The sequence below is a fragment of the Thalia democratica genome, chromosome 2 (assembly GCF_965202585.1).
Source record: "Thalia democratica chromosome 2, ktThaDemo2.hap1.1, whole genome shotgun sequence".
NCBI lineage: Eukaryota > Metazoa > Chordata > Thaliacea > Salpida > Salpidae > Thalia > Thalia democratica.
In genome coordinates this window covers 9371336-9443424 of record NC_139166.1, presented here as the reverse complement: position 1 = coordinate 9443424, position 72089 = coordinate 9371336, and positions in this window count along the sequence as shown.

The window sequence follows — 72089 nt, the reverse complement described above, 5'->3', positions numbered from 1 at the left end:
TGTCTAAACTTTATCTTAGTTGCATTACTATTTGCACGCGTTTTACTTTAATTAGCTCTTAAGTTTCTCCTGCTCTGTATTTTCTCTTTATCTAACCCAGACTAGCGAAAAAGCACCGTCAGAAGCAATTTTCTTCTTACTTTTTTAGAAGAAAAAGGAGATATAAGCTTTTGACTAAAATGAAACAAACAAAATAATACAACAGCTACAATTAGTTAATTTCTATTTTTAACAAAAAAAAATAATATAAACAAAACATTTTTTGGTAATTATATTTTGATGATGGTTAGGGTTTAATTTTATAATCTAGTTTTTGATTTTATTTATATATTTTTTTTTGATTGATTTTTGTTTATTATTTAAATTGTTCATTTTGAATTTTATAATTATTATTATTACTTTTAATTTTTTTTAATTTTTTATTTCATTTATTGAGACTTTTTTTTATTAATTTTATCAATTTTTGTTTTGTACTTTTATTTAATGTATTTATTGTTTAATTTATTAATTTTTAATTTTTATAAATCTTAATTATTTGTTGATTTTTTAAAAAATATTTATTATGTAGTTAATTGATTTTTTATATTCTGACTTTTTTATTATTTATTGAAATATAATTAACATTTAATTTTTTTATACTTGAAATATTTTTTTTTTACTTACCATATATGTATTTTTTTATTTACTTACTTTTTTTATTATTTGATTTTTTTTTATTTTTTACTTAATATTTATTTATTCATATTTTTATTTTTTATTGATTTGTTATTTTTTATTTGTTTTTTTTTGTTATTTAGTTATTAAATTTTATAATTTAGATTTTTTTATTTTTTTGAATATTTTATAATTTTGTTTCGTATTTTTTATTATTAAGTTATAAATTTTTTAATTCTGATTTTTTTATTTTTCGTTATTTAGCTATTAGATTTTATAATTCAGATTTTATTATTTTTTTGAGTTTTTTATAATTTTGTTTCGTGTTTTCATTATTTTGTTATAAATTTCTTAATTCTGATTTTTCTTTTTTTTTAAATATTATAATAAAAATTCGTGCAAAGTAGTCTTCTCGTGCAATTTTGTCCCCTCGTGCAAAAATGTCTACGCGCAATTTTGACCCGTCCCTGGGAAGGAAACAAAACCCGTGCAAAATTGACCCTCCGTGCTAAATTGTCACTCGTGCAAAAATGACTCTTCGTGCGAAAGTGTCTGCGTGCAAAATTGTCTGCTCGTGCAAAAATATACCTTCGTGCAAAAGTGTCTTCGTGCAAAAGTGAGCCTTCGTGCAATTTTGTCTACGTGCAATTTTTTCTTCGTGCAATTTTGTGCTCTCGTGCAAATTAGTCTTCGTGCAAAAGTATCTTCGTGCAATTTTGTGTTTTCGTGCAATTTTGTCCCCTCGTGCAATTTTGTACGCTCGCGCAATTTAGACACCTACCCGTTCTACTGATTTTTAGATTAGAGTAATTTATTCAGTTTTTAAAAACCCCATTCTGACTCAGGCTTGTTTATACTCACTCTAGCTAGTTTTATTGACTTAACAATGGCAACCCTGCTAGTTTGAAAATTTTTGGGAATTTTAGAAAATCTTGGATTGTCTCAGGCTAGTTTAGTTTTTTAAAAAAACTCAGGCTAGTTTTTTTTTAGATTTTGAATGAATTTGAGCTGATCCAGCTTTTAACATTTTGTAATTTTCTAGTGTATTTTGTTCAAGAACTTAATTTCAGATTTTTACTTGTAAATAACACCTAAATGTGTAAACCTTGTGGCTAGCTGTTCTACTTATTATTAGATTAAAGTTCTTTTTTTTTTTATTTTTTGAAAATCTCATTCTGACTCAGGCTAGTTTATTCTAGTGATGTACCAGACTCACTATCCGGGTCCGGCCGGATATTGCCATTTTTGTCTGATATCCGGATCCGGCCGGATTCTAATTTGAAAAAAAAGTCCGGATCCGGTTCCGGCCGGACTCTAATTTGAAAAAAAGTCCGGATCCGGTTCCGGCCGGATATTAATTTGAAAAAATAGTCCGGATCCGGTTCCGGCCGGATTCTAATTTGAAAAAAAAGTCCGGGTCCGGGTCCGGCCGGACCCGAAATTGTGGGTCCGGTACATCACTAGTTAAAAACCAAATCTCGATCTGTTCTAAAGTAAATTAAAAAAAACTAATTTAATTAACACAAGTATAAAGCTGATTTTCCTTTTTTCAAGCTATTGTATTGTACTATTATTTTTTATTTTGACGTACCATGTTCATTAAAGAAGTTCAAAGCATATTTTAAAGGCATTCAAAACAGCAATATTTTTCTTAAACCTTAGAATATTTTGAAAACGTCATAAATATTTTGATATGAAATAAATAGTTCAAAATAAATATGTTAAACCAAAAATTATATTAGTTTTGCTATATTAATTAAAATTTATATTTACGTTAAACTAAGTTTTAAACATAGTTAACACGAAGTATCAACTAAAAAAGGGTGAAAATATTCGCGTTTAAAACCATTGGGTAATATTTTTCAAATATAGATTGATATGGTATTTCTTATATGTTTAGTTTAAAGTTTCTGCCAAACTTTTTATACAAAATGGTCTATCAACTGCTTATATTTAACAAAATTAATGAATTTTTTTATAATTCTATTGAATAAGTTTGATTTAATTTGTTTTTTAACACATAAAAATAATTTAGAATTATGGAGAATTTTTAAAATCTTTATACTCGCATGTTTAAACTTCAAACAAAAAATATTTTTATTGTTAAAACTTGAGTATATTTAACCTCTAAAACCAAAAAAAAATTTCTGATTGTAAACAATCAAACAACAGATTTTATTTCAAATCTAAATTTGTAACAAGTTCTTTAAATTGAGCACAATGAGTTGAAAGTAGTTGTATTGTTTACTATAAATTCTTACGCATCTATAGAACTTTACTTTTTGTTTGACAGTTTGTTTATTCGGATTAAAACTAATTATTAAAAAAGAATTTATTAAGTTTGCATAACAAACTCCTGCACAACATAGCAGTTATAAAAAAAACTATTTCATTTTATACAAAACAGTTGTTATAACAATTCATACGTTTTAAGAAATTAAATTTATGTTATAATTGCAAGTATAAAGTTCAAACTTAAAGCAAAAAATTTTAATTGTAAAAACGTGAGTAGATTTAACCTTTATTACCATAAAGAATATAAGTTCTCCGATTATGTACATTTTTTATGATAAATTTTAATATGAAAATTTATTATAAAAGGTAAATTTTTATAAAAAAAAAAAATGTCAGCGTATTTTTTAATTTTCATTATTTTTTTCTTTTTAGTAATGTTATAAAGTACAATGCAAAAAACTTTGTGTTTTAATTACAACTTTAAATAACATAATTTAAAAAAGTGTTTTAAGACTATTTCATATTTATGTATAAAGGTGTTAAAAACTATTTGTTTTTTTATTTTTAAGCAACAATCAACTTATTATGTAAAGTAAGTCAGTTAAAAACTTTTTTTAAGCAATATTGTTTGATATGACTTAAAGTTTTTTGTTTAAAGTTATGATAGTTTATTAAATTTTAATTCTTTTTTAAAAAATCTATGTACAACAATTCTTTTTAATTTTTAACTCAAACTAATTTATAAAAGTTGTTATTCCAAAAACTTTGTTTAAGATAAGGTGCAGATATTTTTGTTTTGTTTTGAAGTTTAAGTTTGATACACTCAACATACCAGGTATTAGAAATTGAAAAGATTTGAATAAAATAAAAATACGATTTGCACTAACCATTGAAAATAGATTTTTTCAAAATTGTAAAAAACTGTTCAAGTCTTTTATACTGGATCAGTTTAGAATAGGCAGGTCGACTTTGTCCAAATTTTCAAAAGTGAAGAAAAGTTATAACAGAAAAAGAGGAGTTGAGCTATTGTTATGCGTTGCATAGTAGACAGCAGTTAGTTTATTTGATGAAGAAAATATATCTTTTTTTACTTACCCATAGCTGCTTATCCGGACACATCTACAGAAAAGTTTTACTTAATATACCCAGATAAGTGAAAAAGTAGTTTACTTGCTTTACTTTATATACTTTTAAATTTTGTCGCAATTTTTTTTTCGTTTTATTAAGCTCTACTTTATCATTTCTATGAAATATAGTTAAAAATTTATGTAATCGATAGCAGTATTTAGTACATAAGGTATTTGTACGACGTAGGCTTTTACATAATGTGTGTAAAAATTAAAACAAAATGATTAAATTAATAAACTCTACAACCCTCACAAAATTTCTACATAACAAAAATCTAATCATTGTTATATACCAGCAGCTAAAATAAATTTAAAATAACAGTTTACAAAAAATTAAGATGTTTTTAAAAATCCAACAATATTCGAACATTTTTAAATTTCTAACTTCAACTTAATTATTTTATTTAAAAAATCCATTAGTTTACGCTTTATTTATTAAAAAAAAATCTAACAACACCTAATTATTGCTATTTTTAATCTAAACAAAAAATTACGTTTTATTGTTGTTAACATTATTTAACAAAGAAAAGTTTAATCTTATATCTAAAGTTATCTAAAAAAATCAGACAAAATAAATCTGATAGATTCATAAAGTTTAATAATTTTTACATTAGTTTTATATTTCTAATATAATAAAGTAAAACAAAACCTCATACATACTAAAAAAATGTCAGTATTATTTGAAAAATTGTCAATAATTTTATTTTTGAGTAAGTTTTTACAAAAACAATAGACTTAATTAAATTAGCTTTAATAAATAAATGTAAAAACATAACATTTATATGTTATGTTTTCAGTGATAATTGGCTTAAAACATTTAAACATTAGTTTTAATTGTAACATAACATTTTATACTGACAGAAAATGTAGAATGTATTAAATTAAATAATAATTTGATGTTACTTTTTAATTGAATTTATAGCACCTTTTTAAAATTAGAATTATTTTTCAGAAATTATTAGTTTTTTACATGTAAACATTTGCAAATTACATATATATTAATTACATTGTATATTTACAAAATAAAAGTTTAAGATTGTATTATTTGAAAACAGTTTTGTTTTTACACTGCATTTACAGCAGCTTTAAAAATTTCCAATGCGATTATTGCCAAAAGTGTTTAATGTTATTAAACTTTTAAAGTTTATATACTTATAGATTGAAGTAAATTTTATCATTTCTTAGATTTTTAACCACTAGAGGCATTAAGAAAATTTGATTTGTTCTAACAGTTTTCTATTAGTCATATCTAAAGTTATATAAGAAATATCATTTGTTTTTGAAACAGTATTATTTTGTATTTTCTTTACGATTTGTTTAGATTATTATTATAATTTAAAGTATCTAAGTGTTTGTAAAAATTAATTTTTAATTATTTTTTGCTATCAACTATAATTTAACTGATGTATAACTACTAGTATTATCATCTGGCAAGTGTATTATAGTTATAATAAATAAAATATTAGTTCAAATTTTTAAATCATAACAGCTCAAGTATCTAAAACTAACAATAGTTATTGCTGTTAAACTCAAAACGACTAGTTAGTAGGTGTAGTAATTTAACGTTAAAGTAATAATTTGTATCATTTGTTAATGTTTCCATTTCAAAACGAGCCTCTTATTAAAAATATTCTGATATTCATAAAAAAGTTTAAAAAGCAACAAGCGTATTAATATGTAATTCTTGTGTACCCCAGAGCTTTATTCAGAAAAACATACCTGAGCTAGAACTATTTAAAATACTATACCAAAATATGTAATTTATTTAAGGATTTTTTTATGCATTTGAAAATTTATTCAAAATACTACATATTGACCTTTGTTCGAGAAGATCTTTATAAGAAAATTTTAAGTTTTATAGCCGATAATTTAAGTTTTCACAAACAAAATTTGTTACACACTTATACAAAACAACATCTTACAGATAGTTTTAAACAATAGAAAACTAATCAAACGTTCAATTTTCTTTCTTTAATGATCAATTCGGTAATTTCATCGTACTTAAAACGCCTACAGATAACTACTTTACATATGTTAGTTTGGAAGTTAGCTAAATACTTTTTTTTTTAAATAGTTAAACTAGTTTGTAAAAAAAAAAACAGATATTCAGCTTAAAAAACAAGGTTGACTAAACATTATCAGTTTACAGATAAAGATTTAATGCTTATAACATAGCTAAAAATACACTTACTTTTAGTTTATGCAATACATTAGTTTATTTACTATATTTAGATATTTTTTTTTTAAATATATTTATCAAATAACTTTTCAAACTTAATTTTTCGATAAATTATGTTTTAAATGCACATTAAAAGCTGAACAACGAATAATACTTAAACTCTAATTAACAAGTTTGTGATAAAAAATTATACTTTTTATGCCTTTACAGATTATATACTTCTACAAAAAACTTCTAAAAGATAGTAAATTTCTACAATAAGTTTAGTTTAAATTATATTCATAAACAGTTATTACAGTAAAATCGAGTATATAACGTAAAAATTGTATTTAATTGGCATACTTGTTGCACTCAACCATTTTTTTACACTTGCATACTACTTATCTATACTAATTATGTGAAATAATTTCTATTTTTGTTTTTTATTTAGAAAACTTAATAATATAGGCTTTTAAAAATGTTCAAAGTTTTTTTACAATAAAAATATAAATAATAATGACGCTATCGTCGGAGATTCTACTTATACACTTCTTATTAGCCTAATTTAATACGCAACGTGCGCTCTAACTTGTATAAATGAAATCCCCAAGATAACGCTTAAATTATAATTGACTTAAATAAACTAATATGAGTTACTTACCATTAACTAAATGTTTAATAAATCAGTTACTTAATTTAAACTGAGTTCGAATTTATGATCATGAATATATTTACAATGAATTTGCGAAACGAAAAGATGATAAAAAACTGCACAACATTACACTAGAATAATAGAAACTAAACACTACATGTTTAAACCAAACTCAAAAAAACATTCTAAAATCGAAATCACTTCAACAAGATTGAAACCATTAAAACTTAAGTGCAGCAAAAAGCTACACTGAGTTCAGACCGCTCAATGAAGTAGAAACTAGAAAAACTGAACTGTACTGAACTCGAGAACGTTCAATTTATATCGCTTGAGAAAAAAGAAGAAAGTAAAAAAAGAGACAATAACCACTAAAGTGGCACATTTTCTCCTCTTACCCTCGTACTTTAAAAAATTATTCTTGGTTTTCCGAAAAAAAAAAACATTAATTTTTATTCATTAACACTTGTAAGAATGCTTAAAACTTCCTATATAGAAAAATTAACGAAAAAACGACCGCCGACTTTTATCTCCTTAGTTTAAAAAGCATTAATTTAAAATACACAAAGTTAATAAAAGTATAATACAGTTTTCTAAATGACAGACAAATGTTTTTTAAAAAAAATTCTTTGCTGCTTGAACTCGCTCCGCCCTTGTACATCTCCACGTCGTTTGACCGGTTTATGCTGATACGTCTCCTCGCCTCACCCAACGGTCTCTTGGCGCCACGGAATCCGTCTCCTTGCCTCACCCAGCGGTCTCTTGGCGCTACGGAACTTTTAAAAATGTTCAAAGTTTTTTTACAATAAAAATATAAATAATAATGACGCTATCGTCGGAGATTCTACTTATACACTTCTTATTAGCCTAATTTAATACGCAACGTGCGCTCTAACTTGTATAAATGAAATCCCCAAGATAACGCTTAAATTATAATTGACTTAAATAAACTAATATGAGTTACTTACCATTAACTAAATGTTTAATAAATCAGTTACTTAATTTAAACTGAGTTCGAATTTGTGATCATGAATATATTTACAATGAATTTGCGAAACGAAAAGATGATAAAAAACTGCACAATATTACACTAGAATAACAGAAACTAAACACTACATGTTTAAACCAAACTCAAAAAAACATTCTAAAATCGAAATCACTTCAACAAGATTGAAACCATTAAAACTTAAGTGCAGCAAAAAGCTACACTGAGTTCAGACCGCTCAATTAAGTAGAAACTAGAAAAACTGAACTGTACTGAACTCTCTATTAATCGAGACTATCGACTTTATATCGCTTGAGAAAAAAGAAGAAAGTAAAAAAGAGACAATTACCACTAGAGTGGAACAATAAGTTCAAAAATCCTAAATAATATATTGTTTTACAGCAAATAATAGTTAAGATAGTTTTAGTTATGTTTCGAGCAATTTTAACTATTTTTATACTTAACTGTTTCTATGCTCCTTTATAACATGCTAAATAGATTACTTACGATTATAGTCTATTTTTGGTACTTAGTAACTTCGGTATGAATTTTTATTATACGATGTTTTGTCAAACTAACAAAACTTTGTGTTTTTTTGTAATAAACGTTTTTTCGTTTTATTGCAGTTTTCTATTTCTTAATTGTAACCATTAGAATATACTAGTTTTAATTTTGAGTATTGTATGAGTTTTATTAAACTTTTTAAAACATTTCCTGCTAACTAAAAACAAAAGTTTTATCGTAACTAATTTTCAATACAACGTTCTTTATTTTCTTTTTGTAACTCTTTAAAACTATAATACTATCCACCTAGTTTAAGCGCTTTTGGATGCACTGAAAAATAGAAGCTCTTATTAATTAACGATAAATTTACAAGCTTACTTATTTATTAGTAAATTAGTGAAAGGAACGTTTACGTGAAATGTTGTTTTTTTAAAACAGCTAGTCTTTCATGTAGTCGTACATTACTATTCTTAAGAAAAAAAAAAATTATAGTAAAAAAATATGTAAATATTTGCTGTTTTCATTTACGAAAATAACTACCTCTCCTTAAATAATTTAGTTAAGTTTGAAAATGCACAGTATGCTTTTAATATTTTAGTAGAAACTCTTGGCCAGACTATGTTTAGAAGGTAAATAAGAAAAGAGCTAAAGTCATGAAAAAAGGTACTGATATTTTACAACATTGCGAAATTTCAACATTCCGTATTTTTTGGAATATTTACAACTAGACATTAGTTAAAACTTGAGTGACGTCATTTTTAAAATTTAAATTTTATTTAAAATTAGCTTGTTAGTATTAAACGAAGTAAAATTAAATTAGCTTAACATTTTTAAGCAAAAGAAAGTTTTAATAAGAAATTATCAAATAAATATCTTAATGTTTCACAGAAATTTAAAGTATATAGGTTTAAAGTCAGGAAATAAACTTAAATTACATGTCTATTTGTATTTTTAACCTAAACCAAAGTTGACACTTTCATACCAATCTTAATTACCAAAATCAGATAAGCCAATATTTAAAGCAAAGTGTAACACTATTCCAATTTTCACTTGAAATCAATTTTGTCTTTAAACGAAAACTGAGAGTTATTAAGAGCACTTACGATTTTTGCCCGGGCAAACTATGACGAAACAAAAAGTGAGAAAGAGAATATTGAGAATGAGAGCGCATTCTTCTTTCATGACGTAAAGAGAATAAAAGAGAATGAGAGCTCATTTCTCTTTTAAGGCCTACAATTAAAACTGTATGATGCAACGATTCATTTTAATGTTTTAGTCACAAGCTGACAGTCCAGATTAGTGTTGACAGAACAGCCAGGAGCAGTAGGGACTATTTACAAGAAAGACACTTGAATATTGGTATTTAGTTGTTTAATAAAGTTTTAGTTTAAATATTTATAATTGTATTTGTTTCATTTAAAGATTGTTATTCAAAAAAAGTTTTTTAATTCTCTTACTGTACATTTTATAGCTCCTTTGATTTTCAACAAGTGATTTACTTAAAGCATTTTTTACAGTTTATAATATAAAGAATTTTTTACATAAATGATATAATCTTATAGTTCTTGAAGTTTTTAACATTTGGTTTTGCATTTAATATTAAGAATTTATCAAAATATTACTGAGTTTTTTATAGTGGTTAATATACAGTATTTTATTACACAATTTACATTTTTAATAGTTCTTGTGACTTTTACAGTTGGTTTTGTATTTATGAAGTTCGTTTAATAGAGAAACCCACTCAATTGTTGTGCCTGGTTATTTATATATAGTAATACTAAGTCTAGACTAAAGTAATAATTATGTCAAATTCCAATAGTAAAGTCACACTCAAATTAAGCCCCAAGCTTAGACGTTCTAGGGTAAATGAACCTTTGGATGTTGGGTCACCATCACCCACTGGTTTCAATAGTGATGAAAAGCTAAGTATATTTGCTTTTAACTGTTTGAATATATATATTTATACGTAAGTTGATTAATAAATGACACATAACGATACATACAAATAAAGTTGTTAGAAAAACTTTTAAATATCAGTTGTGTGTAAATTTACAATGTGACCCTTATAATTCTTAACTAGTGATGTTTACGCATGACTAAAACAAATTTTTTAATTAGATTAAAAAATTAACGTGCAGTTATAATATTATTTTTTACTTATTGACTAAGAACATACTTTTTCAAACAAACTAACATTAAAAACACTTGTTTATACTTCAGTATTGTAAATTTAAGAAAAAACAGAAAGTTTTAAATTAATTGTATTTTATAACACAAGATGATTTTGTTTTGTATTTTTGTTTTATTTTAGATTATTGAACTTTTAATTCACGTATATAATATAATTCAAAAGAAACGATATTAAATAAATCAAATAAACAATAAAATTACAATGGACATTTGTTTCTGCGTGTTAACGAATCAACACACTTAAACTGGGTTCTGTAAAAAAATAATTACTGTAATGATAGAATAAAAGCATAGAATAAAGAAGTTGTAGACATGCTTCATTAAAATAAACTAATTTCTAGAGATAATAGTTAACAATAGGTAAAACACTTAATATTAAATCCGAATGTTATAAAACTATATAATAATTGTAATTTTTAAGTCTAAGATAACTAAAGTAAACTAAAATACACAACAAAACAACATGTCATTATATAAACAATGCTTTCACGTTAATGGAAAGAATAACTAATTCAAATTTACTGTTGTCAATGAATGAACAAAATACACTCAATACATATACACATGTTAACTTTCTTACAAGAAAAGAGTAGAAAATATTTTCTTAGTTTTAATTATTCTAAAAAAGTAGTATTAGAAAGTGTATCAAAAGGCTTTCTAAAAGACTTATATTTATATTTGGGAAGTATACAAACATTTTTTTTTAGTTTATTTGATAATATTAAACATGCAAAATTGTGATTGTGTTTTTTCCAAATCTCATATTTATATTTTAAATATATTGACTGTTTGATTAGTGAAAAAAGTTAATAAAAAAGTCTTTTTTAGTTTGCTCAAAATTAATTTATTTAAAAATTAACATTATATATTATTTCTGCATTTAAAAATTGTGTTTATAGAGATTAGAGACGTAGATATACTAAACATAGATTTTATATAACTCATGTATCAATGTTAAACCTTTATTCGTAGTAAACACTTTAGTATTTTGGTATTGTGCATCTTTTAGACGCTAAAATATCTGATGCTAAACTTGTGCAAATCTTTGCATATATTTTTGATTAAATCTATTTTATTAAAGAAAACGTTTGCTAGCAAAAGTTACGTCGATAAATATTTAAATACTAAATTTAAAAATTTGAAACATATCTAGTGTTTTTATACACATTAAAAAAAATATCTTGTTAAAAAAATATATTCTAATAAACTTTGCATAATTCTTTTTTAATGTTTATTTAAATAAATTATTCATATTTAGACTCGTCTTAATTTTGGTTGAATTATAGTTTAAACAAAATAAGAAATTGTAAATTTTTTTGAAGAAAAATTTAAAAAACGTAACTTTTAGCTTTATATAAGGGAGTATAAATATAGTTATACAACAACTGCATTCCTTGTATACTGATTAATGAGTAGAAGATAAGCTATGAACGTTTTTGTAACCTTGTTTTTACTACTATAAAAAATCTATGATGAAACGGGTAAAGGTACACAGTTTATATTTTTTTTTGCATAGAATTTAGAAAACTTGTTTATATCTGTTTTTATACTAACGTTTTCTTAACAAATTTAAGAAAATACTTTAAAGTAACTACTGTTATCTCTAATCTAAACAATTTATTAAATCTGTATATATTTTTCTACTAAATTAATTTTTAAAAGTGTTAACCGAGTCAAATGGCATTAAGTGAATTTTTTTTAAAATAAGCGCTCAATGTGCGCTCAAAATTAGAAGTATATGATATATTAGATTTAAAAAAACTAACAAATTTGTATTAAGGTATATAAAGCTATAATTTACGAGTGACGTTACTAATAGTACATACTTATATTTTATTTTTATTTTTGAATTATTGAATATTCTAAAATTTTTATTTCTTATAATCGTGAACCTTATAAGAATAATAATTATTATAAAGCTAGTTATTAAATAAATATATCTTTCTTTGTTGAGTTTATTCACAAACTAGTTAAAAGAATGATAAAGTCTTTAATACAAAACATAGTTAAACTAGGTAAATACTTATACATCTCCCCCAGATTTTATCTACGAAGGAGATAAAACGATAACTTACCTAGCGAAACAAAGATATTTTAAAACAATTTGTTAACAAACCTAAGTTGTTGCTACTTAAACACATTTTTCAGGTCTAAAATTCAACGAAATTAAATTCAAGAAGACAAAAACATTTAAAAAATTACGATTAACTTAGTTCACTATCAAATGATTTGTTAAAACAAACTACAACTTAAACAAACAAACAGTAACAAAAATTTGAGACTTAATCTTTACTTTTCTTCACTTTGCGGAATACTAGCATTCAAAAACTTAATTGCTTCACCGATTTGAACTTTTCAGCTTTGAAGAACGAAACCACACGCCACTCATCTAATTAACTTGAAACTTCACTTAATTTGCTGTTGAACATCTTATCATAATTTCGACTTCAAACAAAGTAGAATTTTCATTACTGATGGCATTAAACACTAAGGAAATACTGCTACATTTATTTTCCAAATACTCGATACCAACTAATAGTTCGAATTTTTGAAAGTCAATCCCTGCGTCCTCATCCAAGGTTACTTTGAACAGATGGCTGTTAGACTAGTCTGCTGCAAAGTTAACTACAAACTTTAGGTAGTCACCATTGGACTGAAACTCATTCATTAGACCATAAAACATTAATTTACAGTGAACATTCCAACTTTACAATAAATGAATATTAGCATCATCGGTGTCACGAAACTTTTGAAAAGCATCGTAAAGTCTTACAAGGAAACGCTGCAAATGATCCGATAATTTCACACACTCATCCCGGACACATTGTTGTTCGCAGTAAACTTTGGCGGTCTGTTTGCTTTTCTGTAGAAAATATAAGTCAAGAAATTATAGATTAAAGCAAATCCGAGCAATTCCAGTTCAACATCAATTTTGAAGAAAAGTACAGAAGGAAATTACACAATGCTTATTCAAAAAGAATCTTTCTTCTATAAAAACACAGAACATTAAAACTTTTCTTGAAATCTTTTTCTCAACCTAACAGAAAAGACAAACTTTTACAGTGGTATGTTTGCTTTTCGCAGATAAGGGATTTTACTTAGAGATTTGTAAACAGGAAGGATAAATCTTCTTAGAAACTTACGATTTTGAACAGTTAAGCGACTTGATCCATCAACCTTGACAACACACTGATGGCAGTCCTTCACTTCCACCACCACTCCAGTATTCCCCCACTTGCTAGGAAAGTTACCTGTTTGATTTAGTATCACGACATGATCACCGCAATTCAGTGGTGGCAACGGTTTTGTGTTCTCACTTATATTTTCAATAGACTTAACAAAACAAATACTGAGAGATTCTTCCTTTTTATTCAAAACGTCACGCCACATTTTTGATATCTGCGGGTTTTTGTAGGTCATAACACTTTTTCTGACGTGAGGTAATGACTTCTTTAAATTTAGTCGCGATCCAGTGTGTAAAAGTACGTTTTTCTGTGCCTGTACCACCTTTTTCTTCTTCGCGTTTTTCCGCTCGAACATATTTTTTCTACGACCTCGGCTACAAAAGCCATCAAAGTTTTGTGTACACAATCCACCAAATAGAAGTGAATTTGACTCATCAGCATAATTTTGATTACTTTGATAAGCTTTTTTACGGGACTTTATCCAGCATTGTTTACAGGCAGAACACTCAATATACTTCATATTTTTACTGCTCCAAACAAATTTATCAGTTGATTTATTACATAAACCACAAGTTATTTACCACTTGGTTTTTGTGTGGTTTTCTTTGAGGATTCGTATGAGAAAACTGATGCTGTAACAGCGGGTTTTGACATTGCATCACGTGCCATTTCTTTTCCTTCAATAAAACCGATTGTCTCATTGACATTTTTCTCATCTAGATTTTCCTATCCTAGCACCTCTTTACGGATATTCTCATCGGCTAAACCTGTTACCATGACATCTTTTAGAATTATGTCTGTAAAATCTATCATTTGATTACAGCCATCATTTGGGCATTTACATGTGTACGAGCACGTACTGGCTTTTCCCTTTAAACGGGCAGCAAATGATCTAGTGTTTTCAGTCAAATCTTGTCTTGCACTAAGAAAGTCTGATCGTCGTACAACAACTGAAACAGGAATAACTGCAAGCTGCTTGATTATCCTTAAAAGCTCTTGCTCATTTAAATTTACTACATCTTTATGTCCTTTCAGAATAGCATCGCCTAAATCTTCCTCACAGCACTGGTACAGTTGACGGCGTTTTTCTACATCTGTCATCTGCATGCTATCTTTAAACATAGTCCACTTTTGTACAAATATGTTCCAACCCTCTTCACTGCAGTCTGTCCCTATTCGAGGACGGTCCATCTTTGGAAGCTTTGGTTTTGAAGAATTTGCATTAATGTGTACGTTGTTGTGAATGATAAGCAAAGAAGCAACTACAGAAGCATCGACGTCTGGTGTTTCATATGTGCAACTCTCAAGAGGGCATTTAATTACAGGCATTATTGATTCAACTCAGCTTGACTTTATCATAAATAAATATATCTTTCTTTGTTGAGTTTATTCACAAACTAGTTAAAAGAATGATAAAGTCTGTAATACAAAACATAGTTAAACTAGGTAAATACTTATACAGTTATCTATAATTTATATTGGATTAGAAATTTTTAGTCCTATTAACTTTTAAGTTTTTTTTCTGTATTACTGAAGGACATGAAAAAGTCCACATTGTTTAAAAAATTGTACTCAAAGGTTTTCTTAATATGTAGTTATATAACAAAAAAAAATTGGGTAGTTTTCAAAAAGTTACTTGTGCAAAAGTGTCTTCGAGCTAAAGTGTCTCGGTGCGAAAGTGTCGTTTTGAGCATGTAACCCGTCCCCTTAAAAACATCTTATTATAAGTAATTTAAAGTATTTATATAATGTTTTCAATACAACAGAAAAAACATTATAATGACTTAAATTGTGTTGTTTATTACTTAATTTGTTATACTTCTATTCTCATCTAAACTACAAATACTTTGAAGTTTAATTAAAAAACTGATATTTTTAATCTTTTTTTTTTGTACGGGGAAAAAAAGAAAGCTTAATAAGTAGGAAAACTTAATTTTTTTTGAATTCAATTTAGAAAAACTACAACAAGGGAATTTTTAACTTCAACACTTTTTTTTTGACCTTGATTTAAAAATAACTACATTTATGGTTGTTTTATACAGATTTAACCTAAAAGTTTGACAGGAAAAAGAAATTTTTTAAATAGAAAAGTACTCTAGCTAAATTACTTTACACGTTTATGTTACTAAAGCGTTAAACGGCTTTTAATAATTGTATCTTTCTAAATTTAAAATACCTAGACCAGGGCTTCCCAAAGTGGGCCAAGTGGAATATGACAGATATTCAGGGGACCATCAGCATCACAGGAGAGCCATGAAGTCATCATTTAAAACATTTTTTTGTAGTTTTGAAACTTACAATAAATATTGTAGAGTTACTAATGAAAAGCAAAAAACAAATTATTATTATGATAGTTTTTTTAGTACATGTAGTACAACGGGGCCATTTGAAATCAAATTTTATAAATCCTGACCTAGACTATTTTAATGACAGGCTGTAAATCGTTGTTTATGTCAAGTTTATAATTATATATATATCTAATTGTAATTAGCTAAACAATTACTACCAACAGATAAAATGTAACTTAAGATATTTTACGTTAGGTTGAGAAAAGTTTAATTTAAAATACATAATTAATAAACTTAAACTATTTTACGAGGTGATTGCAAACTAATAAAAAGTTTTTTCATTACAATAAAAATTTTAATGCTCGATTCCTAAATGGAAACTTTACTACGCTCTATTACTAAATGAAAATTTTACAACGCGTTTGAAAACTTACATGAGTTAAAACTTTTTAAACAACCTATACTAAATTATACAAAACAAAATTATAATATTCAAACTATTTGTATAAAAATAAGTGATTTAAACATTTACAAGCTTTATTTTTCGTTTATATATTGAATTACGATTTTTTATTACAATTTTGTAGTGGACATTTTTTTAAAATTATATCACCAACTTTAAGCTTTGTAAAACAATAAGAAAATAAACACTTAGATAAACTTGACATTTACAGGTTTTTTATTAATCAAACTTCGTCTAGAAAACTTTCTAATTTTTTGAGCACAGACTAGTTCATGTACGAAAACTAATTATAATAATCGTAAACTTTAATAATAGCGTGTATTTCCATATGTATCATTAGATAACAATTTAAAGTTTTTTCTGAAAACCAACGAAAGCTTTTTTCTAACGTTTTTAAAAAAGCTTTTAGTATTAATGATGTATACTAAAAATAAACTAGTTAAAGTGCTTTTTTAGGGATAAAATAACAAAACATAATAGATTTACGTGTAACAACTACCAGATTACAGTTGATAAATCTTTTTAATGTAATTGAAATTTCAGTAATTAATTATCATCAAAAATATTTATGATGTTTAATAACTCTAACTATATTTTTTGTCAACTTTAATCATTATCTAAGTATGTTCTGATCATAGTTAGTATGATTTAAATGTAAGTAAATGTAAACAGATTTCAAAATACTTAGATGACTTATAAAATTAAAGCGTTATAAATTAACTTAAAACTTTAGTGTCTTGTAAACTCTAAAACAATAATGAATTAAAAAAATTCCTTAGTTTTATTATATTTCACTAAAATGTTTTAATTTTATTTTACTGAGCATCAAAAAACAAAGATAAACATTTTTAGTGTCCAACTTTTTTTTTATAATATTTTTTTTTTAAATAATTTTGTAAAACTTATTTTCATTACTACTTTAAATAACCATTATCTCGCAACTGTACATTTTAAGTTCCTATTTATTAGCTACACATTTAAAAATATATTGTTTCACATCGTTTTCAAATATAAACAGTACTACGCATTCTCTTAATTTTGTCATCGATTTTGTTAGTAAATTGAGCTTCTATTGGGCTTGAATCCATTAGTTGTTGTTATTAGTTTGTTTAAAATTAAAAACTCAAATAATGTATATAAGTTTTGTATTACAAACTTATACTCTAACTAAAACTATTAATTTTAGTAATGTTAATAGCGCTGGTTGTACATTTTAAATGTTAGTTTTATATTTTGTAATACAGTTTAACACCTTAAATAACTAAGTTTACAAATTATAATGTATGTAAAACATAAAAACTTGTACTTATCTTTTCTATTGTTTAAGTCGTTTATCGTAAAGTAGTAGTATTATAAATTAATTCAATATAAGCGTTATTTGTTTTATAATAAACATTTTAATAAGCTTTTACTCAAAGACGAACAGTTTTTAGTTGTTTTTAAATAAATATTAAAAGTGAATTATTAAAACGTTTATCAACAACTTTAAATCACGTTTAAAAAACCTTACCAACTATACAATGTTAACCGCATTGCTGCATTTAAAAAAGAATTACATTATTGCAGATTTTTATATAAACTCTGCATGTTTATATACAACTAAATGAAGCCAACATTTGTAAAGTAACGTCAGTAATCTTTTATATTAAAAAAAAGGTAATTAGCAACTTAATATTTAAAGTTCTACGATTTTTCTCACATAAAGTTAATAAAGTTAACATTAAATATTGCAATATCAATCTATTGATAACTTAAAAAATAAATATTTTACTTTTAGAATTATACACGACAAGATTTATAAATGAAAATGATTAAACTCATGGGAAGAGGTCTAAACTGCACGGAGACAAAATTACACGAGGTTACTAAGTTGCACGAGAGCATTAAGTTGCTCAAAGATAATTTTGCACCAAGGGTCAATTTTGCACAAGAGTAGCAAAAGAAAAAAAAAACATAAACTAATGAAAAAACATGAAGAAAAACGTTGCTGACCGAGGGTAAAGGTTATGAGTAAAAGTTATAATAAAAATCAAAATTTAAAAACACTAATAAAAACTATTATGAAATAAAAATATTAATCACAAAAAAAACAAGTAAGAGTTAGGGTTAACAGTGATAGTAAAAAAAAAATTCTAAAAATACATTAAAAATTAAAACTGTATAAAAAATATTTACTGTTCGAGGGTAAGGGTTCGTTAGGGGTAACAGTGTTAGTAAAAAAAAAAGAAAAAAAAAACAATCCATGCAAAAATGTTTCCGTACAAAAATTTCTTCTTGTGCAAAAGTTACCCTTCGTGCGATAGTTTCTTCGTCTTAAAAGGTCTTCGTGCAAATATACCTTCTTTCAATTTTGTCCTATTGTGCAACTTTGTACGCTGGTGCAAATTAGACAGCTAACCATAATGTATCTTTGTCTGCTTTTTAAATATATGTATGTATTGATAAGACTTACTATGAGTTTTTTAATGCTTTCCGATAGTTTTAACACCTAGCTAGTAAATATGTTAGAGTAATACTTTAAACATAATTAAAATCTAATTTTCAACAGTCATACTTGTTATAAAACTTAGGGACTAAACAGTTAAAATCCGCGCACAATTCTTACCAAAACAACTTCCACCTGATCAAAATTGAAAACAACTACATGACAAAGGTATAGTGAAAGTAAATTATATATTGAAGTTAAACACAAAGAAAATTAATATAAAAATTAAGTAAAAAATACCTTGTCAGAATTATGCTCGGCCGGGAATTGTAAGTATAACAAAAACTTATAATCGCAGAATGAGCTGAAAATTAGAATTCGACCACCATGTTTATTCTTAAAACTCTGAGTTTTATTTAAAATAACAAGAAGTTTATAATTTTAATGTGACGTCAACATACTTTAAATATTGTTTAGGCAATTAACAAATAAATATTTAAAATGTTAAATTTTTTCTTAATAAAAATGTTTGTTGAATTTAGATAAAATAACAATTACAGTAACAAGTTTATTGATAAATAAATATTAAAAGTAGTATTTTTCAAAGTTTGAAAGAAAAAGTTTACAATTTTTAAAATTGCAAGTTAGTGAACGAAATTTCTCAAGACCAACAAGCATAAAAAAATAGGACAGTAAAAATTAAATAACTTATATAACAGACAATTTTATAATCTAACAATTAAAAGACCGGTTTAAAACAATACATGCTCTTTAAAACTTAATCAAGCATAGAACTTATCACCTTTTGTTTTCTATTGCTTATTGAAGCGCTTACTATGCTTTTTAAATGTTTTGCGACTGTTTTTAAATGAGTTATGCAGCTTTATTATATCTTATGACTTAAATAAATCAATAACAGTGTTTCTAAGAATAATAATGATATACTAATATTTTTTTTTATGGTTTAGAATTTCTACCCTAAAACAGTGAAGTTTGCATTTTAACTAAATTATGATTCAGCTTTTAATATAAAAACATTAGCCAATTTTTAAACATTTTTAATTGCTAGTTTAATTTTAGCTTATAAATATTTGAATTAAACTATTTTATTTGATAGAAGATTTAGCTGTGTTAAAAGATAATCAAAAACATTTCAAATGAAATCTTCTTGAGCTAATAAGTTTCGTGTCGAATGATAAAGACTATTATTATAAATTAATATAAAAAAAGGTAATCTACTTATTTATAACACGTTTTAGATTGAGATTTAATGTCAGTTCATACTTTTATTTTGACTTTTTCTCATTTACAGTTAATGAAAAATTAAAATTATGCCATTTCAAAAGAAAAACTATTGACTTGATAAAATAACTTAGGAGGTTATATATTACTCTAAAAATTTCACAATAGTATATATTTTACCTATTTTATCTTTTTAATTTTAGTTTATTACTGACCAGAAAAAAATAACAATTCAAATGTTTATGAGCGCTTAACTGCGCTGAAAATCTGGATAAGAAGAATAATCTGTTAACCGTGGTTTTCTACACTAATATGTACAATAAAGTTAAGCGAACAGTTACAGAGTGACGTTTGAAATCTCGAAATTTATCAAAGAGGCATTAATAAAATCAAAACTTGATGTATTAAATAAAAAAAACGTTTTTTTAGTAAAAAAAGTTCATTCTATTGATATTTTATTGATCTATTGATAAAACTTTAAATTTATATTGTAAATTCTAAAAAAATATTTTGTACTAAAACATTATTTAACTACAAACGATGCCGAACTATTCACTTTAAAATTTATGTACAAAAAAATTTTTTTTTTGTTAAAACTTTAAATAAATGCAAGGTCACATATACAAAGTTACTAAAATAAGCTGAATTTTATTATACTATTATTATATTTTTGAATAGTTTTGTTAAAATTTTATCCTAAAATCGGATTTATTTAAAATGAAAATTTTCAAAAGATGCAATGAAAAACTAGGATACTTAAGTAAATTAAGCCTAAATTACAACGATAAATAAAACAATTTAACAAATTATTTAGTTCTTTTTAGGAAATAAAAAGATTGATGGTCTTATCATCTCAGTTTTTACAGTGCGTAAACAAGACTGCGTATGAATTAAAATAAAACATTAAGTTAGCTAAATAAGCTTTTTAATAACATAAAATTGAAGTTGTTTGTAATAAAATTTGGTTTACTTAACACAAAACTTATGGAAAATATTATCAGTGTACAATTAAAATACTTGCGTAATATAAAAACTTAATATAGTCAAAAATTAAAATAACTTTTGATTTTTAAATATTGTTGACAAACTTTCAATACTTAAAAACAGAAGGTATATTTTATAATAAAAATTTGACAGTTATTTACAGCTTAAAAGTTGCGTAACTAGTAGCATTTCCATACATAAATAATTTTAGTTATAAATATTTACATCTCTAAAGTTTTACGTAGACCACTTTTAATTTTTAATTAATTTTAACTAATGATAACTTCATTCTAATTGTAATTGTTTATTTACAAGCGCTATAATGCGCTGAATAATGGAAATCTTTCTAAGTTAACATCAATTGTTAAGAACTGCATATTTTTATACAAGTTAATGAAATATTTTTTCTACAACTAAAAAAGCTGATGCTTAATTAAAATGCTGAACTTTTTAGAAAAAAGCTACTTTATAAATTTCATACTACATTATGTAAAATTTTAAGCCGCAACAGCTTGAAAGAAAAAAAAATCATGATGAAAAGAAAAAACTAACAAAACTGTGTTTTGATTATAAGTGGTTGTTTTTTTGTTAGAGCTTATATAACCTTATAAGCTTTTAAAATTATTGTACATTCTTCAATGAGATAGACCTTTAAGTCATTTTATATCTAAACTCATACAAAGTTTGTCCTATACTATTTATGTTATGAACTTGTCCTAATTATTATGTTTTATTTTTAAAAGCAAGGTAAACAACAAAGTTTGTATTTACCAATAATTTTGTGAGGGAACTTTAGTAGTTCGTTTTTAATAAAAGCTTTATTTACATCATATGTATATTTACTATGTTAAAAATGTAGTAAGTCTACTTTATTGCTTGATGAACATGACGAGTTGTTAAGACAACTTTTCACGTTTAATATACCAGTAATGTTGTTTTCGATAAGTAAATATATGTTAAAATAACTTAAGTATTTCTGAATCTCAAAAGTTTCAAAACTTTGTATATGTACTAAAAATTATGAAAAAAAAAATAAATATATTTATCTATTAATTTATATTTTTAATAAAACGGTCAAATAATTAAAAAAAAAATATAATAATTAGTACATAATAATAAAATATCAATATAAGCATAAAAAATAATATTGTAGTAAAAATTTGAAACGAAATATATCATATCAACAGTAAATATTATATTGAAAAATCAAACCAAATATTTTTTTTGGTGTACAGTTATACTTTATTTAAAATTAATATTACTAAACATATTAGTCAATTAATAATTTCTCTAAAATTTACATCTACCATATAATTCTTAGCGCTTTACGGCGCTGAAAATTTTCAGAAAAAACTTCAATATAAATTTTATTTTATTGTTATTATAAACAATTGATTAAAGGGAGCAGTTGTAACTTGACGTCAGTAAACTTTAATTATAATAAAAACGTTAATAACAAATATAGTAACTTAAACATTAAATAAAATCTTTTTTAGATTTAGATTTTTTATTTAAACACTTAATTTCATAACTGATAAATCTAATTTTGAAGTATAAGTCTATTTAAAAATTAATAACTTCAAAATTATTTCTAGAAAAGCCATCCAAAAAGTTGTTATTTTAATATAGTTTGAAATTTATTGAATTGAAATTTAACTAACTACAGTATAAAAAGTTATTAAGCATTACTTTTTTATTATAAGTAACATCATTCAGATTTTTTAATAAAAAAAGTTAAACCTACACTAAAGTCAAAATGTTTTAAATAATATGGCAGCTACTTAATTTATTTTTCGTAATTTAATCAAGGCATCTAGAAATAAATATTAAAAAGTATTACAAGTTAAAAAGCTACGAAGTCAAAAACTACGTAAAACCTAATAATTTTAATCTATTTTTAGTGACGTCCCTAGCAAATTGAAATGAATGTTTACTTCAGTAAGTTGCTTATAAAACTTCGATGTTAAAAGATGTTAGTACCGTTCTTACATCTTAAAACTGTAGCGCTAACTTGTAAAATTAACTAAACGTTGATCTTCGTTTGTGTAAATCTATTTAATTGAGCGTTACAATTTTACTTTTAATTTTGAGGGTAATTACAACAAATTTTAAACCGAGGCCATTACAAAAATTCTTCTCAACGAAAAACGGTACTAAACTTAAAACAGTTGTTTTACTTTATTAACCGAATAGCACTACAACACAAGTATAACATTACCTTAAGCATTTAGAAATTCTTAGTTACCGATATTTTAAATTATAGCATTTTTGCTTCTAAGTCAGTAAGAGTTTATTTGATAATTTACTTATACGCCTTTTATTCTTTTAAATGTGTTTAAAATGTTTATATTTCTATATTTTACTAGCTACATTCTAAACTGTTGTTATGTTACTTAGTATAGTTTTTAAATGTTGTTAAGTAATACATTTAAAATATTTTGCTAATAAGTTTATTAAAATGTTATTATTATTTTTTATTTGAAAAACAAATATCAAAATAAAACTATGTTAAAAGTTTACAAAATGTTTGATATGTACATAAAATGCAAAAAAAAAAACTTTTAATTAGTTATCATTTACTACTTATATAAGTAACAATTAAAACAACTATAAAACTGTAGTTGTTTCTAAATACTTTTTTCTACAAATATCTAAACTAAACTTATCAGAAACTTATTTCACATCTGATAAATACATCATAGTACTCAACATTAAAAGTCTGTATACTCAGATTTAAACTAGTTTACATAATAAAAAAAAACCTTGAACCAATTAAAGTAGAAACACAAAAAGTACTTGTCTCAATGTGCTGTACAACTTGTATATAAACAATATATAAACATTCATTTGCAAGCGCTGTATTGCGCTAAAACTTAGATCAGTAAATATTGAAGCTAGATATTAAATATCGAATTAAAATATATTAATTAGTAAAATAAACCTTTGAGGCGACTTGCAGGTGACGTCAGAGAAGGTGTAAACTTATTGAAAGAATATCTATTCGTTCAACTGCTTGCTAACAACATAGATAATTAAAACATTATGAAGTTATCTTCCGTTATCTTTATAAGTTAATCTTCAATGTATCTATAACTCTCTCTACTAAAGTTTTCTAAAACAGCTTTCAAATCAGCTAAACTTTTTTACAAGGTGTTTTTGTTATATTTTGCGTTAATAAAATATACTTCCAGCTGAAAAACTTCAAGTAACCGTTTTTTATAAATACCCTGGTGTATTAAAATACTATAAATAAAAAAATATAGTTTTAGAAGAATAATAAATTTAAAACTGTCAGTTTGATAACAAAACGTAGGTAATAATTAGAATTATATGAATTAATAAACTTTAAGTTAAAAAAAAAATCCATAGCAATAGATATATAATTAAACAATTAATTTATTAAAAAAACCACAAATAGGGTAAAAAATCTAATAAAATCTAAGTAACTGCTATAAACATTGAAGCATTGAACAACGGTAAGTTTTTGGGTTCTTTTGAATTAAGTAGTATCATTTTTGAAACCTTTGCAAGTAGATATACATTTGTTGTTAATTTAGTATAATAAACTAGTAATTTAGTAAATACTTTATTGTTAATAGTTAAATAATTTATTTGCAGTAGAAGTACATTACTAAAACGGTAGTATTTTAAATCAAAAACCGTAATATTTTACAGTAAAAAAATGTTTGTATAATTGTTTATAAAATAAAGTTAGTAGCTCGAACCCCACAATTACTCGTTTAATTTTCGTGTATGTCTGAATTAAATATATTGCATAAACACCAAATGGGATCCAATTAAATTTTTAGCGCGGTAAAGCGCTTACAAGTATATAAACGAATCACAACATTGTTAGAAGTTAATAATTTTTAAGTATCTAACTAAAGTAAAAGCATTGTTATTTTATTATGTTAAAATTATCGGAATTGTTTTTAAGTCAAGCGTAATTTCTCTACTAAAGGAAGGTATAAAATCTACTTAAACTTTCAGTAACTACATTAAAACGATTTTTAAACACTTGCGATCTTTTTACTGCTAATTAAAAATATTTATGGAATATTTTAAAGAAATTTATATTTAAGTAAACATATAATTTTGTAAATTAAAGTAACAATTATACGAACCTATGTTTAAAAAATAGGCATTTATTACTGATTGTTAAGTAAATTTTCCATGAACACAAAACTTTAGTGACGTCAAATAAAACCCACAACGGTTTGCTTAACCGAAAGGTTTTTTGAGAGCGCTTTTTTGTCCATTAAATAATAAAACAATAACTATTTCATCAAGGATAAAACGTTTAATTTGTTTGGATTTTGAAAATATTGTTTATTAAGATATTTTTTCTTAAGTAATAATATATATTTTTGATTAGTTAAATATTTTTTATTAATTAAAGTTTTTGTATAGTTACGTTAAATCACTTAATGTTTTAGGTTCTAAAATTTTGTAAACCGAAGTTATCACTATTTTTTTTCTTTTGAAAAGTAATAACTCATTTGAAAAGCTTTGCGTAGCAAATAAACTTTTAAAAATTAATTTTAATTTTCTCAAATTTTAAAAGAGACTTTATTTGTCGCAAATTTTCGCCCACTTTAAACTAGTATAAAAAAGCGTACGAGCTTAATATGGTGTATAGCTTAAAATATTAGACTCTTCAGTTGTAAGCGCAGTTTTGCGCCTAAAATTTAGTTGTAATTCACCCATAAGATAGTTTAAGATGCTGAAAGTTTGTATACAAAGAAGTGAAGTGTATTTTTGTCGTTTTTTACTGACTTAACTAGAAAGTTTTGATCAAATGATTTAATTACTGTTGACTTAATTAGACTTAAAAAATATTACTTAAAATTAAAATTAAATATAAGTATTAACCAAAACTTTACTTATATCTTTAAGATAACTACTACGAGTTATAAAAACTTGAAATTAGTGCTTTGAAATTCTTAACTATAGTTGTACTTTTAAAAATAACTATGTTAAACACAAAAGATTAAAATATATATAATTTTAAGTTTTTATTAAAATTAGTGTAAAAAAGTTGTGATTAAAACAATTAGAAACCTTTAATATTAAGTAATTCGTTACGGTTTTGGAAATATTTAGTATAGTAAAAAGAAATTAAATAAAAAACACAAGACTTTAAAGATTCATTTTTTACACTGAAAACTTAACATCACTATTGTTTCTAATTGCTCTCACTACTTTGAACTTCTACTTACTTTTATATATATAAGTGTTGTTTGTTTAATATAAGTTGCATGTTGTATAATTTTTCTTTATTTAATTTACATTAGTTATACAGTAGATAATTTTCTATTTTTAAAAACATTTAGTTTAGATATATATTTAACTATTTGATATTATGCATAAAGTTAACTGTATAATACACGCTTTAAGAGTGCATCAGCTTTATACCTTTATTTTTACATCTAAACTTTTTTTTTGTTCTAAATGTTTTTATTACACACAATTAATGCATGATTTACTGATAAACATAAGCAGGTAATAGAAAAGCTTTTTCAACGTTATGTTAACAACAAAACTATGTTTATATTAATTAGATAGTAGACATTAATGTCAAAACTCTATATAAGTTCAACTATACTTTACCAAGTTGACCTAAAAAATAATTAATTTATAAGTTTAAAAAAAGCTTAAAATTCTAAAACTAGATTCCTTATTTACTAATTTCGCTTCTCTTTTATGTATGGTTTAAATATTATTGACCAAATCATTAAATAGTTAGAATAGAATAACATTTTTACTAATTAGCATTTAAGAGAGTATGCTTAAAATCTTAACTTTCACTTGAGCGTTTTGTTTTGTGCTTATTATGAACTTGCTCTGCAGTTAATGAGTATGTAGACACAAAACTTGAGTTCTTAAAGTTTTTACTTCTTTAAATAAACTTTTTTATCATAAAAGCCCTTAAATGGCCCTGAGTGAAAAGTTTAACTTAATAAATTATTCAACTTGTCTCTGAAGATAAATTAAAATATTTATATGTATACATAAGTAAGTGACATTATTCAAATACGTTTGAATAAATAAAAATCAAAGTGAATTATTACTTGTTTACTTATTTTTAAAAAGATGGCACGAGACCTATTTTTACTTCTAGATAAAACAGTTGTATTAAAGCTTGTAATCGTAGTACTTATAACTTACTTTTAACTAACTGTTTTTATAAATTTTATAACAACGATTTAAGTTAACATATAACTTGTCAAAGAAAAAAGCAAAAGTACAATGTTTAATTAACTTATTTTTGCTTTGTAAATCTTATTTAACAAATAATTATTTAGTGATGTCACCTTTTAAGCCATAGGGTGTAAGCCATGTTTTTTACAAGTTGATCTTATTTTATAAAAATATTTTCTAAGATCTATGACGGTTTTAGAAAATTCGAATTATATTTTGAGATATGACCAGACAAAGTCAGACCGCATCATAGGTTCCCTATAGGAAGGGAAAACTAAAACAGCGAAAAAAGACTATTTTGTTTAAAACCTATCTCCTCCTACATTTTTCAAGCAATCTTCTTCAAACTTTCACAGTCGAATCTTTATACAATAAAAAAAAACTTTACTTAAGATTAAAAAAAATTAAGTAAAAATAAAAAACTTCACTTTCAAAATTCAAAAATAAGGTTTTTTTTCTTGTAATTTAAGAAACATTTTCTGTTAGTATGAATAAGCTTGCCTAAAAAATGAAGATGATGATAGATTTTTAGTTATTTTAAACATTTCTAAGAAAATTGACCCCGAAAAATTTGCGGTCCAAACATTTGTATCGGAAATTTTTTACAAAAAATTAAATGTTTCAAAAGTTAAACGAAATTTTCGAATTCTTTAAAAACTGGCTTATAGTTTGTAATTAAAGTATTAAAGCCAAAGTTTTTTTTCATGAACAAAATAAAAAGAGTGAACCCCCTATGGCCCAATCGCAACTGTTTGCTTCACAGATTTGTATAAATTGAAACAAAATATCTAAAATCAACCTAACTGTTGTCGGTTTAAATTTTCAGCGCAGTAAAGCGCTTACAACTAACGTAGAAGTATCAGTCAATATATTAAAAATTAGAATTCGATAGATTAAATATACCCTGTACAACATTAACTAGAAAGTTTTTACTATAGGGAAGTATTATAAAAACTAATTTTTCAAAAACCCAGAACTGGAGTAAGTTTAATTATCTACCCTATTTTTAAATAAATTCAAACCAACTGCGTTTGCTTGTTTAAAGAAATAATTTTGGTAAGTTACAGAATGTTAAGTTTGTGAGTATTAAAACTTTAAATTTAATATAAGTAATTTGAAAAATTTTTAAAAAATCACTTTTTAAGTTACAACTTAAAACAATCAAAAACCTGTTTAAACTTGATTATAGAAATTAAAAATATCTTGTGTTATCATTAAAAACTATATTTAATAATTAAAATTAAGAAACTAATAAATTTATGTTTATATTAAAGAAACAGGTGTGAAACGTTAACAATTTTTGTATCAATGATATAAATGAACAACAAAAAGTACTTTTTTAAATTGAATTACATAATCAAAGACAAATATAAATCGATTTAAATATTTATATCTGATTTGCCTGTAGGTATATAATCTAAATGCGAACTCAATCAATAAATGTACAAAACATAGTGTAATTAATATTTGCAATGCTGTATGTGCTCTACCAAGAAGTTAAAAATACACTCAACATTTTAATCCTATTCCGAAGCGTCGACTGCTTTTATATACAAAAATTAAACAATTCTTTACTAGTTATAAGTGAAATCAATAAAAGTTCAAACTTTATTGTTTAGAAATAAGTCTTTTAATGGCAATTAAAGCAAAATATGTTATAAAGACTGGTTTTGCGTTTAAAAACTTTATTAGTTTATTCTCATTGTTACAGTTAAAAAACAACTTATACTCGTATTAAAATGTTGGTGTATACAATAAGCTGTAGAAATAAACTGTAGATTATTTAGTTTTTAAAATTTTTTGTTCAAATGTCTCATATTAAAAATAAAAACTAACGCTTAAAAGTTTTTTTATTGTACTTAACTTGAACAATGATTTATAGTATGTATCGTAATTTTATATTGTATTTGATGAGTTTTTCATTTTATTAAAAATAAATAGCTACTTAAATAAAAACATTCGTTTTGCATAGAAACAATTGACAAAAGTATTAATAATTTGTTTTTTAAAAGTGTTAAAAATTTAAATGAAAACTTTAAGAATTACTTAAATGAGCTATAGACCAGAAAAGTAAATTATGACAAACATATACAAAATTTTTATCATTGTTGTTTGGTGACTAAATTTCCTTAGACAAAAAGCAAAAAATCATTTTAAAAAGCTAACTTGTAGTTAACAAACACTTTGATAAAGCTTTAAAAATCACATTTATAATGTGATACATATGTAAAAAAATAAACAGCAATATAGTTTTATTAGTATGACAAAATACTACTTTTGTATTAGTTATAGTATTATCATAGTTATAATGCAATATAACCTAAACAAATCTTAACTTTTTTTTTTACGTTTTTAGTGAGAATTTACATTAAGCCAAAAGATAAAAACGATCTAGAAAATGGTTACATGAAAATTCTAAATCTAATAATTAAAATTATTTAAGTCTTTTTCAAACAGCTACAACTCAAAAAGTAATTTATATTTGAAAAAACTAAAGTAAACTATTTTTTTTAAACTAACACCTATATAGTTTTTCTAAAAAAAGATTAGTAAATTTTAATTTTATAAATTATTGAAATTTAATATATTTTAAAACAAATGTTTTAACTAGCAACATATACAATTTTAATTAAATTTTTCAAAGAAAATTGTTTTTTTTTTGTCAATACTAAATAAGACTTCTATACACATTTAAAATTTTCAAAGGTTTCTTTTTTGAGTTCTTCGAAAAGATTTTTAAAATTTTAAATTGTCGGAGTGTGAAATTTCCGAATTGGAATAATTGCGCATCTAAGAAAGTGAGCGTTTATGTTTTTATAGATAAAGTAAACAAAATACTTACTACCGTATTATGTAGTTACAAAGTGAAAAAAATGTAAAACCTTGTTGTATAAAATGTAAATTGTGCTATATTAATTTTAAAATTCATATTTAAGCTTACAAAAACAAGCGGAAATATAAAAGACTATTTAATTGTGTTTTATTTGATCCTTTGAATTTTGTTAAAAGCAGCCATCACATGCTTAACTTTATTTTTTGGATTGATTCGACTTCTAACAACAGTTAATGTAAACGCTTCAATGCGCTAAAAATTAAAAATTCACAATTAAATGTATTAACTATTTAATTTTGCATTAATATGAACGAAATAATGAAGCAAGCAGTTGCGGATTAATAATCAGGTCACTAAGCAAGCGTCAAACCAAACTTATTGTTTTATTTATTAAAGCTAACAGTTTGTTTATACTTAACTAGATTTCAGTTTGGAAATTTTTTATTTTTTTGTGGTAAATTTTCTTGTATATTATGACTAACAAATTATTTTTTAGTCTAACTTGGCACCGCGAATTATCAATCAGCAATAACAAAAAAAATATATAAGGTATAGTTCCTCTTATAGATTTTAATACTACTGTAGTATTAGCAACAAATCGAAAATTAATTGAACAGTTATGAAAAAATTATTTAAAAAAATAGTAACACTTTACTAAATGCGTTCGTGCAAATTTGTCTTCGTTCAAAGGTATTTTCATGCAATTTTGTGCACTCGTGCAATTTAGACCCGTTCCCGTTTTAATTGGGCAAACAAAAAAGAACTAATTTTTATATTTGAAAAAAGCTAGCTTTATGAATCAAAAACATTATAAAACGACATTTTATGTTAAAACTTATAATTAATACTAACTACTACTATGATTTGAATTAAGAAAAACTTTGTTTTTTCAATTTTGTTTTAAGTCAAAACAATTTTTAGTGTTTAATATTTTTTTGCAAATAGCTTAAAAAAATTCATTCAAGAATTTTTGTACTTAAAGAAACCAAACAGTATTAAGATTTTAAAAAATTTGCTACAAGTATTTATTAGCGTTTCTAAGAATCTATATCGAACAATTGTTAGCTATTTTAAGAACTGTAAACTTTTTAAACAGACAACCGACATTTTCCGGTAAAAACTGGTTTTAAAATATTATTAAAAGAAGCGAACAGTTGTAAAGTGACGTCAGTAAACATTTTTGTTTATTGTATTCAAAGTGTTGCAACTTTTGACTGCAACTAAGAATTAATTAAAAAGAACATTGCAAGTGTATTGCTAGTGTATTGATACTAATGAAGCTCAATATTTTAAATAAAACATTTATTTGGCAAAATGTAAGCATTACCGTGTAAATTAATAAATTAAAGTAAGTTTTCAAGTATACAGCTAATTTGAAAAATTACTGTAGAATAATTATACTTGATATAAGTTTGAATTGAAATTTTGCAATATATATCGTATGATAAGTTTTAGTTTGAAACAATAAGTATAATATGACCAAAATAAATTTTGTTTTAAAGAAATCTACGCTACAACACACAAAACAACACAAACAGTAAATCATATGAAAAACAAATTATCTTCACTACTAAGAAGCTACTAAACTTTGAATAATAACACAAAATTTGATAAGTGTTAACAAGATTTAAATAAAATTGCAAAATACTAGAAAAAGAAAAAAAAAACTTAAACCAGAACAATAACATGCAGGATTTGCTTAAAAGTAGCCTTACTTATACTCTTATTCGATACGAATTGCATCAATTAAAATCTTATAAACTCATGATTAATCAGTAAAAACGAGTAAAAATCTAAACAAATTTAAAAAACTAGTTCTGAATGTTTTTTTTTTTACTTTTTTATGAATTTTAGAGCTTTTTTTGATATTTGCTTTATATAAAACTTTTAAGACTATTTTTCTAGAAAATTTTTTAAATGACTTCACAGATTTTTATTCTGAATTTGCTTGTATAACTTTTAATTTAATATCTGACATTTTGAATGTAAAACTAAACGTTTTTGATACCAGACTTTTAATAAAAAAATGCCTAAAGTAGAAAAAGGAAATGCTTAAGTTTTAGAAAAAAACTAATTCAGTAACACATAGTCCGGAATTTAATCTTACTACTAAAGTATGAAACAGGTAAAAAGTAAAAAAAAACAGTTACTCTTATACTTATTAGAGTATCTATTAAGTGCTAATCTTAAGTTTTTTTGAATAACTTCAAACATTTATATTAATTCTTAAATAAAAGTAATATATAAATAATATTAGTTTAAATACGAAAATAATTTAGTTAAATTATACTAGATTAAAAAAAAATGTAATTGGGATTTTTCATGCTTAAATATGTAAATTTATCAAAGTTTAAACACTTAAACTGTATTTGTTACCCATTTAGTTGACTTTAAACATACTTAATAGGTAAAACGTATTAAACATATAAGCATATTCTATATTTCTAAAATAATAGTTTTAAGTATTTGATTAATGAATCTTTGTTGGTTTAAGCTTTATTAAGCTTTAAAATTTAAAGGGATTTTAGCACCAAAATATAAGATTTCATCGAGCAAATGTTTACGGGATTACGAATCGATAAATTTTGGTCTGTATTGCGTTTTGATAATATTTTAATCCATAATAAATGTAATTTAATAAAAGTTTATTTTCAGGATGCAACTAATTATTGTTTTTTATATAATGTATTACATTGTAATTTAATTTAATTAAATTGTTTTTTTGGATGTTTATTTGCTAAATTAATAATATCTAATTTAATTATTTTAATACAATATTCTTGTAAAGATTTTAAAAACATATATTTTTTAATGTTTATAAAATTACAAAAATAAAAGTAGCACAACTTATTGTAGCATACAAGATAGTGTTTAATTATTTTTTAAATATCGTTGACCAAACAAAAAAATTTAAAGTTTTTTTTTTTTTTTAACTAACAATTTAGTTTAGATAAGTTTAAACTTTGATTAAATATTATAGCATAAAGTAAAGAAGCTAGTTTTTTTTGAATCATATGGTTTTAGAACTTTATTGTTTAAAAAAATATAGCATTGTATTTAACAAATATTTTAAAAATAGTGTTAAAAAATTAAAAGAGACCGTTTTCTTCCTTATTAGGACTCATCAGTCAGTCACAACCGAAAAACTTGCAGTCATCAATCTACAAACGGTTTATGATTCTTTCACATTAAGCAACCATTTGCTGGCAATGATCAGTGACGTCAGCATTGTCATTTGCCGTGCAACGTTAAAAACATTGTCTAGTAGGCAAGACATCTGATACGCTCGTTTTAGTACGATCAACAAAAAACATCGGCGAAAGTCTTCAGAGCATAAGCATGTGGACAATGTTTTTAACGTTGCACGGCAAATAACAATGCTGACGTCACTGATCATTTTCAGCAAATGGTTGCTTTATATGAAAGAATGATAAACCGTTTTTAGATTGTTGACTGCAAGTTTTTCGGTTGTGACTGACTAACGAGTCCTAATAAGGACGAAAACGTTCTCAGTCTACCGAAACTTGTGGTCTGGTGATCGAATTGGCATGATCAACTCTTTTGTCAAAATAGAAAAACGTACTGATTAGGTAATGTCAGTATAAAAACCTTATAATTAATAAATTTGTTAGCACATATGTAATTTAAAATAAAGTTCGTATCAGGATGTGCTTCAGTACATCAAAACTTCAGTATATAAAAATAACTAATTATTAATATCGAATGTTTAAATATAAGTGTACTTGAAAAAATTGTTTTAACTTAGAAATTATGTCATTAACTATTAATAATCTAGTACATCACTTACCATAAAAGAAACTTTACAGGTTGAAGGTTATACAACATAATTTACATATTGCTTGTCTTTTAAATAAAACTAAGCTAGCGTTTGGTAGATTTAATTGAAATAAAATTGTTTCAGTGTGTGCTTAAGGAAGCACTCAAAACTACACTATCTAAATCGACTCGTTTAATATCAATTTATTTGAAGTGAATGATTACAAATATTTACCGAAATACCTAAAAAAAATTAAAGTTAAAGTTTGAAGGTTGTAAATAAATCTTTTTTAACCTAACATGACTATTTTTAATTTAAACAAGTTACTCTTTGGTCTTTCTTTTATACCAAAATGTAATGAATTTTCATAACAGTTATAGTACAATAAGCTGATATATCAGTTATTTTTGTTTATATAAACTTAGCTTAAATTGTATTTTACAATTCTCTTTTACTTAGATTTACAGTACTCTTATGTTCTGTAACTTAAAATATATTAAAACAATTCTAATTTATCTTCAGACAAGCTTGTTTCTTATAGATACAAAAACTAACATTAAATAAAATTTATTCAAACCGGAACAGCAACATTTTTTGGTTATAATGTTTATTTAAAAAAAGAAAGTTTATAGTATACATATTTTAGTTTTAAAAATAATCAATTAAACTTAAATAAAAGATTAAAAGAATAAAAGATTATCGTTACTTAATTTGAACAAACTGTTATAGTGTTTGTTAAAAATGATACAAATTATTGTTTAATAACTGCTTTTTAAAGTATTGATTTATAGATGTCATAATTTATTCATCTAAGGTATCATCAGCCAGTCACAACCGAAAAAAGTTTTTCGATTGTGACTAGCTGATGAGTCCTATCAGGACGAAACCGTTCTCAGTCTACAGAAAGCTTGAGGACTGTTGATCAAATTGGTATGATTAACCTTTTATTACTCCTACCACTTAGACTTTTAACTTTAACTGAATCTACGATTAAATAACTTCTGATTATGGAAATCCTACTGTTGTATTTTAGCACTTCATTGTTAGATAGAACAACAAAATTTTAGTTTAATAAGTTATTTATTTTGTTTAACTTTCTTTAGAATATATTTAGCTGGTAATTTGTCACACTAACTTGGTTTTAATTTTATATTTATATATAATTATTCAACTATTAACGTTTAGAATGGTGTTAAATTTTTGCTAAACGTTAATTTTGTCTTGTACATTGGAATATTTAAAATAATGAGTTACTATAAATATATTTTATTTTTTGAGTCCATTTAGTGTTAAATAAAAATAGTTTTGTCTGTTTGTTTTTTGTATAAAATTAAGTTTTAATTAACTAAGAGGACAATAATTATTTTGTCCAAAATTTTTAATGAAATTAAATTAAACTTAAACGTTTACGACACTTCAGAAGCAAAAAAATATTAAATTTTTACTTAAAAAATTTTCAAAACTTTTTTAAGTTATTTTTTTTTTGCATCATCATTACACATGGCAAGTTAACATAAAACAAATATTATATACATATTAAATACAACTATATCAAAATTTTCATAAAACTAGTAATACTATTCTAAAATACTAACTGTTTTCTTATAATAATTAGACTGAGAAACATACTAACCAAATAAAGTTGTACTAATTTTATGGATGATAAGAGAAATATTAAAACAAGTTAAGGATTTAATATAAAAAAATCAGTTTGCATGAATCCATAAGCACTATTCATTATCAAATTAAGAGCAAATCAGTCAAATATTTTTTTTTAATTATTGAACTGATGCTATTTAAATGTTGTTATCCTAAATAAATAAATAAATTATAGTATATATGCTAACATATTATGCTTTAAAATGTATATTTTTATATTTACTGACAAAGTTTGACTGTTTTATGCTTTCTTATTTCGGTATAAACCGTATTAAGCTACAAAACATAAAACCTCAACCTAAATTACTTTTGTTACAAGTATTTTCGATGTACTATTATTAAATAAATAAAATAAGTTGTTTTTACAAATCATGTTTTATAAAAGAAAGTAAAATTTATAATCGGCTAGATGTTACTAGGATTTCAAGCTAAAAGTTTAACAAGAAATAAAAACTTAGTTATAATTACAAAAGGAATTAAAATATTTCAATGCAATATTTAGCAAAGTCGTTGTTAAATAAATGTGTATTTCAAATGATTTATTTTTAGCAACAAACTTTCAATTTACTTATTTGTATTTTTAAATAAAAAATTACTAATGAGATAGTTGTGAGGTGTTTAAATTTGTAGTGCCTTAAAAAGCGCTTTAAACTTTTATTAAATATATTTTAACTGATCTGGTATCAACTAAAATTCTTGTACACTAAATTGTTTGATTAAACTTTTAGTTTACTATTATTATTTTTATCCAAACTTTTAAAAACTTAGTTAAACGAAATAAAAAAGCTTTACTTGATGTTGTTCATAAAACTTCAAAGTATAATCATTAACTTTTTCTGTTTAATAATTTATTTTAATGCATTAAAACAAAACAAAAATATAATATTTTTACGATATTATAGTCTATTTAAAATAAAAACTAAATAAAAATGCATTATTGAGTAATATTCTACTTCAAAGGTTTACTGTTATTTGTTACATACTTAACTTGTAGAATTTTAACATTTTAAAGTATATTCAAGTTTAAAAACAAAATAGTTGGAAGCGCTTTGCTGCGCGGAAAATTTATCTTCAAACAAATCAGTAAATAGTTGGAAATTTTACATCGCTTTATACAAAAAATTTTAGCAAAAGTTTATAGCATTTTGTTACGTCACTAAATTTTATTAAAGTTGCTTACTGAGAAACAATTTAATTTTTTTTGTAAGCGATTTTTTATCCGAAAAATGAATTTAAAATTTAGTAACTCTTCATTAAGTTTTATTTATCGTTTTGTTAGTTACTGATAAATGTAGAATAACAGATCGCCATTTTTTCATTTATATGACAACTATATACTAAAATAATTGTTAATATCAGTATAAGAAACAAAGAAATAGGGTAGCCAGAATGCTGGAAATAAATAATTCTGAGCTTTGTGATGCTAAAAACTGAAGAAGACAAACCAAACAAAATTAATAGTTTAAGTTTTTTTTTACTATTTTATTAAAGCAAACTTTTGCGAGAAACAAGTGAAGTAAATTAAATTTTCTATCAATTTCCTATTTATTTTATATAAGCTGCAGTGTTTTGTTTATATTTTTAAATTATTTGAATACCGAATTTATGCAGTTTTAGTAGTAAAAAAGTCCTACCTCTAATATTTCTTAATCAGCCTGATGCGCTTCAGACTACCTAGTTCTCTAGCTTTATGTGAAACCGCCTGTGTAACATGGTTTATTGAACGATAAAAAAAAGTTCAAACTTTTTTTTCCTAGGACTTGGTGAACGAAGAAACGTTTTGGTTATCGAGTCGCACACAACATGTACCTTTTTATCTCTCGTCCTGTTACAAAAGTAACAGGTTCGGTAGTTTCAGCTAGAATCAAATTAGCAGCAGCTTTGGGGTAATCTTGATTTTTAGTCGATACCTTGTTCTGCGATCAAGTGCGAAATGGTTTAAGAGATTAAAACCTAATACTTAAATATACACGAACAAGTATCGATCTGCTTACATAGAATAAAATAAAATACACGATGGTTACTAATAACCTATTACATTAGAAAACTTCTTGTTGTTAAAGATTCTAGTTGTGCTCTAACTAAAGGTTGCTCGTACAGTTTATTGTTTCAGAGCGTAAGTATCTACACTTGACACCGGATGTAGAGCGCGCGAGATATAAAGTTAAGACTAATAAACTTAAGAGAAAGTAATAAGTTTATGCCATCGAATGCGTGGGCTTATGCGTGGAGTTTATTGTTCGAATTGACCCAAAATTGAGCTTATTGCTCGAGGTCAGCTTGAGTATTACTTATGAATATGGCACGCTAACAAATTAATCCAAGTTATGCACCCAATGCTTGTAAAATACAGGCTCTATTGAACGTTAACAACTTGAATCTAGTTGAACGGTCGAGAAATAAAGTATTAAATAATTTACTATTGTGCAAACTTTTTAACATATAAAAACTACAAAGTTATAAAGTAAACTGCAAAGTAAATGTTTTAGACAAAACAAACAAATATTTAAGTTCAAAATTTTTTGGAGATGAATTAGTGTTTCTAATATGGCGGCTTACGCTCGAAATACTAATAGACGTGGAGCTTCTTTTTTCTTGACATCAAGTCGGTAAGATTTGTTTTTCGTTCACTCGGCTGCTATTAAACATCTAGACTGCATAACAATTACGCCTGGCCAAAGCATGATTTGTGATCATTACATGCTGATTTAAGCATGACTTCCGGCGTGATTGGTAGTTAAATCTACTATGTATGAAGCAAAATGCGTCAACTAACGGTTGTTATAATTAGTATGAAATAATGATTTCAAAAACCAAAGTGTTTGTATAATTTTAAGATTTATTAATAAAAGAAAACAACTTTAGAAAAAAAATTATTAAAAAGAAATTCAACATTTTAACAATTGAAGCGATAATTATAAAATTTTCATTTGATGTCCATCAAACTTATCAAAAACTTAATTAACGGACAAACTATAGCAAAAAAATTTTAAAAAAAAAAATGGCTATGAGTAATAACTTTTTAAATATCATTTTACAGTTGTAGTTTTAAATATTGAACTAAGCAATATTTCATACTCTTTTACTAATGCAGTTTTCTAAAATTTTTAGTTAAATATAAGTCTAACTATATTGCACTTTTCTTTATATATACTGCATAATGCAAACTTGTATGCTAAATTTGTAGATAAAGTGTTTTTTAATATGCATATCGAAAGCTAAACAACGAATAAAAGTTAAACCATAAAAAAGTAGTAAGTTGTTTATAAAACTCAAACCATTGTTTTAATTTCGATCAGCATTTGATGATAATTTATGATGCTTTCACATAAAGCAACCCATTTGCTGGCATTGATCAGTGACGTCAGCATTTTATTTTCCTTGCAAATTAATACATTCAACAACAAACATTAAATATTTCTTTTATATAAAAATAGCTTATAAGGGTTATATATGTAAACAAAATGAATATAGAATTTTAAAACTCATGTTATTAGGTCATGGGAAATTAACGCTTATATTTGTCAATAGCACAAACGAGTATACTTCGAATTTTAGTGTAGCTAATCATAAATGTAAACGAAATAAAAGTTAATTATAAAAATTGTAACAATTGTATAACTCCATTGGGCTATTTAGAACTTTTTTATTGAAATATTTCCTAAATCTGTTGTAGCGCTTTTAAGCTTTCAAAATTAAATAATAACAGAAAATGAGATGTTTATGAAAGTTATAATATCATACACCAGTATGATTACTTTTTTTTAAGAGATTGTTTAATCTACTAATCTATTTTATGTTTATTCTAATTATTTTCCTAAGAAGTGCTTTTTATCATTTATATGGTTTTCATCTATTTCTTGCGATCTTTTTATATATTTATTCTAACAGCTAATTTAGTATAAATTTTGTGATGTATATTTTCTTTTATAAGTTATAATTCTTTTTAATGCCAACAATAACTGTATCTAAATTCACTTCACTAGCTTCTGTGCGCCGCCCCTTGCATTTAATACAAACTAAAAGTAATACCTAAAATTTTAGCTTAGCTAGTTAGCTACAAAAAAAATTTATACTTCAATAATAATAAACTACAAAAAAAGTCAAGTACATGTTAATTTACAATTTTAATGATGTCACCAGCAAGTTGTAATAAAAGTTCACTTTAAGAGTTGTACATGAAATTTTCTTATTCAGAATCGTTCGTTATTTTTACACAGCTGCAGTTTTCAGCGCATCATCGCGCTTACTAGTTACAATTCAAAATAAATCTATAACAACTTTTAAGAAGTATAACACGTCTGAATGTGTTTCTGCAATTTAAGTTTCAATTTTACGCTTATTATTTAACTTAAAATTAAAGAAAATTAATACCAAAGCCATAACAAAAATTATTTTCTACGACAAACGGTATCAAGTTTTATAAGTTTTTTTTACTTTATTCATTGAAACTAGCATCAAGACTAACGTACTGTTAACTTCAGCATTTGAAACTGTGTTTTAAAATATTTAAAATATATGTATGGGATCTTAAATTTTAACACCCGACTGCTACTTTATAATACAACAATCACTTATCTTGATAATTAGTTTATACAATGTATAGGTTATATAAGTCATTGTGACTTTATGTATGTGGCTTTAACTTAAATATCGGTCTGTGTTTTGTGAGCTTAAAACAAGTTTTTTTTGTGGTGCTTTGTTTTCAAAAATTTTATATTTTTACATTTTTGATTTTTAGATTTAAACTAAATCTGCATTCTAGTTGTATTTAACTTTGAATTTGTTTTAGTCTTAGATTTTATCATTACAAACATTTAATATATACGATACACGTTATATCAAGATCCTGTGATTTTTATTGTCTTTATCTTTAATTAATTTTATTAATTCACTAATTAATAGTTGTTGTTTCATTTTCAATCAGAATAGATTAGATACTACTTTTGATATTAAAGCGTTTCATATTAAAACCCTTCAATGCTTTTTCAAACATAAAGACTAAATTAACTAACTTTACAATACAAATTAAATAGCTGTTTTTATCTTTATACTTGTAACGTAATTATTGGATTTTTTTGTTCAATCATTTACAACTGTTAAATAAATTTGAATCAGTTATTCTTTCTATAAAAGTAAAGGTTGTTTATATTATGATTTGTTGTTTTGTTTTGTATTTTATTTTACTTTACTTAGTTTAGACTTAATAATTATAAGTATTATACAGTTTTATAGCAGTCGGAAATAACATTAAGAGTTTTTCCTCTTATCAACTAATAACCTGTAAAAATCTGTAGAAATTATTATTTTTTAATTTCAATGAAAACATGTACACACCTAATTTATTCTATGCTTCTATTTTAACATTACAATAGTTATTTTTTACATAAACCAGTTGAAGTGTGTTCATTCGTTAAACGGAGAAATATATGTTGGTACATTGAAGGAAGATTACTGTATAACTTGTTTTTATTTATATTCCAGTGAACTTGTTTTACGAGGATCTTTTGTTAGCAAACAATAAAATCTATATTTTGAACAGTTACAATTTTATTTATATATATTCTTGATTTATTAGTAGTAAAACAAATATTAAAATAAAAATATGTTAAAACTTCACAAAAGGTTTGAAATAAACATAAATTTAAACTCATATAACTGTTTACTTTCACTAATTATATGAGTTAAAAATAATACTATTATAAAATTTCAGTTGTTTTTTAATATTTACGTAAAAAAATCGAAACTAGAAGTATCTGGAACTTATTTTACATCTAAAAAGTATAATAATGTAACTTGTTTTAAATCAAACAATTTAAAGTTCTCGACTTAAATGTCTATAAGGAGTTTTATATCCAATATTTATTTCAACAGTTTATTACAAACAAAACAATGTTTCACTCCTATACTTGCATATAGGAGATCCTCAGTTGCTGTAAATAGGTCTGAAAAAACTTTTTGAACAAAATAAATGGAAGTGAAACAAAAATAAAAACTAATGATTTAAGAGCAAAAAAAATCTTAAATATACTAAATAATTATTATTATTACTATATTAAAATAATTATTATTATAATAATAATAAATTATTATTATTATTATAATTATTATTATTATTACTGTATTATTATTACTAAATAGAAAGTAAATTTCAAGCATAGTTTAAAAGACATACCGATTTGTAACAAGAAAGAATACATCATAAAATTATATGATGCGACCTCTAAGTTTATAAACCGATTAAGATGGAAATTATTTTTTTACAACCATGAAGACAATAGCCCATATGAGAATAAAGAAGAAAATATATTTAAAAGCCGTAAATCAGCACCAGCCCACGACGACCTAAAAGCATTTGAAAATGACTTATTTAATTTAATAAAAAGTATAAAGTTCACCACGTACAAATCAAACATCCAAAAAATGCTAAAACACGACTTAAATAATCTTCTACTCAAAAATAAAATTATACTTTTTGCCGACAAGACAAGAAATTTATACCAGACAACTCCAAAATACTATATAAAGCTAATGACCAACAGTATAACTAAAACATACAAAATATCTGACGAAAACCTAATCAACCAAATAAACTCAGAATCACAATCTATTATACGTGAAAGAAAATACAAAAATAAAAAAATACAAAAGTTTACAGCTGCAGATGCTTTTATAACGGTTAAAGACCACAAAAAACACTTTCCCTTTACCACTGAGTGTAGAGTTTTAAACCAAGGAAAAAATGAGTTGGGCCGCATTAGTAAGATCATCCTAGAAAAAGCAGTCAGAAGTATAAGAACAAAAACACATCTAATACAATGGAAAAACTCGCACGATGTAATCACATGGTTTAAAAATATTGAACAGAAAAATAAAAAATGCTTCATAGCATTTGACATTGTAAACTTCTACCCTAGTATAAAACATCACCACTTAATGAAAGCCATAAAATTTGCAAAACAGTACACAGATATAGAAGATAAGGACATTGAATTAATTGAGCACACGTGCAAAACAATTTTAACTTATGACAATAAAACTTGGATCAAAAATGATGAAAATGCGTTATTTGATGTACCGATGGGCTCTTTTTTCGGCGCTAAGCTCTGCGACCTTGTGGGACTGTACGTCCTAAACTGCCTTAAATCTATTTATAACGCCAACGAAATCTGTTATACAGAGACGACGGCCTCGCAGTTATAGAACGGAAAAGCAACCAGTCACTAGAAAATATTAAAAAGACAACAATTAAATTATTTAATGATATTGGCTTTAAAACAACTATCGACGTTGACACAACCGTATGTAATTTCTTAGATACAACTTTAAACCTGACTAACAATATATATAAACCATACTGCAAAGAAAATTCAGAAGTAAGATATATAAATAACAAATCAAATCACCCTAAAGTTATAAAAAGAAACCTCCCAACGATGATTGAGAGGAGAATTAATTAACTTTCCAAAAATGAACAGATATTTAACAACCACGTAGCAACATACCAAAATGCTTTAAACAATGCCAACTTTAAACATAAGCTAAAATATACAGAAAATGTAAAGACCCAAACTAAAAAGAAAACAAACCGATCAAGGAAAATCATTTACTTTAACCCCCCGTTCTGCCAATCCGTAAAAACTAACATCGGCAAAGCATTTTTCGAGATAACTAATAAACACTGCAAGCAAAACGAAACATTAAATAAAATATTAAACAGAAATAACTGTAAACTATCTTACAGCTGTATGAGCAATATAAAGGTAATAATACAAAAACATAACAAGAAAACTCTGAATAAAACCAACAAAACCGAAAAACAAAACGTCACCACCAATAACCCATCCTGCAACTGCCGATCAAAAAACTTAGCCCCTTGGATAACAATTGTTTAATAAAAAATGTAATTTACAAAACTACGATAACATCTCCAAAGGAAATAAAATATTATATCGGATCAACCGGAAACACTTTTAAAAATAGATGGTACAACCATAACAACAGTTTCAAAAATTATAAAGATAACGGGACCGAACTAGCAAAATACATTTGGCATTTGAAACACAAAAAAATCACCTACAACATAAAATGGAGCATCCTTCACCACATTGGGGAAATTAAAAGCATACATAGCATCTGCAAAACCTGTATTTTAGAAAAAATAGAGATAGCCAATGCTAAGAAAAAAGTCAACTTAAATAAGAGGTACGAACTATTTGCAAACTGTCCACATTTCCAAAAGCTCTGCTTTAAAACTTAAACTAGCACCCGCTGATTAGTAAGTTAAATTATTTGTAACTGTAAAGAGTTTTTATCGCCCATGTAAAAATTGCATCCTTTTTTATTTACACCAAAGCACGATACCAAATTAAAACTTTTGATTACATAATCTTTATTCAATAAGGCAATTTAACAAAAATTTTCTAACTTTGTAACTAAAGTATATTAATTCAAATATAGTTAGTGCGCCAATATAGTTACGTCATAAACCTAACTTTGAAATTTTTATCTTTGAGTTTAAACAGTCAATTTATAGCATTATCAATTGTAAATGTTGTGTTTAGTATTCTATTTGTTTTTTCTGGAAACTAACTTCAATGTGAGTCATGTTTTACTATTTTAACGTATATAGCACTATATTTTTTTTTGTCTATCTTACCAACAAAACTCTTAAAAGCGTAACATAAACTAAATAAATTTTTTACTTAAGTTTAGTATATTTAAGATTTTTATTTGCTCTTAAACCATTAGTTTTTATTTTTGTTTTACTTCCATTTATTTTGTTCAAAAAATTTTTTCAGACCTATTTATAGCAATTGAGGATCTCCTATATGCAAGTATAGGAGTGAAACATTGTTTTGTTTGTAATAAACTGTTAAAATAAATATTGGATCTAAAAAGTATTGTAAAAACTGGAAGTTTGTAGACTGCAATTTAAAATAGTTTAGTAAATAAAATAAAACCTTGTGTTTCTTTAAAGTAAATAAATTACAAGATTCAATGTGCTGTACAACCTACAATATAAAACTTTTTGTGTGCAACAACTGTATTGTGCTAAAAACTAAATTAGTAAATCATGACAGTTTATCATTAATTATTAAATTCTTTATATAAGTTAGTAAAGTAAACAGTTACGATGAGTTGAAGGTGACGACATTAAAAGTGTAAATTTTATAAATTAATATCTACCAGTACAATTTCATATTAAATATATTTTTTAAATTAAGTCTTTGTCAGTTCATAAGGATATATTCAGTCTATAAAAAAACGGGAACGGGTTAAATATCATGAAGACATTTTTGCACGATTGGTCTGTTATGCACAAGTGGTTATATATGCTGGAAGGGTCACTTTTGCACGGTAGTAAATTATAAAAAAATAAACATTATAAAAAACAACTAAGCACAAGGACTAGGGGTAAAAGTGTAAGTAGATATAATGGTAAAAAAAGTTAATATTGTTAAAAATAGAATAAGAAAAATAAATAAAAATAAATTTCAAAAGAAGAAAAAAACAAAAAAAAATATCGACCGAGGCTAACGGTTAGGGTCAACAATTAAAGTAAAAATAAAAAACCAATAGTAACTAATAAATATTATTAATAAAACAAAAACATTAAAATAAGTAACTTAGTAATAATAAACTTAGTAACATCTAAAGCTGTTACTAAGATTAATTTAACTGTAAATTCTTTAACTTTTTTCACATCTATTTGTTAAATATATTTCTAATTAGTTTTAGTATAAAAAAAAACTAAATTTATAGAAAACTCTTAAGTATGTATCAATTTTGTTTGTAGTAAATTTAAGAAGTTATTCAAATATTAAGTTAAATAATTAAAGTAATGTCTACACTAGTTTGTAGTGTATAACTAACTACAAACTAGTGTAGACATGTTTGTTAAATAGTATAACGGCAAAACAACTTATAAGTGCTAAAGTACAATATATTGTTTTTTTTTGTTTAATCTACGGCCTAATAAAAAAAATCAAGTAGAAATAACTTTTGTAACAGTAAATAGTAATGTTTATTAAATAATAAATATATCTTATTAGTGCAGTCAATACTAAGTCACAAATTTTATATTAATCTTACTAAATATAATCATGCAGCTTTATGTCTTTACTCTTCTGTAAGGTTTCTTAAATTTTCAGCGTTTTAACGCGCTTAAATATTAAAAGAGTATACTAGTATATATATTTATACAAAATCTAATTTTTACTGAAAAATATCTTATATCAGTGTAAATTATCGTTAAACGTTGCATGTAAAACTAGTTTGTTATGTATAAGAAATAATTATTTTTAATTTTAAAATACTTAACAATATTATGAAAAAATAAATACATTTATCATTACAATTGTTGTTAACGTTTGCCAATTAACATTTACTAATTTGATAAAATGCACATAAAAACTTATTTACATTTAATTTCAAACTATAATAAATTATGCTTAAACACACTATGAGCTAGGAATCATTTATAAATAACCTACAAATTTATTAGGAAACTACTTTATTAGAATGTTTTCTAACTTTTAGAAGTTTGCAGATATTTATTAAGATTTAAAAACTAAAATAAAATTTCAATACTTTATAGCTTAATGTTAGTTTATAATAACTATACTTAAAAATTACTATTTAAAGCTATATACCTTTTTAAAGCTTTAAACTGATCAAAACTTTTTGATATTCAGACCTCAAAATGATGTTCTACAATAAGGCAAACCTTTTATTTTGTGAGATTAATGACGTCAGCTCCGTTTAATTGCCGTGAATATTTTTATTTGGTTACGACCAGGTTAATACTACTCATAAATGTCAAGCTTGTTTGAAATAATGTTATGTTGTAGACTTACGTTTAGTGCTAATTGCAGACTTTTTCATGAAAATTACTTAGCACAAAGATTTATTCTAAAATTAGTCTAACAAAAGGTGCTTATACAAGCGCTGAAAAAAAGTTAGAACCAGCCACTGTATAATTTTTATAAGTCATACTAAAAAATAAAATTAACAGTTACGGTTTATAACTGGTGTCAGTATTAGTATGTACATTTACTAGCGTTTTTATATTTGTAAGTAAAATGTTTTTAATAAAACAAATATTTTGAAATAACCACGTCCCGCAGAAGACCTTTATTATACAGTGCGGCTAGCGAGAAAGTTAGCTTAATATTAATGGCAAGCGACTTATAACATGCTATCGACTTATGTGCTATAATCTCCCAGAAACTTCTGCAATATATTTTTCAAGTTCCTATTATTTTTATTAAACCGTGAGTAAATCGTGTTATGCAATTACATTTTAAATAAAATCTTCACATATGTTTACATTTTACATCGGATTTTTATTTTACTTACAGCTTTAGCAGAAAACTTTAATTTCATATTTTTTAAAGTTAATCTATTTGTTAGCGCTTTGAAGCGCTGAAAATTCAAACGGAAACTTATTAAATATTTAATTTTTAACCTTTTTATAAATTTGTACATAAAGTTAAAGCTAACATTTTATAGCAACGTCAGTTAGCTTTATTTTGTAGAAAAACTAAAACCGTGTTTTTATATACATATTTTTGACTGTTTAGTTCTTTAAACAGCTTAATGAAACTTTTTGAAAACTACACAATAATTAAACAGTAAATATTAATGAATGTACTTATATAGTAATTTGGTTCTGTGAAAACATAAAACATAAATTCATAAAATTCTTTTTTTTTATACAATTACTACTCTAAGTAAGCATTTTAATTTTTAGCTCGCATCTTTGTGAAGCTAAAAACTCAAGAACTTCACAAATCTACGTTTAAACTTTATTCAAATTATATTACAAATTATGTTATACTTAAACTTAAATAAAGCACAAACCAAACATATAACACTGAAGAGCTCAATTTATTTTTTTTTTTATTTTCTCTTCTTTAATAGTTTTATTTTTCAAATTTCTTGCTTTAATTTTGTCTTAAAAGCACGCAGATTTACAGACATTTAAAAAAGTAAAGCAGGATCTCTATAACGATGTAGAACTAACAAAATATTTTAAATGTTGTTTAAAATATTCAAACAATATAAACACCAGTAATTTACAGTGATTATCGATTAAAATTTCATTATAATGACGGTTTAAAGTAATTTTTGATTTCTTATTTAAAAGTATTTATATCACTTAGATTTATTTTCTACGTCTTCCCCCTACAGATTATTATACAAATTGTTAAATATAATTTTTGTGAATGTTTAATCTTTTATATTCAATACTAAAGTTTATATGTGAAATTTATCATGTTTTTCTATATTTACATTTTTTTATGTTTTTTGTGCATGCTAAGTTATATTTGATCATACAAGACTATTTATTTGGAGTTTTTTTTACCATTTATGTTTATTTTTTTTATTTTTTGTTGAATGTAGTTTGTTTCTTTCTTTTTTCATGTGCACTGTTTAGACGGCTTATGATTTAATGCCCGAGTCCATCGTCTCAAAATAAAACACAATAATAATAACAATAATGTTAGAACTTAATTAAATAGTTTACTATATTTAAGTTTTTATAAACTATTATATATTATATTAAATCAAACAAATAAAAAACGTTTTAAATATAATATTAGATCACTTAAATAAATATTTTTTTATTTTAAAGTTTACCGATCAAAAGTTTGATAAAAATAAACTCTTTACTGTTTATGAAAACACTAGACTTTATTACGAATAATAAAAATACATACCAACCATACATCTATTGACGTAACTTACGCTTGCAAAAATTTACTTTAATAGGATAAATTTAAGTAGAGAGAAATGCAGTAATTTGCGTTAGATGTTGAATCAAAGTTTTTACATCTTGAAGATGCATAATACCAAAAAATATAATGTTTACTACGGGTAATGATTTAATATTATATAATGTCTATGTTCGTTATGTTCACATATTTTAAACCTTATAAAAACTACTTTTATATTAAAAAAAATATTTAATAATTATTGTTGAATTAATTAACTTCAGCAGATTAACAAAAAAACTTGACCTTTTGAGTTAATCAAACAGAAAAAACTTATATATTTTAAAAATACATTAACTGAAAAAAACACAAACAAAATTTTGAGTGTTTAAAATTTTTACGTAACAAGAAATGTTCGTATACTTACGATGTTTCATTTTAAGTTTTTTAATCTGTTTGACACAAATTTTTATATGCCATTATTTTGAGTACTTTAAAATTTTCTAGTACAAATTGTTTGCTTGTGTCTTCTTATTAGTAATTCGATATAGGTACATTTTTACTTAATTAGTTATTTGATTTATTAAATATTATATCTGCCGAGCGTTGATAGATTATCTACAATAATAAAAAGTTTATTTAATTGTAAAGTTAAGTATGGTCGATTAGAAAAAATACAATACTTGAAGCGTTATTCGTTGTTTACAGCATACATCACAAGATTAATTTAACTTATGGAATTATCGTAACTTAATTCAGTAAAGTATTAAGTTTTAGCCATAATAACTGTGAGCTCTTAACTGCTCACAGGGAATAATTTGCGATATTTAAAACTAAGTCGTGCATAAATATATACAAAAACATAAAGTAAAGTGTTGTAGGTTTCTAATGACGTCATGAAGTTAGCGTGTTACATAACGTACTGTTTAAAGTGCTCTATAATAATTTTTTTTTTTATTTTACTTTTATTGGTGTGTTATTAGATCTCAGTTTGGGAATAAGTTTGAGTTTTGTATAACTTTGTAGTAACTTTTCTAGCTTATCATTTTATTTTCAACATTAAATTTTTTTTCTGTCCAACTTGGCATCGCAAAATATCAATGAACTTTAAAAGTTAAAATATAAAAGGCATAGATTCTCTCATAAAATCTATTTATAATGTAAAAGTTATTTAGGCCTTTTTAAACAAAACACTTAAGTTGGAATTTGAATTGGTTTTTAAGAAAATTGGTAGTTGCGTTAGCTGTTAGAGCAAAATTAGGATTTTAAATTTGTTTTAGGCTTTTTTTGAAAAGAACAAGAAAACTAATAAAGTTTTAAGATTATTTTCTTTTAGAAATTTGTATACAGCAAAATCATTTAATTAGATGTTAAAATAAATCAATGTCCAAAAAAATTTTGTGATTTAATTAACAGTAAACTAAAAAATTCAAGTTTTATCTAAAGTTTCTAAACTATCTGAATAAGTTAAAAAAACACAAAAGCTTGCTTTAATTTTAAAAATATTTTTAAAGAGTACCTTTTTGGACTAGCTACTTTTTTATATTATATTTTATAGCACGAATAAAAGCGTTTTTTTTATTTACAAGCAACAAAAAACACCATAGTTCAGTTTTACTTTATGAGAATTATGAAGATTTCTACTTGTTTATATTTTAGATTTTGAGTTAGTTATTTGTAATAATGGTTGAAAAAGTTTTAAACTATTCTAAACACTTTCTCTAGTTAAAACGAATTGAAACCGTTTTATTTTTATACTTAGTCATTATTTTTTATTTGAGAACTTATCAATACTACTGTTTTTATATTACTATTATTTAATGTAGATATTAATGTAAATACTTATTATAAGTTGCTTTTTCTTGTTATGTGGACTTTTATAAGCACTAAATATTTAGGGTATTTAAAGAGAGTTTTCTTTGATTGAAAATAGGGCTTTATCTTTGTTAGTATTTAGCATGCATTTGTGGGTAAAAAGTGACGTTATTAATATTTTTTAATATTTTTTAGTATTTACTCTTGAGGTTCTTAAAAGCTGATTGTTTTATGTATTTGGTAACCTTATTTTTTTTTAATGGTGGCTTGCTTTCTATATTTTAATATTCATTATGACTTACATATGATCTGGATTTGAATATTTGTTTTTAGCGCATTTTAAGTAGTTTACAACCACATAAACTTTGGCTAATATTGTTATTTTTCATTTTTTGCAAGTAATTTAAAACTGTAAAAGTAAGTGATTAATAACAAAATAAATATTTGAATTTTAAATGCCATACTACTACTAAAAAAGTAAAATATGGATTGGCGTCATTGTTTTAAGCAAACGTTTGCACAACTTATTCAAATATATAAATTAAAATTACATCGAGGTTATAAATTAATCAAATTTTCAGCGCATGCAAAAGCGCTTACAACAAGTTTAACTAAGACTGATATTTTTTAAGTATATTTTCGTTTAACATTTGTTACAAATAATAATGGAAAAAAAATTGAAAATAAAGTATTCTAAAACTTAAAACACTGCGTTTGTGTGACTAAAATTAACTACAATTTTTACAATTAATTTTGAACTAAAAAGTATGAAAATTTAAAATAATGGTCATTGTAAAAAATACTCTCCAACGACAAGCAATATTAAGTTTTAAAGGTTTTATTACTTTATTCATTGCAACTAACAACAAAATTATTGTATTATTAACTTCAGAATTTAAAAATTCTTAATCATCAAATTTTTTGTTAACAGCAACTCAGCTTTTAAACTAGTCAAGGTTTGTTTGGTATAAACTTATTATTACGCCTGATATGTTTGAACTTATGATTTACGACTTTCTTTAAATATAAATCTTTTGTGATTTAATATTTTTCGACCATTATTCTAAACAACAATTAATATTTAAAAAAAGTATAAACTTTAACTGTTATAAAGTGTTACATTAGCTTTTCTTTTGATTTAGGTGGTTTAACATTATATAGTTTATTGTTTACTAAAGGGAATGCCTGTCTGCAAGTTTTGCGGGTTGTTAAAAACAAAAATGGTTATAATTTTATTTATATGGATTCTTGATTTATTAGTTGTAAAACAGATGTTAAAATAAAAATATGTTAAACCTTCACAAAGTGTTTTAAACATACATTAATTTAAAAACTTATAACTGTTTAGTTTTCACTAGTTATATGATATAGAAATATAAAAGTTATAAAATTTTAGTTGTTTTAAAATATTAAAGTACAAATATCTAAACTAGACGTATCAGGAATTTATTTCACATCTAACAAATATTGTACAGTACTCAAAACTGGAAGTCCGTAGACTCTAATTTAAACTAGTTCAGTAAATGACATAAAACATTGATCCTCTTTAAAGTAAAATAATAACAAGATCTAATGTACTGTACAACCAACGATATAAGATGTTTTGTGCTCAAGCGCTGTATTGCGCTAAAAACTAAGTTAGCAAAGTGTATGAACTTATCACTTATTATTATATTTATTAAATAAGTTAATAAAGTAAACGTTTACGGCGAGTTGAAGATGACGACATTGAAAGTGTAAGTTTATGAAAAAATATATATTTTTGCAATTTCTTACTAAATATTTCTATAAGTTAAGTCTTTGGCAGTTTATAAGGATAGCTTCATCTATTTTAAATAAAAAGAAGTTTACATTATCTAAGTTGATGAAAAATTAAATAAACAACAAAAAATATTAGTTTTTAGTTTTACAAGAAAAAACTTTAGACTTGTAAACTTGTGAATTATAAATTAATGTTATTAAGTGAACACATTTGAAAAGTTTAAACAATCAAAAATCTGTAAATTTAAAATAGAGAAGTTTGTCAACCTCGAATTAAAAATGAAGTTTTTGTTAAACCATTAAAAAAACGAAGCTTCGTATTATCTTAAATAACTAAATTAAAAAGGATATTTAGTTTGTAGGACAAATGCTTATATACTTTAATAAAAATTTTATTTATGCTATCAAATTTTAAATTAAAGAAGTAAACTTTTCCTAATAGTGCTTATTTGTTTATTATGCTACATAAAAACTTATAACTTGTAATTTTATTAAGTTGTATTAGGATTTTACTAAACAAACTAATTTTAGTTTTTAATTTTTTCATTGACAAGTTTAAATTAATTTAATTTATCTATAATTTAATAAAATTAATGATTATTAGAACACTTAGTTTTTTTTAGAAAGAATTATAAATTGTAAAAATTTTTATATGTATTTTTTTTTTCAAGCTTATAAGTTTTGTGTCATTATATTATAAACTGCTGTAATAATTCTGTTTTAATAAGTTATAAATTATTATGCTTAAATGATGCATTAGAGGCTATTGTATATTAATTAAGAGTCGATGTAAATTTGTTTATATATCATTGATTTTTGTCCTTGTTTACAGGTTATAAATTGATATGATACATTATCTATATATTTTTTTTTAATTTGATATAAACCAAGTTACCTTACGAGATCATTAAATCTCTAACAGTTTTAAGATTGTAACTTTATTAACTTTTAAAATCACTTTAACATAAAAATTTGCTAAAAACAAAACTGTTGTATATCAAATCATTTGATATAGTGCGCTTTGATGCACTGTAAATTTTCAAGTAGTCAGCCAATGTCTTAAATAAAAATATGCCTTATGTATACAACTAATTGAAGCGAACGGTTATGGCGGAACTTCAGTAAAGTTTAGTACTTTAAAAATTTAATTTATTCTGTAACTTATCATAGACGTGGTTGTCATAAACACTAGTTTAAAAAAAGGTAAACTTATTGAGCTCCGTGGATATTTTTATAAATATTTTTTAGTTTTGTTGTAAACTCTTTTAAACTTTAAAAATTAAATAATTTCAGAAAATTTAATATTTATAAAAGTTATTATATCGTATACAAGTATGATTGTGTCATTAAGAGATTTTTTTTGTTTTTTTTGACTTTTTGATAATTATGAATATTTAAAAAAAAAAGTTTTTTATAATTTATATCTATTTTATCTATATCTTGTTATTTTTTTATATTTTAATGTCAACAGCTAGTTTAGTTTAAAGTTTGTTAGGCATATTTTTAAGATGAATTGTGATTATTTTTAACGCCTACAGTTACTGTTTTGAAACTAATTTCATTAATTAATATACAATACGCCAACCCTGACATTTAATACAAACCTTAAGTAACCCCTAATTTTTTAGTTCATTTTGGCACCTACTAATAAAAATTTAAATAATACTACGACTTAAAAAGTTATTAAGTTAAATACGACGTACTTCTTAGTTTATTTTAATATTTTTTATAATTTTAGTGACGTCACCAGCAAGCTGAAACAAATGTTCACTTCAGTAAGTTTAATTTAATATTCCGATATTAAAAGATGATTGTGCATAAAAAACAGAGTCAATTTTCAGCGCACCATTGCGCTTATAAAATCCAAGTAAAATACATTAATTTCTTAGATGTACTTGTAGTTGCAATGCGTTTGTGTGACTCAATTTTTTTAAAAGTAAAATTTTACTCTTAGTTTTGAAATAAAAATTATAAAAATTTAAAACCATGGTCATTGCAAAAAATACTCTCCAACGACAAACGGTATTAAATTTTGAAAGTTTTTTTTTTATTCATTGAAACTAACACACAGATTAACGTATTATTAGCCTCATCATAAAAAATTCTTAATGATCAAATTTTTTGTTAAAAGCAACTCAGCTTTTAAATCAGTCAAGGTTTGTTTGGTATAAACACATTTATTTATTAGATTTTGTTTGTGATTTATGTACTTAATTTAAATTTATTCAAATTAAGCGAAAATTTAAACTAAGTTTACATTAACCGTTACTGTTATAATTCCTATTTTTTGATTTTCAACTACTTTATTCAATATTGCATCATTTTGACACTTATTTTGTCGTGCAGTTATTTTCAAATTTTGATTAAACAATTTTCATTTTCTCAACATTTTTGATATACATAAGTTACAACTTTATGTTTAAATAGTTCATTAATTATTCGTTCGTAATTCATTATATAATGAACAGCAGTTAATTTTTATTGTTTTTTAATTCCAAATAGAAAAAAACTTGTTTATATATCATTCATTTTGCATTAATATTTCGTTTAATAAAAAAAGCGTTTAGTTATAGTGATATTAATATGTTTACTATTGTGATATTGTTAAGCTATTTATATATTGTGACGTCATAAATGAATATTCTTTTAAAATTTTAAATTTTCCAGAATCGTTAGGTCATACTGATTACGTATACGAAATTTGAGTTCAATTAAACGAGTAATTTTGACGAAAAGATTACGGAAGGCACAGTTTTTTTATTGTGAAATCATAAATGAGTAATTTTTTTAAATTTCAAGTTTGCTAGAATCGTTACGTCATACTTATTACGTACAGAAAATTTGAGTTCGATTGAACGAATAATTTTGACGTAAACATTACGGAAAGCACAGTTTTTTATGGTGACGTGATAAATGAATACCTTTATAATATTTTAATTTGAGTAGGACTTTTTATGGGTAGTTTTTTTTTCGGTAGGACTTTTTATGGGTAGTTTTAAATATTGGGTACTTTTGATTGCAGCAATTTTGCAAAAAAAAAGTACCCAATATTTTGATGACATCATTAACTTTACTTTGGATAGTTTTGAAGCTTAACTTTTGTAAACAAAGCAAAATTGCTGTTCAGGCCTATGATAAATTCAAATTGTTTATTTTTTAAATATGAAAATGCATAAATCTGAATAAAAACAATGAAATAGTACAAATTATTTCCCTTTGTTTTAAAAGTAGTAGAAGTATAGTTTCTAACTCTGATATTTTTTGTGTAAGTTACAATTTCAAACTCAAAACAAAATATGCTATTATTTTTTAATTTTTCCTTTATAGTTTATTATTGATGATTTTAAGTCATTGAAAAAATTTAAACAAGTTATATATAAGTTTTGTAATTCAATAAAACCTAGCACTTTTTTAGTTTTAAATAAAGCTAAAATGATGGTCATCAAACCTAGATGCTTATTAGAATCTTGGAATGTTGTATAAAATCCTAGAATAACTTAGAATTCTGATCACTTTTTTTATAGAAAAATAAATATGACTTGTAATTAAAAAAGTATGTTAAATTTCGAAAAAATTGTGTGTAGGAAGGGTGTAAATCAGCTTTATTACAATTTGATGTTATTTTACAGATTTTCAAGTAAAGCACAAGTAGCCTTATACATATTTTTAATACTAAAACAAACTTTTGAGATAAAAAATTATTTGTATTAGTGAGTACAAAAGGTTTTTATTGTCATCTTTTATTTTGTTTTCTTTCTTTTCATAAATATTCAAAGATATATTTCCTTAAGATTTTACAGGGTTGCCAAAACACCTAGAATCTAGGAGCTTGACAGTTAAAACAAAAACTGGAAACACCTTGAGTCTGTGGAATTAAATAAAAAGGAAAAATATGGTATTTCAAACAAAATCACCAAAAAATATGTGATTTTTAAACTATTTCTGCATGTAAAATAATATAGTTTTGATTTGATATAATAAGTCTATCATATATATGAGTTTTTATTTTTATCAATAAGTTTATTTAACTATAAACACATTTTAAGTATTTTTACAATATCATTTTAGTGTTGTTATACTATTTAAGATAGTTATTTACCTTAAATTTATTAGTTTATGCTATAGATAGATCAATATACTTGTTGCCTTAATAACTTAGAAGAAACTCTAAAAACATGAAGAAAGTTTAAAAAAAATCTTTTTTGTTTTTTTAAATCCCGTAAAAATTCTAATATTTACTTATTTTGAAAGCTTAACATAAAATATATTAATTCAAACTTATACAAATAGTTTTATTCATTTTTTATTAGTATAGATATAATTTATGTAAAACTTACAGAACACTAATGTCATACTTACCTACGTTATTATTTTAGTTTAATTTCTATCAACAGCATATTAGTAGTAATTAATTTTAAATTTAAAAACATCTTTATTTTTATTATTTTTTTTATTTTAGTTTATGGCTCTGCATTTTTGTTTTTCAGCTTTTGTTTGTGCCTGATAAACTGCTTTGCAAGGAAACGGCGTTACGCAATTAATGCTAATCAATAAATTAGTGTAATAAGTGTCAGTCAGCATAAAAAAAATGCTGCTTGAAATAAAATAAACTAAATTTTTTAAAACTGTGGCTGTAGAATCTTAAAGGTCAGGACAAATTTCATATTTAATACTATTTTAGTTTTTTTCTTGCTTAAAGTTTTTGTAAGAATAAGATAATGACTGAAAGACATTTTTTTAACCAAAAAGCAATTTTTAAATACTTTACATACTTGTATTTTACTTTTTTTTTTCAAAGCATGTATCAGCTAATTAACTGAATTTTTCAAAATAAAACTTATGTTATAAACTTATCAGAAATGTCAAAATTGTAAGCGCTTTTCTACGCTATAAACTAAAACAAAGACACTAAGTTTTTTAGAAACTTTGTATTTTTCTATACCATAAAATGAAACTAACAATTGTAACATAGCGTCAGTAAAGTATTTTTGTTTATTGAAAAAGTAATGATTAGTAATTTTTTGGATACAACTTTTATTTAACAATGCGTTAGATTAGCTAAAGATTACCACAGTATAAATCTATTGATGAACGAAAAGCTAAATTGATGGTATTAAATTTCAAAACGGAAAAGCAAAGGAAATATGTATAAGTAAGTTTCTAAAAGTTCTTAAATTTGGTACAAAACTAATAAAAAAGTACATACTTAAGTGTTATATAAAACATAACTTTTAACTAAAATATTCTCTTTATATCTTTAAGGTAACTACTTGGCATCAAAAGTTTTAGTTTAAAATAGTTGTTTAAATTAATTAAAATAAAGTATTTTATTCTTTCATCTTGATTTTCTCAAAATTTTTCATGTTTTTCTCAACGTTATAAAAAAGTAATCTTTTTAATAGTAAAAAAGTTAGATACACATAAAAATAAGTTTAACTTGATTAGGTTATGTATATTTCTAGCTATTATTTTTATATGTTTTTCAAAAAATACTTAAATTTAAGTACATCTATATTATTAAACATTTTATTAATTTTTTTTTGTTGTTTAATACCTGTGGTAAACATTAAACAATGTTTCCGTTGTATAATTTCAATACACGCTTTCATAGTTGTAATTTGTTACTTTAATTATCATATATAATATAGTTAGATTAAGCAAACTATTTAGGTAGAAATTATAATTATTTTTATCGTACTTGTGTGTACTTACAGTCTGTAATACTGAACAATTAAAATGTTATATAGTTTGCTATATACTTATCCAGAAAAAAACTAAATCTAACATAGTATTAACTAGATATAAATCATTTAGTATTACTTAAAAATGTAACTAATATTTATTTTAAAAGTAAACAAAAAAAAAATTAAAAATTATGCTTTAACAAAAAGTTATATTATTAAAAAGAACACAAACACTTATTGAAATTTCAGTTCAACTAACTTTCAGATCTTTCTTTAACTAAGTTTCGTGAACTTTTATATTTTATGTATTTATAAAAAAATGACAAGAAACATTATTACTAAACAAAAAATTGTTATATAAATTTGAACAACAAAATGATAGGTCTTTATTTTACAATTATTATGATAAAACTAGTACTAAACAAAAAAAAGTGCTTTCATGGTTAAAATTAGATATTTTAAAATAAAATTTTGATTAATTTCAATTATATTTTGGATTATACTGTTTTCCCTCTTAAGTATTATTTAATAAGTAAAAAAAAGTTGACAATTCTTAAGTCATTATTTAATATTGTTTATTTAGTGTAAAAAGACTAAAGACTATGTTACAAACTTACAAACATTATTGTTTATTTAAAAAATTATGTAAAAAAAACATATAAAAAGATTATTAAGTAAAAATTTCCTTTACGTTTTTTATGGCATTAAGTTTTTATTTTGTCTACGCGTTCTACCGCTAAAACTTGATTTACAAAAAATTCTAAATTCATTTACAAGTCAAAATAGAAAAAGAAGCTATAGTTCACAAGTAAAGTACTAAAAACTAGAAATTTTTATAAACTTGTAGAAATTAATTAATTTGCACTTAAACATTTTTTTAGTAAAAAAATTTTTCATTTGCACAGTTTTAAATAAAAAAAGTTTCTTTTAGACTAATTTAAATTTCAATTTATTATAAATTTTTTAGAGACAATACATTTTTTCTAACATTTACATGAAATTATTTAAAAGTGTAATGTATGTAGAAAATTTTATTATAACTAATATTGTTAATAGTGTTTGTAGATTCAATTAGATAAAACAACCTTCTATAAGTTATAAACTAACTTTATTGCAGATCCATTTTTAGTTTGCTAAATAATTCAACATATAACTTTTTATAAAATAAAAATCTCAAAGAAGTTTATAAAACAGACAGATTTTATATCTTATATTAAAACGGTTTCAAATTACTACTTAATTTTATATATAACTATTTTATAAAAATTTGTTTTACAGTTTAATTTATAAAGAATAATCTAGCAACTACTTTATGAGAAATTTTAAATGTCCTTTATTTTTTTTTAATTCTTTTTAAATTTCTAAATGAGAAATGCTGTAAGGTTTTTAATATGTTTTATATACATCTTTATTGTATATGTTTTGTTTGTTTCTAATATCATGTAATGCAGTTTTTCAACATCTGAAACAACAAATTCAATCAACAATAATACTCAAAAACAACTAACATACAGATTTTTATTTCATAATAAAATAAAAAAATTCGCCTTAAGCACTTATATTTGATATTTACCTATTTAATTGGTGATAATTCGTATACTTTTCGTTATCTCTAATAAAGGTTTTGATGAAGTTTTGATAGATAATTTAAAGTAAAGAAATCAAAAACGAATTAATAATATTTTCAATAACAAGTACTTTTATTTTATTGTAGTTCTCACTCACTATTTTAAACTTATTTCAAAGAAGACTCAGCTATTTTATTTACGCAAAAAAAATTATTAACAAAAACGAGCATCATAAATCAAAAATATTAGAAGCTAATTTCAGGTATTTTGTATTGAAAAATTATAGTTAGTATTAAAAAACACTAAGATTAAAATAAATAAACTGTGAATAACTTCGTTTATTGAACTTTTTTCAATGTTAAAACTAGTTTTTATAACTTTATTTTTTTAATTTTTCTTGTTAACACTTCCAAAAATGTGTAAGACAAGTTAAACCTTTAAAAACCGTCAAGTATTTAGATTCTTAAATATTTTGTCGATATTTTCGTAAACATACAATTATAAGAGTTTTACGGCGCTGAAAATTTTTAAAAACAAAGTACGAAGGTTTCCTTCAAAGTCTGCATTTTCTTATATAATTAAAAGATACGAACAGTTGTAGAGTGACGTCAGTAATTTATTTTGATTATTATGTTCTAAGTTTTTACAAGTTTTGTGTATTAAGGTGTCTGTTTAGTAACTAAAAAGAACTTTAATAATAAAAGTATACTGATAATTAACAAACTATATATATTAGTTTTAAAAAAATGAAACTAAATTATAAAACAAGTATACAAAAACAGCTAATTTTAACTTATTAGAGTATCTGTTTAATAATAATCTATACCTTTGTTAAAGGAAATAAAACATTAGTACTAATTGTTAAATAAAACTAATATATAAATTGTTATTAGATAAATATTATACTAGATAAATCAAACTTAAATTTAACATATTTTTCTAAATTAAGTAAATCGGATTTTTCATGCTTAAATAAGTAAATTTTTCAAAGTTTATTGACTTAAACTGTATTTTTAACCATTTTGTTGACTTTAAAAGTACAAGTAAAGTAGAATGTTTCAATCATATAAGCATATACTTTATTTTTAAATACTAGTTTATAAGGGTTGAAAATTGAAATTTAGTTTATTTACTCTTTTGTAAGATTTAAAATTTAAAAGGATTTTAAGAACAAAGTATAAGATTTTATGAAATATTATAACTTATCTTTAACCAAACGTGTTTATTGTTGGAACAAAAACTAATACAAAAAATAAACTTGGTCTAACCGGAACAAAAACATACTTTATTGTAATGTTATTTTAAAAGGAGTAAAATGTATAGTTTACGTACTTTTGTTTTAAATATATTCAAGTTATTTAAGTTACGATATTTTATAGTTCATCATTACTTAATTTAAACAAACTGTTTACTTTTTGTAAAAATGATACTTATTAATGTTTATCAATTGCTTTTGAAATTCTTAACTTATACATCAATGAACAATCCAAATTGTTAGTATTTTAAAATGTCAAAGAAAATCGAGCTGTTTATTTAAAAAATGTTTACATTTGTTTGTTTGAATAAATATGTAGTGACGTCAAAACTCATAACCTAAAGAAGAGGAAAAAGAACATATTAAGAAAGCAAAGAAGATAAACAATTAAGAACCAGAAATATTTTCATTTATTTTTATTTATTGTCGTTTTGTTTTATTTATTGAGTTACTGTGTTTTTTTTATTCTTTATTCACAGTTACGGGTAGCTGATCCCGGCTGATAGCTTGTTTACAAAAGTCTTGAAGCTTCTAATTTAGTTTATAATGAAAAAATTAAACGCAATTTAATCTTTGATACATAAAAAATGTTAGTTTGTTAACAAAGTGTCTTAGTATTAACATAACTCCTACCACTTAAACTTTGACTTTATTTATTTTCATAATTACTAACTTAGTTAAATCGTTTAGTATAAAACCTGAACTAGAATTTCAAAAAAAGGCGACAAATTTTTTTAAACCCTAGTAGTTGAGGCAGTAGTACTGCGCTATTTTTAATGTACATTATTACTATACTTTATATTACTTATTATATTACCAAATTTTTAACTAAAAATATTTAATTAAAACACAATAGAAGACAAAAGAGTAAGCATATGTGTGCTATTAAATTGAGAGTCATCATAAAATCCATTAAAAAAAAATTTTACAAAGTAGCACAATCTAAAACATTTTTATTAAGTTATATTATGTTACATTTTTTTAAAATTAATTATAATAAAAGTTCTTAAATAATATTTTTCTTAGACTTAAAAAATAAAGTATAGTCGACTATAAAAACATAATTTATATGAAACGTTAATTGTTTTTTACAGCTTACTTTACAAGATTAAATTAACTTACAGAAATAGTGTAACTTTGTTTAGTAAAATACTAAGTTTTAGTCAAAATATTTATGAGCGCTTCACAGCGCTTAAAAATACATAGAACTTTTCAAATCTGTTTAACACTAGATTTTGCATAAATATAAACAAAAAGATAAAGTAAAGAGTTGCAGGTTTCTAATGACGTCATGAAAACGCATAAGATACTATTTAAAGTATTTTTTTATAGTAAACTTTTTTTTTGTGATTTACTTTAATTGGTGTGGTGTTAGATTTCAGTTCGAGAAGAAGTTTGAATTATGTATAACATTGTAGTGATTTTTCTTGCTCACTATTTAACTTTTTACATTGAACTTATTATTTTTAGTCCATGAACTTTAACAGTTAAAGTGTAGGAAGAAAAGTTTTGCTCATAAATTTTTATAGTAATGTAAAAATTAGTGAGGCCTTTTAAACAAGACTTTCATTAGAGTTTGAATTGGTTTTTAAGAATTGTGATAGTTGTGTTATACAATGTATACAATTAATGCTAACATACAAATATTTGATTAAATTTACAGTAACTAATAAATCTAAGTTATACCTCAAATTCCCAAAATGATTTCATTAAAAAACACACAAAAGCTTGATTCACATAATATTTTTATAAAGAACATTTTAGACTCATAATTTTCTCTACTTCAGTTTATAGCGTGAATTAAAGCGCTTTCTTATTTATTAGCAACTAAAATTACCATACTTCATTTTTACAATAATTATGAAGTTTTTTTAATTATTTTTATATCTTTAGTTTTTAAGTTTGTTAGTTTTAAGTTGATGTTGCAAAAAAAAAAAAAAAAAAAATTGAAAATAATATTTTATTAAACGACTTAATGTTGTTATAATCGTTGCTAATAGTCATTGATTTATAAATTAGAATTTATCACTACATAACATCTGTTTTATATAGCCATCACTTTAATGTACATGTTGATGTAAAGACTACGCATAAAGCTTACTTTCACTAAACTGAATGCACTTTTATAAGCGCTAAAAATTACATATATTTAACGATGCTAACTTCAATTGACAATTGGGCTTCATGCTTATTAGTAATATGCATGCATTTGTGAGTAAAAAATGACGTTAATGAATTATATGAACTTTAGTATATTTTTTTAACTCTTACGGCTTTTAAAAGATTTTATCTGCATTTTTGATCTCACTTTTACGTTTTAATGCCTGCTTATTTTTGTATATTTCTATGTTTATTATACAGATGACGTTTATTTTTTTTTTTAGTGCATATAAAATAGCTTACAACATATTCACTTTTGCTGATATTTTTATTTTCAATGAACTCGTTGTGAAGTAATTTAAAACGCAAATTAAGTTAATTATATAAAAAAATAGTTGAATTTTAAATGCCATACTACTACTAATAAAAAAGTAAAACTTTGGTTGACGTCATTGTTTAAGCAAACGTTTGCATAACTTATTTAAATATAAAAACAAAAGTATATCTAAGTTATGAATTAACTTTTTTTTAATTTACAGCGCATGCAAAAGCGCTTACAACAAGATTATCTTAGGCTAATTATTTTAAGTAGATTTTTGTTTAAGATTAGTTACAAATTATAACGAAAAATAAATTGTGAAAATTAAGTTTTTATTTTACTTAAAACCTTCAGTTTGTGTAACTCAATTTAATTAAAAGTAAAATTTTACAATTAATTTTGAACTAGAAAGAATAAAATTGAAAGTAATAGTCAATGCAAAAATACTTTCCAAAGACAAGCGGTATTAAATTTTTAAATAATATACTATTTTATTTTTTGAAACTAACACCAAAACTAATTAAGTATTATCTTCAGCATTTAAAAGTTTTTTATCATCAAATTTTTAGTTATAGCAACTAAAAATACATAATTAAATCAGTCAATGTTTGTTTGATTACAATTTATTTATACTCCTAATGTTTTTTAATTTTGTTTTATGAATTTATTTTAACATAAAACATTTGTGTTTGAACATTTCACAAGCATTTTTGAAAATAACAATCATTGTTTAAAAAAATTATAAATCGTTATTAAGTGCTACATTAGTTTTTATTTTGATTTAGGTGGTTTTAGTTATACAGATTAGAACTTACTAAAGGAAACGTCTGTCTGCAAGTTTTTTGGTTTTTTAAACCAAAAATGCTTATGATTTTTTTATATATAACCTATATTTTATATTTTAAAATCAAACATTAAAATAAAAATATGTAAAAACTTCACAAAATGTTTGAAGTATTCATAAATTTGAAAAACTATGACGAATTATTTATCACTAATAATATGAGTTGAAATTAAAGTAACTATAAAGTTTTAGTTGTATTTAAATATTTAAGTACCGAAATTTTAACTAGACGTATCAGAAATTTATTTTATAGCTAACAAATATTGTACAGTACTCAAAACTTGAAGTCTGTAGACTGCAATTTAAACTTGTTTAGTAAATATAATAAGACTTTTAGCCTTTTTAAAGTAAAAGAAAAACAAGATTCAATGTGCTGTACAACCTACGATATAAAACTTTTTGTGTGCAAGCGCTGTATTGCGCTAAAAACTAAATCTGTAAAGTGTGGGAGCTTATCATTAGCTATTGTATGTTTATACAAATAAGTAAAATAAACGTTTACGACCAGTTGAAGGAGATAACATAAAAGGTATAAATTTATAAAGCAATATACATTTGTACAATTCTATTTTATAAGTTAAGTCTTAGTCAGTCATAAATATATTTTTAGTCAAAAAAACGGGAACTCTACGCTAGTCTAACTTAAAACACAATCTTAAATATGAAAATAAAACCAACCATGCTGACAAAAAGAAACGAAAACGAACAAGATTATTATGTTCTTTAATCCCCCACACTGCCAATCAGTTATAACTAACATTGGAAAACTATTGGATCTAACTTCAAAACAGAGAGCATAAAGAAGATTTTAATATTAGATTAAAATAGTATAACATATATACAAATATCCAAATATATACTTAAAATGATGTGAATATTTATGGTATTTGTCAACATATTGAACGTAAACATAATTAAACTCTAATATTTATAAAATTCACTTAACCTAGTTAAACATTTAATTTTTTTGCAATTATGCATCTTATGACACTAAAAAATCATAATTAATTTAGGATACAGAGTCCCAACATTTATGCTAGAGTAAATTTACTTTATTGAATCAACCATTTCCCGGATGAAAGTGATCTATAAATTTTTATTTATAAATTATTCATAAGTATTTGTTTTCAAGTTGTTTCTTGTTTTCATTTATCGTGATAAATGTTAATAATTTGATATTTTAAGTACTAAAACATCTTAGTTAAGCATTTCTTCATCAAACTACCAACGCTTAATGAACACAAACTGATGAAAATAAAAAAAATGAAGGCATTGTTTGACCTAAATTTACATTTTATTTTTTATTGTACTATGAAGCAGTGATCTATTAAATCAAATTTATAATAAACAATTTAACCGTAGTTGTACATGCTTGGTAATTATTATTTGTTATTTTTGGTAAGCGCTGTAATGAGTTGAAAAATAAGAATTACCAAAAATTGCCTAAATGTAGATTTTTGAGCATTGCTTTATAAATTGTAAATAAAATTTTGCGACAAATTTTGACGTCACTAAAATATTATAACTTGTTTTTTAACAATTTTCGTTTCATAAATAATTTTTAGTGATTTAAAGTTTATATTTTAGTTTTTTTTTTCTTAAAGATTTCTGATCACTTCACTGACATAAAGTACATTTGTTAAGTTTTAAACTTCAATTTTACTACATTCTAAGCATTAAGACCTTTATTTTTTTTCTCTATTTTGAATAACTTAATTTTGTAGATTAAAAAAAAAGTAGACTCTTATACCTAATTTGTAGAAAGTAATGTTATTTTCTTTTAGTATCATCAGTATTACTATTTAGGTCAAAATTTAAGTATGGTTTGTAGTAAACTTTGTAACCTATGATACAACAATTCAAAGTTTAAAATTAAATTGTTTGCCTAAAGTTTTAATTGTTTTCCAAAAATAATTATTGTTGGTAATAAAAAAAAACTTCACTATTTGTATTTATTTTAAGTAAACGTAGACAATTTTTTTTTAATCAATAAGTCAAATTTAGTATATTGAAATGCCTTTTATAACTTTAAATTGTAAGTCTAGTTTTAATTATTGTTAAGAAGAAGTATCGTCTAATTTTATTAGTTTGCAAATAAACGGTGAATTAAAAAAAAATTCAAATACTTTTTAATAATTTAAACATCAGACTCTATCTTATATTTTTTTTAATGAATAAAAGAACACTCAAATTTTTTCAATCCAATATATTTCGTCAAGTTCTCTTCAGGGAAACTACAATTGAAACAATAAAATAAAACACAACACGTATATATACAAAATAATATTTTTTACAAACTAGATAACTGATCAATTAAGTAAACATAAATGTAATCAAGAAAGCTTTAAAAATCAACACAAAGTGGTCTTAACTTAATAAGGCTAGAGTGTAATCAAATTCTTTCTTTTTGCATAAATTTGGTTTGTTTAAGTGTATAAAAATGGCTTCAAGTCTGATTAATTCCAATGTATTTGAACATTGTCGCATTACACTGAAATAAGATAAGGCAAACTTTTTTCCACAACTTGGATTATTCACAAGGTGTTCTGCTATCGCAGATTTTTTTATTGCATTTTTGACTGCAATACTCTTTTCGTCTTTTTCATCTTTAATATATGAAGTGATACACTTGGGAACATGTTCCTTTATTCTAGTTGTGAGGTGTCGAGAAGTTTGACCAATGTAGCTGCTGAATACTTTTTAGCTAATTAATTATAGGTCAATATTATAATATATGACATAATTCTTTTTACTATGAAGTTATGTAATTTACTGTGTATCTTAATTTATCTGTTTAAGACATAGTTTTTAATTTAGTATAATCGATCTTTTTTTCTAAAGTTTAATTTAAAGCGGGATGAAATATTTTATTTTTCTTTACTTTATTAAGTTTAGTTCGTTTAAAAAAATTTACAAAGCTATATCTTACTTATAAAGTTTCTTAATAAATTTAACATCCAGCTAGTAGTTGACTTTTATCATCACTTTAATGACAACTGATTACTTATTAGAAACAATATTATTTATTAGATTATTGTAAGCACATTATTGTGCTGAAAAATTTCAAATTCATAACATCTTATACGCTTATAATTATCTGCAACTTACATGGAGTAAAAAAAGTAAATGATTGCGGCGTGTCGTCAATTAACTTTTAATTTGTTGAAAACCGAATAAAATTCATAGAAAAATAACAAAACGACTTTTGTTAAGAAAGGCGTTAGGTTAATTGAAAATGCTTTTACAATATCAACTTTATAATAAATAATCAACAAGAAATTAGTTTTAAAATGTAACAAGGCAATGTATGCGAATCGATTGTAATCAAGTAGTGAAAAAAATTTGAAAAAAAAGTACATACTTAAATATTATTTTACACATAAAAATTATCAAAATTTTACTCCTTAGATCTTTAACGTCACTACTTAACATTTAAAATTAAAGTTTGAAATTTAAGTTAAATCCAAATTAAAATATAACTTTTTTAAAAAAATTCACTTTTTTTTGTCAGCATGTTATGTTTCTCTCTTGTTTCGTTTAATTTTATGTTTAAAAATGTAAATACTTGCAAATATTTTTTTTTTTAATTTTTTTGCTTTTTTTAAGTAATTTGAAACGATACATGGTTATTATTACAAAAGTACTGCAAAAATCATACAGTTCCAGTAGAAAACAAAAACTTTAGTTATAATAGCACGAGTACTAAAAAATAAAAAAGTATTTTATTAAATCAGTTTAATAAACAAATATAATGTTTGTAGTAATAAAATGTTATATTATATTTTTATACCTTCAATAAATAAACATATTCCAAAAAATCCAACCTTTGAACAAGAAAATAGTTTTCAAACCATTAAAGTTACTAAACCGTTCAAGCTCCTAATGTTTAACCTTTTCTTACACAAAAGTTGTATAATGTTAGTTATATTTTATTTTATATTTTATTATATAACTTCATTAAGCACACCAATTTAACATTTACTAACCTTTATCTATATTATTATAATATTTTGTCTAGTTTTAAATATGTCGAAAATGTTGTTTTAATTTACATTTTTATTTATAAATGGTTATACATGTTTTAATGGGCTAATATTCAGAAAGTTTTTAAATGATAACCTATGTGTTGTTCGTTTAACAAGACTAACAAAATAATTTAGCAATTTTTATAATAAGAAAAAAAAAATCAAATAAAAAAAATTCTCGGTTATGATCAAGTATATAGGTAAATAAAACTACTATAAAATGTTATTTGTAAGTTTATTTCAAAGTATAGTGTGTTGTTTCATGTAAGAAAGCTATATTTTTTTTTAACTGTTTAAAACTTTAAGCTATTTTTGACAAACTAAAATTATTTCTAAAAATGTAATTTAACAATAAAAACTTTACGTATTAATAAACGAAAACTAAACTTCTTATGTTTAAAGTTTTGAAAAAAGTAGTTTAAGACAATTTATACAAAACTAATACTAAAAGCACACATTCTTAATAACGTAACTAACAAACGTTTGCTTCACTTTCTTATATTTATTTTGTAAACTTTTAAATAATTGACCTTTTTTTAAGATATTACTTTTTTTTACTAAATATAAACATGCATCTTTTTTTGCAATAAAGTTTTGTTTTCGGTTTAATTGATAAATTTTTAGTGTTAAGAAGTAGTTACAGTGAGTAAACTATTCATTATATATTAAACATATTATTTTTTGTTATTTAAATAATACAGTAACTTTACAACACTTTATTTTAACTTTATTTATATAAGTAGTTTTTTCTAGTATATTCACTGCATTACTTGGTTTAAATATAATAGTTCATTTATATAAGTATTCTAGGTTAATTTCATCTTTTGACTTAAATATAAACTGATTTTAAAATAATCAAATTTAAACTTATTGTATTTCCAACTCAATTTCAAAAGTTTATACAAAACTATTTAGTTTACTTTTTTTTTTTGAAACTAAAACTTACTTCCAAGGTTGCATTCTTATATTATCTACTATTTAAGTCTATTATCTTTAAGTAGTTTTTTATCTAAAATTACTTAATTTTAGTGTTTTTACTCATGTATAGTTTTTAATTTTTTAAGTAAAAAGTTCGAAAAAAGGATTATTTACTTGCTTATTTTAAACTTTTAATTAAGTTTAAGAAATTGTACTAGTTATACAGTTTAAGCGCATTGCTGCACTAAAAACGAGAATTGAATCACAAAAACTCAATAAAAAAAATGCACTTTTATGTATTGAATTATTTGTAGCGAATATTTGTAAATAAACGTCAGTAAACTTTAATATTTATCAAATAGGCAATTATCAAAACAATTTTTAAATTACTCTAGTTTTTGTTTAAAAAAACGTTTATTTGGTTGAAAAATATTCACAATACCGATTTATTAATAAATTAAAATTAAAGAAAATTGTTTAAAACTTTACATATTAACTTTTACTTTCAAACTTGCAAACTAATTAAAAAATTCTTGAATTGTAATATTTTTGGAAAATTACACAGTATAGTTTAATTATTTTATATAACAAACAATTTAATTAACTTAACTTTTAAATGATATTTTCGAAATATTACTCCTTAAATTTAAACAAAGTTTTATTGGATACAACATTTTGTAATCAAAATTTAAAAATCTTAATTGCTTAATTTTAAATTGCACGAATTTTTATACAAACTCTTTAAAAACTTAACCAATCAGATATGTTGTTAGCTATTAGTTTAGTTGTTAGCATTTTAATCGTTAAATGTACTTTTTCTATGTTTTGTGACACTGATGTAATAAATATAACATTTTATAATATTTATAGTGTCTAAGTTAATAAACAATAGTTAACTTATAAGTCAAACACTAGTATACTTCACTTTATTTATGATTTAGAGTTTTAACTTCAACTAGTAAGATTGCTTCATTACCTGTATATACTGCTGTTTTTAAGCCTACAGCTTTTATGTTAGATAAGTTTAAATTTGTTATTTATTAAACAAAAGTTTAACCAATTTATAATTTTTTTAACGAGTTTAACTTCGCTTGCCTTGCTTTTTATATTTCTATAATTGCTATGCTTAATTCTAATGTTAACTTATTTTTGCAACAGGTTTATAAAAGAAGAATTAATTTCTAGAATACTAATTAGCTAAACTAGCTTAACTGTAAATAATCTAGTAATATATTAACACTGGTGTATATAGGATTGATAAATATATCGAACATAGAACCAAAAATGTTTGTAAAATAAAATTAAATACTATTATAGTATTCTTTTAAATTTTGCATCTTAGTGATGCTAAAAACTGAAGAAGGCACACAGATTCAGAATTTGTAGTTTTACCTTTGTTTTAAACTATTGTATTAAAGCAAACGTTTGCGAGAAAACAGTGACGTATCTAAAATTATATCATCGGCTGTTATTTATATCAACCTGTTATTTTTCATTCTTATATTGAGATTGTTTAGATACTGAATTTTGCAGATATAGCTTAATATTTTTAAATTAAACTATTAAAAACTTAATAAACAAATAAACTATAGCGAAAAAAATATTCTAAACATTTCTTGAAAAAACTAACTAACTTTTTTTCAATGTATCTTAAAGTATAACTCTACCAAATCCACTTTAAAATAAATGATTAACAAATACGCAATTTAATGTGTAGTGAAACTTATATATTATAATAACTCAATTTTTGTTTGTAAGTACTGTATTGCTTTAATGCTTGCACCAACACGTATTTATTAATAACAATGCATGTTTATGTATAAGCTTAAACAGTTGAAAACTTTCAACTATTTAATATAGAGCATATTTATCTCTTCACTTATTTGTATACAAACTATTTGTGAAATTAATCAACATCACGTGGTGTTATTTATTGTCAAAGCGCTTATTGAACATTTTAAACGATATTTTTAGTGTTACTATTTGTAATACAGATTTTAATATTTTGAATAACTAAGTTTAAAAACAACGATGTCTGTTTAACATAGTTACTTATATTTATCTTGTTTGTAGTTTAAACCATTTATCATAAAACAGTAGTTTTCAAAAGTTACCTAATTTTGACGTTAAAATACACTTACAATTTGTTGTTTAATAAAGTATAGGGTCAGCTTTTACTTCAAGGTGAACAGTTTTTTTTTTGTTTACAACTAACAAGTTTAAGACAAGATTATTAAAAAGTTTGTTAACAATTTTGAAAAAGGCCTAGAAAATATTACTAAAAATATTATACAGTTTTAAGCGCATTACTGCGATGATAATGGAAATTAAATAGTGAAGATTGTGTAAAATTAGATTATACTTAACATTTTGCTTTGAATTACAGCGCACCACAGCGCTTAAAAATGGAAAATCAAATAAAAAAATTATTTAACTTTTATCTTACGTATTTGTTAACATTTTTAAATTAAAGCAAAGTTGCATTTTATTCTCAATTCATAAAGAAAGATTAAACTTAGTAATATTGTCAATAATTTGCAAAGAATTTCATCTTCCCAATTATATCGAACATAAAAACTAACTTTAAAGTTCTTTTAAATTTTGCCTGAGATAAGATTTGTAACTAATAAAAAACACTAATAGAAGTAAGTTTACAATTATTAATTTTGTAGAAAAATTGAGTTTCAGACGATTTATTTAGAAACATTGATTATTGAAAATTTTTATCAACTTTTTGTCAAAGAAACCTTTTATTTGATGCGCTGAAAATTTGAGTAATTCTGTTTCAGAAAGATTCGAACTGATGCATATTTTTGTATGAATGATAAGAGTTAGCCTTTGTGGTTGGTAGGTTACGTCACTAAAAGGGATAAATTCTAAAGTATAAAACGCTTTTTAGATTTCGTATTGATATAACAACTAATATTTAAGGGTCTTATCAAATAATGAAGAATTGAACGCTGCCGTAGCTTGTAATGACAAAACATTCAAATTAATCTATTTTTGTGACATATTTATAATGAAATACAATCAAAAAATTCAACTACAGAAACATTGCAAATCTGTAAGTGTTTTTTTAATTCAGCAAAATAAAAAACTGCAGTTAAAATAACGATTCAATGCTGAAATGTTGAAAAACTGAAGTTGCTCATAAACTAATAGTCATTTTTTTATAAGGTATGAATAAGTATTTTTGAGGTTTATTTTATATAATAGTTGAGTTTAAAGTGTTTTAATTTTATTTTTTTTTTATAATTCTTTTGATACACTAACAGTCTTAGAACGTGAAGTTTTGTTTTAAAAGTGCAGAATTGAAAACAAGCCAGATGCCCGTTCCAGGCTTGTGTAGAAATTATTCCATAATTATATATAAACTTAAATTACTATCAGGGTAGGGTTAGGCTTAAGAGTGATAGTAAAAAAAAACTAAAATAAAAACTTACTGAACGATAGTAAGGGTTAGCGGTAACAGTGATAATAATAAAAAAAATTAACCCATGTAAAATAGTCTCAGTAAAAAA